The following is a 72,089-nucleotide window of genomic DNA, read 5'->3' as shown; positions in this document are numbered from 1 at the left end:
ACTATAACCCCAGTATCGTCGTGGTTCGCTTTCGTCCTTAGTAAACCAACTATAAAGTCCATAGAAATGTGCTCCCACTTCCACTCTGAAATCTCTAACGGTTGCAATAATCCAATTGGTTTCTGATGCTCCGCCTTGACTCTTTGACATGTACAACATCTACTAACCCATTCCATAATTTCTCTCTTCACATTTGGCCACCAATAATTCTCCTTTAAATCTCTGTATGTCTTGGTACTCCCTGGATGGATTGAATACCTTGAATTGTGAGCTTCCTGTAGAATTTCATTCTTCAACTCTGCCGCTGGTGGAATCCAAATTCTGGAAGAAAATCTGAGAATACCTTGATTATCCTTTTGAGTGCACAACTCTTCTCCTACCAAACAATTGATATCCTGATCCATTACTTCCTCTTGATATTTCTTTATCTTTTCTAACAACTCTAGCTGAAAAGTCATACTATACATCTTTGCTTCATTGGGCTTGCAGATTCTAACTTCCAATTCCAATTTATGAAACTCTTTATACAGCTCTTCGAGTACTGTCAACACGTTCAATCTCTCCTTCCAGCTTAACGCGTCTGCCACTACATTTGCTTTTCCTGGGTGATAGTTAATCGTGTAGTCGTAGTCTTTAATCAACTCCAACCACCTTCGATGTCTCATATTAAGTTCCTTTTGCGTGAATATTTACTTCAAACTCTTATTGTCCATATAAATCTCACATCTTTCTCCATATAGATAATGTTTCCAAATTTTCAGAGCGAATACTATTGCCGCTAGTTCCAAGTCATAAGTAGGATACTTTTGCTCATGAGGTTTCAGTTGTCTGGACGCATATGCAATAACTTTATCGTGCTGCATCACGACACAACCTAATCCCTTATGAGAAGCATCACTAGAGATTACAAAATTTCCTTGATCATCTGGAAGTGACAAAATAGGTGTCGTGATCAATCTTTTCTTCAATTCTTAGAAACTTTCTTCATACTTCTCGTTCCATATAAACTTCTCATTTTTCCTGGTAAGCTTTGTCAAAGGTGTCACAATCCTCGAGAAATCTTGAACAAATCTTCGATAATATCCAGCTAATCTCAAGAAACTTCTCACTTCTTCTGGTGTTTTTGGCCTTTCCCAATTTGTAATAGCTTCAATCTTCGTTAGGTCCACTTTTATTCCTTCGTTACTTACTATGTTCCCTAAGAATTAAACTTCATGTAACCAAAACTCACACTTTAAAAACTTGGCATACAATTTCTCTTTTCTCAATATTCCTAAAGTTATCCTTAGATGCTCTGCATGGTCTTCTTTTGACTTCGAGTAGATTAAAATATCATCTATAAACACAATGACAAACTTGTCCAAATATTCCTTGAAAATTCTGTTCATCAGGTCCATAAATGCTGCTGAGGCATTAGTCAATACAAAAGACATCACTAAGAATTCATAATGACCGTACCTTGTTCTGAAAGTTGTCTTTGGTATATCTTCAGGTTTAATCTTCAATTGGTGATATCCGAATCTTAGATCAATCTTAGAGAAATACTTGGCTCCTTTCAGCTGATCAAACAAATCGTCGATTCAAGATAATGGATACTTGTTCTTGATAGTAAGCTTGTTGAGTTCCCGATAGTCAATGCATAACCTCATGCTTACGTCCTTCTTCTTAACAAATAACACCGGTGCACCCCACGGGGACACACTGGGTCTAACCGCTCCTTTTTCTAAAAACTCTTGCAATTGCTTTGCTAACTCCTTCATTTCAACGGGCGTCATTCAGTATGGGGTCTTGGATAATGGTTCCATTCCAGGTGCTACATCAATTGCAAACTCAATTTCTCTGTCTGGAGGAAGTCCTGGTAACTCATCTGGTAATACGTCTGGAATCTCATTGACTACTGGAATATCTTCAAGTTTTGCTGGCTCCTAATTTCTATCTATCACATAAGCAATGAAATGCTCACATCCTTGTCGCAGTAACTTCTTAGCTTGAATCATCGTTAAGAACTTCTTTACTTGTCTCTGACCTTTAAACGTCACCACTTTCTCGTCTGGCATCTTCAGAATTACCTTCTTGTTACGACAGTCTATCTGAGCATCGTGCTTAGATAGCCAGTCCATTCCTAGAATGACGTCAAATTCTCCTAACTTAAATGGTATCAAATCAGCATATAACTTATTGCCAGAATTCTCAATCTCACAGTCCGCACATACTTGGTTAACAGATACACGCTCCTGATTTGTTAATTCTACAGTCATAATCTCATTTAACAATTCAACTGGACAATTCAACTTATCAACAAAATCTTGAGAAATAAATGATCGAGTTGCTCCGGAATCTACTAACACTTTTGCACATAAAGAATTCACAATAAGTGTACCTGCCACAACATCAGTGTCCTGAATAGCATCCTTCATAGACATATCATAAACTCTAGATCTGGGAGGTTCATTCACTGCTAGAGTAGATCCCATAATCCTCAATGTATTATTCACTGGAACTGGTGACTTGCAATCCCTTGTTATGTGTCCTGGCTTTTCACATTTGAAGCATGTAAACCCAATTGCTAGAACCCTACCCGCTTGATTCCTGGTAGGTTGATCCTTATTTCCTGGCTCTCTGGCTAGTTGATTATGGCACTCCCTTAATAGTGCCCTTCCTGGTTACATCTATAATAAACCACATTTAACTTGTTGCAAACTCCTTCATGTTTCTTTCCGCATACTTGGCATTATGGTAAAGCTAGCCTCTACTGATTTGGATGGTTCCTAGTGGCTTGACGGCTACCTTGTCCTCCGTCGCCATCATTTTGCTTTATGAAATTAAAATTCCTTCATGGCTAAAACTTGCCTTTCTTTTGATTAAACTTTGGAAACTTCCCTTCTTGTGACTGTCCTTCATTTCCTTCAAACTTTCTCTTTTTACTCTCCTTATGTGACATTTCACTCTCTGTCTCCGCAATCATAGCCATCTGTACAACTTCTGCATACGTGTCCAACTCAAATATGGATACCTTCCCTCTAATCCATGGCTTAAGACCTTGCTGGAATCTCTTAACTTTCTTCCTATCAGTATCCAAATATAATGGTACAAACCTGGAAAATTCCTCAAACTTACTTTCGTTATCTGCTACTGACATATTTCCCTATTTTAGCTCCAGAAATTTCAATTCCATTTAATCTTGAACAAACTGAGGAAAATACTTATCTAGAACAGTTCTATGAATCTATCCCAAACAATAACATATGTACCTTCAAATGTCCTAACGGTATCCCACCAGTAGGTGGCTTCATTCTTCAAATAGTAACTTGCAAACTTAGTTTTCTGTTACTCTCTCACCTTGACTAAAATAAATGACTTCTCAATTTCCTTTAACCAAACTCTCACTTCAATTAGATCTAAAGAACCTTTGAATTCTGATGGGTTCACCGCCTAAAAAGTTTTAAAAGTTACCTGAGGATTTATTGGGTTTCGAGCACATAAACGCAACGGAAACAGTAATTAAAACTTAGAAAATCAGAATTTTTGAAATCCACCGCAGGATCCATGCGAAAAACATATATTTAATTTGTAGATCGGATTGTTTACCTTAAGAAGCTTTACCAATTGGTTGACTAATGGAGATCCAAAGCTTGTTCAATCACCACGCATCCCGCTCTCGCAATCTACGCTCTATCGGTATCCACACGAATGCTTGAACTCAAGGATTGAATGTGTACTAGCACAAACTCGTTTCTTCTTGCTCTCTCCATCTTCTCCCTTGGTGGCTAGGGTTTTAATAAAAGTCTTGCTTACAAAATCAGCCACACGAGAGATATAATATATAGAGAGTAGAAAAATGAATTATAACTCTTAACTAATTAGGAGTTATTATTAATTTAAAATTCCTATTTGTATAATAATTAAGTCGCACTTAATTATTTAACAACTGAATTTCATAATTAATATTAGTAAATTTGAATATCATTATTTATCTAATTAATTAATTCATGCTTAATTAATATTATAAATAATTCAAATTACTTTAATTTAACTTAAATCCAATTTAAATTAAATAATCCTTCAAGCATTCTTTGTGTGTGACCCTATAGGTTATTATTACGTTGGCAACGAATTTTAAATCTAATTTAAAATCGTAAACAATGAGCGCCATCTAGTAATACATCATTGTTACCCAAGTAATAACAATTCAATCGGTGATCGATTAAACCTTTCGTGAATAATGTACAATGTAATATAATCCCTTTAACCAAATATTATAGATTAAACTAGAGGCATGTAATGTGTCATCCTCATCATAGTTTAATTCAAGTTTTCTTGATCAACGAGTAGACTATCATATCAAATCAACATTTGAGCGTGACCATGCATTTCATAGTCTAGCTCACACAAGAGGTCAATAATATCAATCTTAAAATAGGAGGTTTAAATCCCATCTAGATCATTCATATTTCTCATATGATTCATAATATATCCAATGTCCACTTTTATCATTATCCGGTCAAGGATAACTTTTAATGGAATCAATGTATATTAATTCTCGTATAGAAATATAATGACTTCAGGTCTAAGGACCATTACATCATTATCACTGTGAGAATTACTTATAACACAACAGACATGTAGAACCTCACATCGGGTATGTCCAGCACCATGTACATTTACATATGCTTGTGTTTTTTACTTTAGTATCACTATACCTATGATCAATGAGATGTGATCATCAGTCAACAAATACACCAGTCTTAATACATTATTATTGTCCATAATAATACTCTACTAGGGACCTTTAGGAATATTGATACTATTCTCATAATCTCATTTCTAAGTCACGTACTTAGAGATATAGAATTGCATATCATATTTCAAGGACATTTATTAATCTAACATTTACATCGCAGTAAAGTAAGAATTAATAAATTATAAAGGAATAATCGATAGAACATAAACATTAATGGTCCTAATGTCGTAAACTAAAACATCATAGTGTTGTCTCTAGGGCACAAACACTAACAATCTCCCACTTGCACTAGAGCCAATCACCCATGTATCTAATACTCATGGGTCTAGTATGACCGCCGTGCTTCTGCTGCGACAAAGCCTTAGTCAGTGGGTCTGCAAGACTATTATTACTACGAACTTTATATTTATATCTCCTTGATCATTAATATCATTAATAAGGTGATATCGCTTAAGGACATGCCTAAACAGTCTCCTTAGTTGTTTCAAAAATATCAATATATTCGGCTTCCATTATAGAATCATCAATATTCTTACTGTGAACTATTCCAGCTAGCATTACTTATATTTAGACAAAACACAAAATATACATAAACACGTAATCATTCTTGTCTGTCCAAAAATTAGGTTCAAAAACTAGCATTAGTGTAACCCTTTACAACTAGTTCCCTATCTTCTCCATACACTAAAAATAAATCTTTAGTCCTCTTTAAGTACTTAAGAATATTCTAGAAAACTATCCAGTGACCCTCACCTGGATTAGACTGGTATCTGGTCGTTATGCTCAAAGCATACGGAACATCAGGATAAATACATATCATTGTACATATTATAGATCCAATTGATGACGTATATAGAACTTTCTCAAGCGGCCCTTATCATCTAATGATTTAGGGGGTAATTATCTTTTGAGGTCACTATCCCATGAGACATCGAAACATATCCTTTCTTTTTCTCTTGCATCATAAAATGATGTAATACTTTATCAATGTATATACTCCGACTAGGTCAATTAATCTCTTCAATCTATCTCTATAAATCTTGATCCCTAATATATAGGTAGCATCGCCTAAATCTTTCATCGGGAAACTATTTCTCAACCAAGTCTTAACATCCTGTAGAGAAGGTATGTCATTCCTTATTTGTTATATGTCATCTACATGTAATACTAGGAATGTCATATGGTTCCCACTAACCTTCTTATAAATACATGGTTCATCTTCATTTTAAATAAAGCCAAACTCTTTGACCGTTTCATCAAAATGAATATTCATTCTCCTTGAGGCTTGCTTTAATCTATAAATAGATAGAAGCAACTTACAAACTATCTTAGCAAACTTTGGATTGACTAAACCCTCAGGTTGTATCATATATACATCCTCTTTAAGGCTCCCATATAAGAAAGCAGTTTTGACATCCATTTGCCAAATCTCAAAGTAAGCAACTATTGCTAACAAAATCATGATAGACTTGGCCATAGTAACCGGTGAAAAAGTCTCATCATAGTCTATACCATGAATTTGTTTGAAACTTTTTGCCACTAGTCATGTCTTATTGGTTTGTACTTTACCATCCATGTCAGTTTTCTTCTTGAAAACCCACTTGCACCCTATAGGTTTTACCCCTTTGAGTGGATCAACTAAAGACAATACTTTATTTCGATACATGTATTCCATCTCGAATTTCATGGCCTCTAGCCATCTCTCAGAGTCTGAACTGTTTATAGCATCTTGATAGGTGAGAGGCTTGTTATTATCCGTAAGCATCACATCACCATCTTGAGTCAAAAGAAATTCATAATTTCTCCCGGGCTCATGGTGAATCCTACTAGATCTACGAATAACCTGTGTTTCTTGGACGAGATTACTTTCAACATTTTGATGTACATCCTAATCTTATTCCAACTCTGGTTCAATATTATCATGTGGTTTTCGATCTTCATCGAGATGTATTATCCTCCCACTGATTTTCTTAGAAAGCAGTTATCCCTCAAGAAATACAGCGGCCCGAGCAACAAACACTTTGTTCTCGGAAGGATTATAAAAACTATACCCTAGTTTCACTTGGGTATCCCATAAAATAGCATCTATCTAATTTTGGTCCAAGCTTGTCATAGGCTAAATGTTTTACAAACGCTTCACGTCCCCAAATTTTCATAAATGACATGCTATGACGTTTATCAGTCCATATCTCATATGGAGTCCGCTTTAGTCAAAATTTGGTTAATTGTATATGTAGCCGTTTCTAGAGGAAAACTCCAGAAACTGAATGGAAGATCCGCTTGATTCATTATCGATCGCACTATGTCCAACAAGGTACGATTTCTCCTCTCGGAATCTCTATTCCATTGAGGTATTCTATAAGGAGTAAGTTATGATACACTATCACACTCCTTCAAGAAACTCTTGAAATTGATGTTTAATTATTCTCCTCCACGATCTGGTCATAAAAATTTTATACTTTTCCCTTGTTTGCTTTTCTACTTCGGCCTTATATTCTTTGAACATTTCAAAAGAATCGGATTTGTTCTTTATAAGAACCATATATCCATATCTACTAAAATATCAGTAAATGTTATGAAGTAGTATAAGCCACCCCTTGCCATCATACGCATTCGACCACATACATCATTATGTATAAGTCATAATCGTTCGACCCTTTCACCTGATCAGGTAAAAGAAGCTTTAGTCATTTTGCCAATAAGACAAAGTTTGCATCTTCCGTATGATTCAAAATCAAACTTATCCAAGTATCCATCTATATGTGACTCAGAAATACGTTTCTCATTAATATGGCTTAACGACAATGGTAGAGGTAATGTTTGATTTGAGTCATCTTAGAACATATAAATTGTTAACTAATTGTGCAACATTATAGGCATTATCATTAAAATAGAATAAACAACTATTGTTTATTTAATTAAAATGAAAACCTTTCTTGTCCTGACAAGAAATTGATTTAATGTATCCCCTAAAGGCAGACACGTAATAATAATTTATCAAGTTCTCAATCTTGCCTATATGGGCAAAAATTAGGTATCGAGTTCCTTCAATTAGAGCAATAACTTTTGCTCAAATTCTAACCCGATACTTGAAGTTGGACCATTGCTAATCTTCTTCTTTAGATCTTCCAAACAAGCTCGACAATTTAAATTCCAATCATCTAGTTATTTCCACAGAAATGATAATAATCTCCTTTAGCAACACCACTATCAGGCTTCAAAAGCCCTTTGGGATTGGACTTTGGTTTGACACCGAATAAGATCAAATCTTCACCTTGCCTATCCACTTTCCTTTCCTATTTGCATTCCATGTGTACATCATCAATATGGACGTAATTCATGCTTTTACCGTGTTATTTTCAGCAGTTCTAAACATGCTTAACAACTCAGTGAGTGTTCTGTCTATCTCATTCATTTTGTTCTAACAAACTAAGAATATAAGTTGTTCAAAAATTATTTGATTAAATCAAGCTGAGTCTCTAGACTATTCTTGAAACCCAAAATATCAAGGTACATATACCTATCATCTTTAGAATATGTGGTCCAACTGGATATCATTCTCCCATTAATGCAAATTATGGTGCCTTATTATTGTCAAATCTTTCTGACGAGCCTATCTTTCAAACATCCTTTGAAGATGCTCAATCATATCATAAGCATCATTATGCTCTTGTTGCTTCTAAATCTCATCACTCATAATTACAAGCATGAGACATGAAACATCAGTTGCATAATCAATTTTCTTCTGGTAAGCATTTTGTTCAGCACATGTTTCATTCTCAGCTAGAAGAAATAAGGGAGGGGTTTGAGTGACATCCTTGAACCTGAGGACAATCCTCAAGTTCCCATGTCAACTGAGGAAATTATTTCATGTCAGCTTGTCCTTCTCGAGGACTATTACATAGAGAATTTATTTGTGTTATTTGTCATTTGATATCTATAATATTAAAGTGCATAATATGACTTAGTCTACAGATGATCATTAAATTATGTTCAAGTGATTATTCATATATATATACACAATATATATCTCCCACTATTTTTATCAAATCAATAGCCCTAACTATTAATTCAGAAAGAATATCTTCTATATCCTTTCTAGTGAGCCAAGATCCATATTTCACCATGCGTTAGGTCAACTTTGGCTTTTCTCCTAAAACATGATTATTTAGGTAGACAACATTTGTCAATTATATCAACTATATAACTCTTGGATATCTTGGTGGAACAATATTTGTTCACATTTATCTAATAAATCTCGCCAAACTCTATGCCTCTAAGTTCACAATCCTATTGTGGTAACTTAGTTAAGTCAAACCCAATAGTCAAAAAGTATCAATATACTTCAATACATCTCCCACGATAGATGGGAGTACTTCGCTTTGGCGAACCCACTCTTGGTGGATCTAGGGGTTAACGTATTGGACTCATTGGAAGGCATCTGATCAACTTAATATTAACTTTAGGGTTTTGTTAATTTTAAAACGATCATGATCCCATCATAAAGAGATTCCCAATTTTTCCTTTAATAAAATACTTCAAATCAATATTCGTTAATGGTTTGATTTCCAGGTAGTGAGGGAATCACAACGGTCTCGCTTAAAACCCACAACCTTACAAGTTCAATGAACTCGCTTTTGACAAAATCGCCCCATGTCAGAAATAAAGAAAATTTGTATTTTATTTCGTGTTTCATAAACACGAGAATCTCATAATCGTTTGTTCATTTTAAAATCTTGAATCATTACAGATTTTATCTTGTTTAGCAAGCATGGCATGAGTGTCATATCTAATACATACATCCATAATCTAATTAAGCATGCATCTTTATAAACTACTCTACACATACATTCATCATATGCGCATATATTTGTAAAGTACAATAAATAAATATGGTTGGTTATGGCTTCATCCTATGTGATCTTTATCAATCTAATGACAAAGATCTAGGTCAATCTAAGGTGGAAAATAAATACAGGCTAACTATTACATGTCTTCTTTCTTGTATTGCTTCCTTGGATGGCCTCCGTGTGGGATTACCCTTGATCTTCAAATCTTCATGTCTTCGTGTACATTATAAGAATGAAATATGAAAACTAATCTAATAAACTTACAAGAAGAACTCGAGTTACATTCGAGATTTAATAATTACAAGATTAAACGACATGCAAGTCGTATTTGAAAAACCATTAACCTAAGGTCATAAGCCATAACCATCCACCATGCTCAATTAACACAAAATAACATGTTAAAACACATAATCTGATCTTAACATATCATACCCATCATGTTCTAATCATAAAAACCAAATATTGAAAAAAATAAGAAAATTCGAAATTAAATCTAATAACATTAAATCGCAGATTACAGGGCCTAAACGACGTCAAACGCCTTACAGATCAGTCGATAATAGCTTTAGCTACCAGTTACATTCAGACGCTTGATTCCATATGAAATAGCGTATTCGTTAGCCAAAATCGGACACCAGACACAGATTTCAGCAAATCTGCTGCATCCGATTCAGAATCATATCAAATATGATTCTTATAATAAGAACAAACATAAAACATGTATATACATATTATATAATTATCATATGATTATACAACTTTCATGAATATCATACATTCAAAACATATATATACATACGCATATATAAACATAACAACATGTAAAACATACAAAATCGTATACATAATAGTCATGGAATATTGTATACATGTTATCATCATAAAACCAGTAAACACATAAACGAATTAAACACTTTTTGCAAGTAGCTCTGATGCCATTATTGGATTTCAAGCACATAAATGCAACGGAAATAGTAATTAAAACTTAAAAAATTAGAATTTTCGAAACCCACCGCGGGATCCATGCGAAAAGCATATATTTAATTCGTAGATTAGATTGTTTACCTTAAGAAGCTTTACCAATTGGTTGACTAATAGAGATCGAAAGCTTGTTAAATCACCACGCATCCCTCTCCCGCGATCTACGCTCTATCGGTATCCACACAAATGCTTGAACTTAAGAATTGAATTAAATAATATAACTAAAATCCAATTTAAATTAAATAATCCTTCAAGCATTCTTTGTGTGTGACCCTATATGTTATTATTACGTTGGCAACGAATTTTAAATCTAATTTAAAATCATAAACAATGAGCGGCATCTAGTAATACATCATTGCTACCCAAGTAATAATAATTCAATCGGATCGATTAAACCTTTCGTGAATAATTTACAATGTAAAATAATCCCTTTAACCAAATATTATAGACTAAACTAGAGGCATGTAATGTATCATCCTCATCATAGTTTAATCCAAATTTTCTTGATCAATGAGTAGACTATCATATCAAATCAACATTTGAGCGTGGCCACGCATTTCATAGTCTAGCTCACACAAGAGGCCAATAATATCACTCCTAAAATAGGAGGGTTAAATATCATCTAGATCATTCATATTTCTCATACGATTCATAATGTACCCAATGTCCACTTTTATCATTACCCGGTCAAGGATAACTTTTAATGAAATCAATATATATTAATTCTCGTATAGAAATATAATGACTTCAGGTCTAAGGACCATTACATCATTATCACTGTGAGAATTACTTATGACACAACAGACATGTAGAACCTCATATCGGGTCTGTCCAGCACCATGTACATTTACACATTCCTGTATTTTTACTTTAGTATCACTATACCTATGATCAATGAGATGTGATCATCAGTTAACAAACACACCAGTCTTAATGCATTATTATTATCCCTTAATAATAATACTCGATTAGGGACCTTTAGGAATATTGATACTATTCTCATAATCTCATTTCTAAGTCACGTACTTAGAGATATAGAATTGCATATCATATTTCAAGGACATTTATTAATCTAACATTTACATCGAAGTAAAGTAAAAATTAATAAATTATAAGGGGAATAATCGATAGAACATAAACATTAATAGTCCTAATGTCTTAAAGTAAAACAGTATAGTGTTGTCTCTAGGGCACAAACACTAACAGGATTGGCATGTCTCTGTTGTTGTTGAGTTAGGTTGACTGTTTGTTGAGCCAAGATCTGTAGAATCTGGGCTACAATTGGGTCTATGGGACCCATATTTGCATTCTGGTTATTGTTGTCTTGGTTGTTGTTGTTAGTTTCTTCATTCTGGTTGGTAGAATGGGTATTTCTTCTGGGAGGCATTTTCTGTAAAGAATTAAACAACTTATTTAGACTTTAAATCAATTCCTTTTTATGAAAAGTTTTTGTAAAACAGAAATATCTCTTTTTGAAAACATTTGTAATTGTTGAACTAAGTAAATGCATGCTTCTTTATAGAATATAAACAATCAAGGGGATAGGGTACATGTTATCACAAAATTTATAATAGGTGCAGTAAATAAAGTGAAATAAAACAGGTGTAGTAATGTAAATGACAATGCTGGAAAAGGAAATATACTGATATTTATATATATATATATATCAAAGATTGGTAGTACAAGCGTGAAAATGCTTCAACAAAAGCAAAATGGTACAACAGGTCTACACACTAGTCAACAAGTCTAGTCTATATATATAAACCAAAAGTCTGCTGATACACACTACACAGTAATATACATATAACAACTGTCACAACATCTCTATCGTCTAGCTCTAGGGAAACTCTCATCCACCAAGCCTCGCAAGATCCTCTAACACCTCTCTAGCCCACCCCATAAGAGCACCTGGGCCCGCATACTCACAAGTATCTCCATGCAGTCTAGCCTCAAGTATCCTCCGGGTCACATGAATCTCCTCCCAAAGTTCCCTCGCACTCCTGTCAATATCTATAGTCCTCACGATGTGCTGTAGCTCCAAAATATGTGCCAACAGGGCCTTTCGCTCCAAAAGAAGAGCCTCATACCGATGATATGGAATATAGCATAGAGTAAACTGGAAAGATGAACCCGTAATTGAATGCCCAGTAGAGACAGAACCAACATGTGGGGGTCCTCGTATAAGTGGTCTTATACCAAGGGGTAGAATAGCTCGCAGTGGTGCAGCCGTCACAACAGGAGGTAATATAGCTAACACCGGTGGAAGAGCATGACGTGGATCAAATGACAATCCTCTAACTGAAGGCTCAGAATGATCAGATGGTACAGGAATGATAGAATCTTCCATCACTGCTATTTGAAAATCACATCGCAAGATAAGAATCTCGAATCGCAACACGATTCATACCAACACATATCATACGGTCGCACTCAACCTCTCGATGTTCTGTCTTTCTATTTCTTACTTTTAATCCTAACCCTCTACCCATTCCCGACAATCTAGGCTTGTGTCAGTGACTTATAACCTGTAGCTCTGATACAAAAACTGTGACGCCCTCCAAACCCGGGTCAGAAGTTTGGGGTTAACAACACACACACAATATATAAGCCTGCTTATGAAAATAATATATGCAATGACCCTACTTACCATAACCACGGATCGTAATAGGTCAAAGTATGCACACAAGCCACAACCTTAATTACATTACAAACGTACCAAATCCCAACTAGTTTAACTTACATCTGAAAATAAAACATTCTTACAAACTTTCAAACTCAAAACTAAAACAAAAGTCTTCAGCTAGCTTATTCCGTTTCAACCTAGAACCCTAGCTCGCACACTTGTCCGGGGATCCTCTCTACTAACAGTATCCTTCTTAACTGGAAAAGAACATAAACAGATTCGCAAGAGTGAGCTAAATATCTCAGCAAGTCACAGTGACAATACTGCGATTAAACAATGATCAATGAAACGATTTAAGGAATTAAGTTTCTTGTTAAATAATGATTAGAATTGGATATTCACTTATATTTTAAAAAAACCGAAGTTAAGCTGCTAATCAGTCATGCACTAACCCTGAGCAAGGCACACGACTCTGCTCTATATACTGGATCCAAGGCACACATTGGCTTAATACGACCACGAATCAGATCATATATAGCACATAGCACGTAATATATTCAATAAAAATAATTTTTCAAAGAAGATTCAAGGTTAAAATGATTTTCCAGGTATTTAATACGAATTTTTGAACAATTTTCGGTATTAAAACGGGTCAATGAATCATTTATAAGCAATTAATAGGGTTCTAATACCCGAATCTCACTTTAAAATCATTTAACAATAATTATCGAGCCTTGAACATAATTTAAAATAATATTTTAAAACTCAAAACTATTTTTCGGAATTTTTAAATCGAAAGAAATAATTAAATCTAATTAAATAATCAATTAAAATGAATTAATAACTAATTAAATCAATTAATCAATTAATATTTAAATTAATTGACAAATTTAATATTTAATCTTTAACTAAAATTAATTAATTAAATAATTCAGATTTATTTTTGAACTTAAAATAATTTTCAAAATTAAAAATAATGATTTTTGGAATTTTAAATAATTAAAAACAATTTTCTGAGAAAAATATAAACAAAAATATAATTTTGCAAATTTTGGAAACAGAAATACTATTTTTGCAAATTTTTAAAACAGCAGGGACTAATTGCAAGTTTTTACAAACTAGAGGGGCAAAATGGTAATTTTACCACCTTCCCCACTGTTCGCCGGCAGTCGTCATTAACGACGACCCCAAGCTTTCCGGAAACGTTCAATACGTCCCATAAACACACGAAATTAACAGGTCTTGATCGTTTTGATGCAGGAAACACATCTGCATAATTATTTCGAAGAAATAATGCGTAGTTCGACCGCAAAATCGATCGAAACTTTCCGAAGGCGCCACGCCCGTTATTCTGGCGAACTCAAATTACTTACCCTCTATTCATGAAACTTACATCATTCAATTACTTGTTACACACTCTATTTAATGGTATAAACAATCAAACTAATAACCCTTGAATCGAAAATGCCTAATTTTCAATTAAGAACATTCATAGTTTATAAAACCTAATTTTAATAATTCAAAAATCAAACTCAATTTTCTATATGTTATTAAACTCCAAATTCAACATATGATATACCAATTTGACCAGAATCAAATTATCTACAACATGCAAGCATCAAATCACATAAACAACATCAAAATCAAAATTCATAATTAAACCCAATTTAATTCAAAATTAAATAAAAATATAAAAAATACATATTGATTCTTTAGTATTATGGTGTGCAGATTCTGAAAGTACCCTTCAAGACCTTTGATTTGGTTACTATAGCATAAAAATCTGACATCAATAAAGCCTTCAAATTTTGGTTTGATTCTCAAGAACACTATAGATTTTAGGGTTTTCATCTAAAAATTATATATTTTTACTGTTTGATAATGATTATCTGTATAAAATAAAATACGTTAAGGGCTATTTGTAACGCCACCAAATCCGGGGTAAGAGGATTTGGTCGTCACTATAAAACCTCAATCCAAATTAACCTGTTAAATCAAAATACAAATGCCAGCGGAAGATATTTATCAATTATGACCCCAAACTAATCCAAGATCCTTTAAGGTTACAGTTCTAGAAACAAGATATCCAAATTCCATAAATAAAATTTTCACTTTCTTTTAAAATTCTTTTCAATAATTCTCAAACTCAAAACTTAACCCGCTAGTATAAATTCGAAAAGAAGTATACTAGGCCCAACTATAAAATAATACAATTATAATATAATATAATATAATATAAATAACTTTACACAATAGAACTTACATTAGTTCGCAAACCCTGGACCAACCACCTTCCAAGAGCTTCTTCTTTGCTTCCTCGAATTACGCGGGTAAGCAGCGCAAGCTAATCCTCACTAGAGGTTAAATTTGAAAACAGGCAAGTATGAGCGAAAGAAATGCTCAGCAAGTTCATTATAGCATATATAGGGTCGTTTTGATATAAAACCGACATCTGCATCATAGAAGAATATTTTAAAATCATAATTGCTGAAACATAAAATTTATTAAAAATCGGATAATTGTTTCTCACTGTATTCAAAACTATTTTTGATATTTTCTAGCGAAATGCTTCAGCAATACTTTGAATCTTGGCGAGAATAAAACTCGTAAAACAGTGTTTACGGAAATATCGTAAACAACAATAACAAGAAGCAATGACTATGGATTGAATCATAAACTTTATTCAAACTGAACTCTTGATATTAATACTTATTTTTATTGTCATATCAAATTAGATATCAATACGAACTTTGATGTTCACAACATCCCATACTGAAGTCAACATCAATCATTTATATTAATACCACTTTTGATATTTAACAACAAAGTAAGTATCAACATAAATCAGAACCTGAATCCAAACTGCATTTCACTTTTAATCCAAAACAGAAACAGTTGATAAATCATTTATTCTATGAATATCAAAGACGATATGATAATTTAGATTGGAATCCTCGAACACGGTGTGTTGCCGCCGGTGATCAGCCGCGGAGCAACACCGGTATGCCGAAGCATATCCAACTAAACAAATGGGGCACCCAATGCACATACCGGCCTAAAGGTATTATATTATTTTTAATACCTAAATCTCCGCTGGACCGCCGCCACGGCCTCTTACGCAACCATCCAATCTTAAAATATTTTATTGAAAGGGGTCATAATACTCGACACCCTTTTAAACTTTTATTCGCCCATTTACTTGGGCAAAAAAACCAAAACAACGTCATCTTTCTCAAAATCCAAAACATTTATAAATTCAGTAATTTGATAAGTAAAATCACTTAGCTATTCTGAACATAGAATAACAGAAGAATACTTGCATAAACGGAATCATTTAATTCAGCGATATGTAAAATATTTATCTATTCTGTACTAAGAATAGGGAAAGCAATATTTGCGTAATAGGATTCAAAATATATATCACTTGAACAATAAGTGATGATAGAAATACTTGCCTTTGGGTTTTTAGCAGTTAGTCACACACGTAGAAACGCAATTATCGCAGTCTGGAATCTCAAGGCATCACCGTCTTTTACTTTGCTAAATCTCTGATCTGCTGCTTATGCAGTGCTGTTACTCAATATTCCATACTAATCAACTCTAGCCTTTATCCACTTCATCTGGTCCTGATCATCTTAAATACTCGTATCTATAATTAGAAAATAACCTTTTAATCGTCTAAATGATAATTACTCGACGAACTGCGCGTCAAAACCCTAATGTCTACCAATACGATAGCCCGCACATAAAGAAGACAGTCAAATACAAGACCATTGACCCACGTACACACATAATTCATATAACACGTAAGCACATAATCCACGTATCACATAATTCATATCACATATAACTATGTTCGTCAAAACATTCGATTCGGTACGTTTAAAACTAAAATCGGGTCAAAATACGATTTTTCAGTCACTACGCGACTCAGAATGATTCGTAAAACAAGCGACCTTTCGAAACAAAAGGATTTGGGTCTCGAAAGTATTTTTAATGAAAGCGGAATATTTTTCTGAGTCTATACGCGTTCGTTTCGTATCAAACGGACGAACGGTTTATTTATTACGAATAAAATAAGAATAATTAGGAATAAATCAATTAATAATAATATTAATTGATTTTTAAATACCAAAATATAATTTTAAAAAGCTTAAAAACAATTTTTAGGAATTATTTTAATTAATTATAAATAATTGTATTTTATTTAACTACTTATAAATAAAATTAATTGATTAAATGAATTAACCAATTAATTAAATCTATAAATAATTAATTAAAAAAAATTATAAATTATTAAAACAAATATGGATTTTTGAAAATAATTGAAGAAAATAATTTTTGAATATTAAAATAATTCAGTTAATTATTAAATAATTAACCAAATTAATTTTTGAAATTAAAAAATGAATTTGGAAATTTAAAACTGAATTTTGAATTAAAAATAAAAAGGAAATTGACAGAAACAGTGGTTGGGTTGCAATCGTCTTCTTCCAGGGATCAAACGGCGGCTCCCAGGGGTGGGGCTTCGCCAGCTTCACAAAGAACACGGCCGCCGGTTTCTGGAATTTCCAGATTCCGGCCGAACTTCCGGCTGTCTCCGGCAAGCCCGAACCCCCCCCCCCAAAAAAACTGACACAAAACTCCGATTTCTTCATGCCAAAACATCCCTTGCACTTTCAGGAATCCAACCTCGCATTCGTCTTCTCCAAACAACTCCGGGAAATCGTTCCCCGACCAAAACCCACCAAAATTCTGGCGACCTTAACTAAAACACCCAATTCCTTCAATTTCGAACCAAAATTGATGATTTAACTACCAAAATAAAGCTTAAACCATCTATAATATATTCATGTGATCTATAAACATCAAAAACACAAGAAAAATTCACAAATTTGATTTAAAAAAAATTGTTAAATGATAAACTCGAACTTAATCAATTCTTGATCAAAATCAGCAAAATAAAGTGCTAAATCATTCATTATGATACCAGGAACATTTATCAATCATCAAAAACAACAAACAAGTACCCAAGAATCAAAAATGAATTCCAAGTTCAAGAACACAAAATCGATTTTTCACAATACTTACTCTCATATCGTGATTTTGGTACCAATAGAACGGGCTCGAAACAAGGATCAATTTGGTATGTAGAACGTTTGATTTGGTTTCCTAGAACTCCCAGAATCATCAAATCTTTGTTCTTGAAGAAATTTTACCCCAAAAAATGTTCTTGGACTTTTGTTTTTATTTTCTGAAATTTTTAATAAAAATAAATAAAATAAAAATATTCTGCAGCTATTTATATTAATCTGAAAATTATACCCCCAAAAATTAATTAAGGGTGTTTTTATCCCCTAATTAAAATAATTAATCTCCAAAATTATAATTACGGGGAATAATTTTAAAAACAGTAAAATATAAAATTCGTCTCAAAATTCCCCAAAATTTGCGAATAATTCAAAAATGCAAAAATACTGGAACACCCAAAACAGAAACGATACCTAAATAAACAAAAAATCCTGAAAACACACAAAATACATTCAACACATATAAAACGAGATAAAACGAATAACGCAAATAAACACACGTCCAAATTGCGGACCGATTCATATAAATGCATCTTAGACATGTAACAATTATCCTATTCGATCATATCGGATCCGAAAATAGGTTACTTAGCCGCTAAGTAATGATAAAAACAATACAATTTAATACTAGATTTGGATAATTATCAAAACTGGGCTTCTTATAAAATATTTTATACGAAGATAATGTAATAATATCGCGTCTTTCGATAATACGGGTTTTGTTGTTTCATCAAAACGATTATCGTATCGAATATTTTGCGTCGGGACGCGTACGGGTCAAACCGTAATCCGGATCGAAAAAGTTAAAACACGGAAAATGTCCGGAATTACCAGATTAGGTTATGAAGGAGTTTTCGGAAGAGTTTCGGGTTGTAAAAACGCAAAAACGGTTGAAGTTGGACGATTCCCGGCTTTATAAAATAGTTTTTTAAATACTCAGAAAATAATTAATAAATCCATAAATCATTATAAAATCATATAACAGTATAAAAATTACCAGAAAAATATCACAATTATCTATATTTTATTCTGAACATATAAAAAGTTGTATACTCAAAGAATATCATATATAAACATCCAAACATCAATTCCAATTATCATATAATTCACAAAAATTCACAAAAAAATCACGTAAACAATTCCAAATAATTGTAATAATAATATCTGAAATTATGGGATATTACACTATTTATATTTACGGAATATTGGTATCCCGTTGGATCATATCGGATATAAAATATAGTATTTAATTGATAAAACAGATCCAATTCGGTACTGGTTTTGGGATAATTATCAAAACCAGGCTTTTTGTAAATACGGACTTGGTCTTAGCGCTTTGGTTACACGAATTATGAGAAGATAATATAATAGTTTAATCAAAATATCTCGTTTCTCGAAAATACGGGTTTTATCGATTTACCGCAATGAATATCGTATCGAAAATTTTGCGTCGGACCCGCACGGGTAAAACCGTACTCCGGATTGAAAAAGTCAAAACATGGAAAATGCTCGGAATAATCAAATTAGGTTATAAAGGAGTTTTCTGAGATTTCCGGGTTGTAAAAACGTAAAAACAATTGAAGTCAGATGATTCCCGATTATACAAAATAGTTTATAATTACTCGAAAAAATAATTTATTAAATCCATAAATATTTTATAAAATCATATAACAACATATAAGTTAATAGAAAATTATCAAAATTATTTATACTTTTTTTAGACATATAAAATTTAAAATACTCAAATTTTATCACATTTAAACATTCAAACACAAATACCACTCAACAGATAATTCACCAAAATTCACATGATAATCATAAAATATTTATTTATTGATAAAAATAAGTACAAGATATATCCCAGTTATTACAGTTGATCACAAATGTCACAATTTGAGAGAGAAAGACCCTCAATGTCAATTTGGGAAACGATGGCCCCAAATGTCACTACAAAACGGAGTTTCGCGTTCTTTTTTTCTTTTTAATAAAAATCAGAGTCGCGTGTTTCGTTTTCAATTTTTTTTACTAAAAACGTAACTTCCAATCATGTTTATGGGGAAAAACGCAGCCTCAAACTCTGTTTTTTATGTTAACGCATGTTGAGTTTGCGTTTTTTTTACCCAAAATGCTAGATAATGTTATACTTTCAAGTTTAAAATTTTATTCTAACAGATATTTTGTTTCATATTTTATTCGGATATATAATTATTTAATATTTTTAAAATCCAAACCGAGAATTGGTTAACCCTAAAATATTAAAAACGGTGAATAATTAGAGTTTGGTTCATAGGGTTCAGGGTCTAGATTAATTAATTAGGGTTTAGGCTTTAAGGTTTAGGGCCCCCTATATCCTAAACCCTAAATCGGTGTATCTTTTATTAATTTATTTTTTAATAATTCTAAAACCCAAAAGGAGATCGGTGAACTTTAAAGTGTTAAAAATTGTTAAATTAAACATGTTTTATTGTTCTTTTTTTTAATATTTCTAAAATTTAAAAGGGGATTATTGAACCCTAAAAGTTAATGATTGTTGAATTAGAGCCCACACTTGAATTTTAAAAAATAATTTAAAATTTTATTATTTTTGAAACTCAATACAAAGGTATGAAAATATCAAATATTAATTAAAACAAATTAAAACGTATTTTTAAATTGTGTTTTATTGTTAAAAACGTATATCATGTGTTATTTATGGTCTCCAAATATGACTTAAAGTTATGTAACAAATTAAAGAAAAAAAGAGAAAATGTCGAAAACGTGAAACGAGAAGGGTGTTGGCCCCGAATCTCACTATTTGGGGGAGAATGACCCTCAATGTCACTTTGCGAAAAAATGGCCCCAAATGTCATTCCAAACAGAGTTTCAGTTGTAGTTTTTGTGAATAATAAAAAACGTAATTGCGTTTGACATTTTTTTTTAAATCGAAAAACGCAATTTCAAATAATGTTATTCAAAGCAGAACAAAGTTCTAGACATTGTTTTCAATGTTAACACAAACTTGAATTGCGTTTTCCTTTTTTTATTTTTTTTACCCAAAATTTTCAATAATATTATGTTTTCAAGCTCAAAACTTTATTTTAAGAGATGTTTTGTTCGTACTTTATTCATATATATAAATACTTTAATATTTTTAAAACTTAAATTGGGAACTTGTGAACCCTAAAATATTAAAAATAATTAATAATTAGAGTTTGGTTCATAAGGTTTAGAGTCTAAAAGCCCTAAACCTTACAATAAATTAGGGTTTAGGTTCTAAGGTTGAGGGCCTCCTAAACCCTAAATCAGTGTATATTTTATTAATTTATTTTTTAATATGTCTAAAACCCAAAATGGATTAATGAACTCTAAAATGTTAAAAATTGTTAAATTATGGCCCATGATTGGATTTTAAAAAAAAATATTTTAAATTTTAAAGTTTTTGAAAGCCAATGAAAAGATATGAAAATAAAAAATAATTAAAAACATATTTTTAAGTTGTTTTCTATTGTTAAAAACGTAAAATCACGTGTTGTTTAAGGTCTTCACACGTGACTTAAAGTAATGAAATAAGTTAAAAAATAAAAAAGTTTGTTGAAAAACGTGGAACGATGTTTCGTTTTTGAAACTGAGTTTTAGAGCATTAGGGGCCATCTTTTTAGAAAGTGACACCGAGCCCCTTCTCCCCCAAAAAATGATATTTGGGGGCCTCTGTGAGTTTTTATATTTAAAAAAAAAACATGAAATGAAACTCAGTTTTAGAGGGACAATTAGGGCACCTTTTTATAAAGTGATATTAAAAGTCATTTGATCCAAAAAAAGTGACATTTTGAGTCTTTATTCAAAAAATTATGCCCATGCAAATGCCAAGAGTGTATCTCGCTGTTATTAGGTTTCAACATGTTGGCGTTTTGAAGAATTACGTCGACTGTCTTATTATTTGAAAACTTGTACACTCCATCCGTATATTGCATTTGGATTTAATGGTGGAAGAGTAATGTCGTAGAGATCAGAGTAGTTATCCGGAGGATTTTCTCGGTTGAATGCATTTTCTATACCGTACTTGGCAATGTTAAAGAAATATTGTTGATTGCCCACTTTGTCTTCCCATTGATTTGGTTTTGCCTAATTCTAACTTCGAAAGCCTTCCTATTGATACGGAGATTATCTCCCTGTTAATATTTATTGAATATGCTTTGATATCCTGGCACTTAAGTGAAAGAAGTAAGAAATATCTTCGGAAATGGTCCTGTTTCTTTGACGCTATCAAAAGTTTTTACGAGTACATATGGTGGTTATATTTCTGTAACTAAGTTTGTATTGATATATTGGACACAGTTAGAGCTGACGGGTGAATTATCTAAGCACAGAGGAGTTGTCTCTGGGAGATCAGACTTTGGCAGCAGAAAGGGATCAATTCAAAGAGGTCCATTCTGTTGTCGAAGTTTAGCTCAGAAATATGGACATGGATTGAGGAGCTCCGTATGGCATTTGAGGCGATCAATGACGAATTTAATGCTGCCAAAGATGAACAATTATCTGCTTCAGTTAGTAAGAAAGGGATGAAGTAACTTAAGTTTGAAAATAGAGTAGATTTGTAAGGAAATCAACCGTTGTCTATATACTTAAGAGGTTTTCTTCCTGGTGGGGTGTTTACATGGCTTTGTGTTGTTTTCCTCATTTGGCAAGGAGGTTAGAATGCCAACTTCAAGGAAAGAACACAGTTACTTGAGCGTTAAGTTTTTTTTTTCTTGTTTTTTTGACAAGCTGGGCCCAAAGTTAGAAGATTATAATCTTGTTTTTCCTATCCAAGATCGATGTACTGATACACATAGAAACTTCCTAGACTTAATAGGACTCAGCAACCCCTATAATTTTAGTTACAGGGTCTTCTCAACTACTTTCATTCACATCATTCAGAAAAAATTAGAGATGAAGCCCCCCAGCTCCTTTGCGGCAGATTTCAAGGCCTACAAGATAGTCGAGAAAATTGCTTCTTCCTACTACTGGACTTTGTACAAGGCTATTTATTCTCATGGCGATGACCATGATAATAATGTTTCTATCAAGATTTTCAATTTGAATCAAAAAGACGATATGTATCCTTTAGACCCTATACTCAAAGAGATCTTCCGAGCAAAGAAGTGTTGCCAACACCCAAACATCGTTCCATCCGTCCATTGTTCTTTCAAGAAACGGAATAATCTATGCGTCGTGATGCCTGACTCGAAAAAACGTCTGTCTTCTATTGCTATTTTCAAGCATGGCTTGCCTGAAAAGATCGTTGCTTTTGTACTAATAGAAACCCTAAAAGCCTTGGACTGCATTCATCAAAGTGGCGACCGCGTGCATGGGAATTTGTGCAGTACAGACGTGTTCTTGGACGAGGAAGCTAATGTAAAACTAGAGTTTCCTACATGGCTAACCAAGACAGAGGTGGTTGAGTATCCTACTGCGAATAAGAAAAATAAGAAGAGTGATTTTAGTATGGTGGGAACATTGGCTTATGATTTGTTTAACGGAACAGGCCCTGCAGAAAAGAAGCTACCTGAATATTTGGAAGATTTTGTGAGATTTTGTGGTTCATCTGGCGGCCCAGTTACGATACAGGAAGTGATGTCCCACCAATTCTTGAAGAGGTTTTGTCACTTAGATCAGTACAAAAAGGATTTGAAGAAATTGCTTACCAGGAAGTTACGCCCAGAGATTAGTAGTTTGTTTTTATGTTTTAGTTAGCGGGAGCTTTAGTTCTTTTTCTGTTTATTCTTTGTGATGGTATTCACTGTACTACCTTCTTTGAGGAATATAATAGATGTAATCCTATTGTTTTAAGTTTGCAATTCTTGATTTGTTGTTTTCGTTCTGATAATTAGAACGTTACATAAATATTAGAGAGGAAGTGATGCTACTTCCAAATGCAAAGAGGCTCTATGAAGATGCACATGCTTTGGATTCTGTTAATTTTTAAGTTAACAAACCCTTAGTATCTCACATAACTGAGGAGATGAATTTCCGAATGGGGAAGTAGGATGGATTCGAAATACACTTTATACCTTCTTGTTTCGTTTGCATGACCATTACAGCCTCTTTCTGCCATTTTTCTCCTAATTGCGTCCTGCAAATTTTGGATAGTTTAATGTGATTAACATTTTGTCAAATCAATCATTTTAGTGTTGTTTTAGACCCTAGAGGAGTGTGGAGTGGGAAGTGGAGAATCACTTGCCAGTTGCCATTGCCTGTTAAATGTTATTTTCTTCAGAGGAGGTTCACCAAGTGAGCGGAATTCAGTAAATTTAAAGGCAATGTAATGGAACATAAGATTTTTGTAGAACTTTATTATACCAAATTGACCATTATAAATATAATGTGATTAAAATGTTGAACTTTACTATCTGTCACTGATTTCCTGGTTACAGACTTGCAGTTTTGTTTAAAGACCTTAAAATGCAATTTTATCAAATAATACAGATTACCACCTTCCAGCTCATCGTTATCTGCAAAACTTTTGTCACTATTATGGAAGTGCAGAATCTATGTAAGGATGAGGGCAAGCAATTAGGCTATTATGCAACACATCTTTGGTAATATTATTATTATCCTTTCTAAATTACTTGAGGAACAAAAATGATAAGTGTGCATGTGTTCCTTAGTAGAAACTTAGAAAGATCTTTTGCTTTGTTGCTTCTGCATATCAAAGACCTATTCATTAATATAACTTGATTCAATCTTTCAATTAGCTACATTGCTGAAATACTTAACTTTAGCTCGAGAAAAACATGTACACAGAGCTTTAACTATCAGCTCCTCACAACCCAATGTACATACCAGATATACACAGCAATGCACTTCATGTTTCTTTGCATTCTTTCTTTACATATCTTGTCAACATTCCTGCTTTAATCACACGCTTAACCATCATGTCACCTTAAAATCATCTGCATCAGATTTGATATACCTTATTCATTCGCTCTGTGTATCGAATGAGTTCATGAAACCACCGACGAAGCCAGCTCCATTACAGTTCCCGCACAACATGTCTTTCTTTCCTCTGCAACATAATTAACCAATTTGTTTTAGTCTTTATTTGTGCAGCTATGTCAAGCTTCAAATATATAACTTGTATTTGTTTCACTGCCACTATTACTATTTTTGGTTGATGATTTTATTTTTCCGAAAATAATTAAGACAGTGAGTACTCTGGTATATTACCCGCAAAGCCAACATGATTCACCAACTTTAAACTGTCCATTAAAATGGTCTACGGAATTAACACCATCACCTTTGCACTGAGAGCACATTACTGCCCCTGAGATTGAAATTTATTTTATCAAAAAGCCAAAATTAGTAAATTCGTTATCTAAGTTCTACTATTATCAAATATATTCGTGCATATAAAAGAAGTGAAATTTCATTAAAAAATATTAATTATAGCTTAATTGGAGAAATTTAAATACTGATAGGCTTTCGAGACTCTAACTGTCACCTAATCGAGATAGAGGAGCATATATCTCTTATCCTAAAAAAAGAAAAGAAGAAGCAATTGTATTTTGCATCTTCGCCCATTTAATACTCAGAAAAAGTTACAAATATGTTCTGGATATTAGGAAGCAGTCACATAACTGTTATGATTCTTAAAATGAACACAAACTTTATATAAACTTAACATTCAAGCTCACAATGGTCAAGATGAAGAAGAAGATGAATACAAACTATGAACTACTACTCACTGATTACATCTCTTTGTTTTGTTCAACAGAGAATGAATTGAAATAAGTCTGACAGTAATGTTTTTGAATCTATATATCTAAAACTATTTCTCTCAAAGTTAGTTAGTTATTCTAACTAACTTTTCCCGCCATAACCATGTTGACTTGACTCTTCTGATTTTGACGTGGCAGCAGTCTCATTATATTTATCAGCCCCCCCTCAAACTAGGCGGGCAAGATGTCATGCCTAGTTTGGACAAAAGATCATTAAACGGAGTAGATGGCAGAATCTTGGTAAAAACATCTGCAAGCTAAGAAGAAGTAGGAAGATAAGTGAGCTGAATTAGACCCTCTAGTACTTTGTCTCGAGTAAAATGGATATCAATTTCGATATGTTTGGTTCTCTCATGATGAACCGGGTTCTTGGCAAAATGTATGGCACTCTAGTTGTCACAATACAATGTCACTGGTTTAAGATGAGTGACACCAAGTTCTTCAAGGAGTCGAACTAACCAAGTTACTTCTGAGGCAGCGGATGACATCGAACGATACTCAGCCTCAGAAGAACTGCGTGAAACAGTGCCCTGTTTCTTGGATTTCCAACTGACAGGAGACTTTCCAAGCAAAAGGAGATAACCAGAGATAGACCTGCGAGAATCAAGACAGGCCCCCCAGTCTGAATCAAAATAAGCAGCAAGGGTCAATTGCTCACCTCCTTTCAAAAGAATCCCTTGGCCTGAAGTGGATGCTTCATATCTTAGAACATGAGTTAAAGCCTGATAGTGTGGAACTCTAGGTGTCTGCATGAATTGGCTTAAATGTTGAACTGTATAAGCGAGATCAGGCCTTGTGTGTGTTAAAAAATTAGTTTACCAACTAAGCGTCAATAGAGACTTGGATCAGAAAACAGTTCCCCTTGCGTTGCTTGCAACTTGAGATTGAGGGGAAGAGGAGTGACAACTGTCTTAGATAGATCAAGTCTAGTTTCTCGTAAAAGCTCAATAATAAACTTTTTCTGGGTAAGAGTAATACCATCCATAACATACCCAACTTCTATGCCCAGAAAGTAGCTCAATTCACCTAAATCCTTGATACTGAAAACTTTGTCCAGGTGAAACTTAAGATCATCCAAACATTGAATATTATTCCCCGTAAGAATAATATCGTCAACATAAACCGCTACAATTGTAATTAGGCCTGACTGATGATGCTTATGAATGAAGAGTGAGTAATCATTTTTTGATTGATTAAACCCTTTAAGACTTAACTCAGTTAAAAGCTTTGCAAACCATTGTCGTGATGTTTGTTTCAGACCATACAAGGATTTAATGAGCTTACAAACCTTGTTGTATGGATTGGCTAGGCCCTGTGGAACAGTCATGTAAACCTCTTCAATTAGATCACCATGTAGAAAGGCGTTATTAACGTCCAACTGATATAACTTTCAACTTTTGCTAGTTGCCAAAGCAATAAGACATCTGATTGTAGTCATTTTCACTACAGGAGAAAACGTTTCCTCAAAATCAATACCCTATTTTTGATTGTAGCCTTTGGCAACTAAGCGTACTTTAAACCTTTCTATTGTACCATCTGCCTTTAGCTTGATTTTATAAACCCATTTGCATCCAATTGGTCTTTTACCAGGAGGTAAATCAACAAAAACCCATGTGTGATTTTGATGTAAGGCTTTTAATTCTTTTTCCATTGCTAGCTCCCACCTGGGATCTGTACAAACTTCTTCATATATAGTAGGTTCTTTAAGGTTTGTATGCTGAGAAATCAAAGCTTGATAAGTAGAAGGAAAGGCAGAAAAGGAAACAAGGTTGCACCAATGATTTGTGGAAGTAGCAGTTGCACAAACAAAATCATTGTAAATAGAAGGTATTTTAGAAACCCTTGTGCTTCTTCTCATATTTTTATCAGCAACCAATTATGTAAGGTCAAGAACTTTATTGGAATCATGACCGGTACAAGAAGATTAAGAATCCGGTGTAGTATCTGAATTATTTGTACCTGAGTGACTGTGTGATTCTAGGTGTTCAGAAGCTAGAACATCTGGTAAGATAATATCATGAAAGGGCGTAAAATCTGTACAAGTGGCCAAAAAAATGGCAGGGGGTTTAAATTGTACCGTAGACTGTAAGTGGAAAGGAAAATGTTACTCATGGAAGACAACATCCCTAGTAATTATGATTTCCATAGTTGTCATATTCAGAACCTTATATCCTTTATTGTATGGAGGATATCCGATGAATGTGCATTGTGTAGCCTTAGCATCAAATTTCCCTCTGTTTGCTTTAGAAGTACTGACAAAGCACAAACACCCAAAAACCTTCAAGTAAGATAGATCTGGAGGTTCACCATATAATTTCTCATAAGGACTTAAGAATTGTAGATTCTGAAGTGGCATTCTATTAATCAAGTGGGTAGCAGATAAGATGCAATCTCCCCAGTACTGAATTGGAAGCTTTGACTGAAAAAATAATGATCTGGCAGTCTCTAATAGATGTCTATGTTTTCTCTTCACCACACCATTTTGCTGTGGAGAGTTAACACAGGTTCTCTGATGAAATATCCTTTTTTTTCTCATAAAATAGCTTCATTTTCCCAACACAGAGTTCAGGTGCATTATCAGTTCTAACATTTTTGATTTTCTTATCAGAATGAGTACACACATGATGGTAAAATTTCTCAAAAATTTCTGCAGCTTAAGATTTATGTACCATCAGAAAAATCCATGTCATTTTTGTAAAATCATCTACCAGTGTAAGAAAAAATCGACATCCATTGTAAGTAGAATCCCTATAAGCTCCCCAAGTGTCCATGTGTACTAATTCAAATGCAGAGACTGGAGTAGAAGTACTAAGATGGAAAGGTATCCTTGTCTGCTTAGCCATAGGACATATCTGACAAATTCCATTTAGTGTACAAGTATCATCAAAATTCTTGATGTACTTCAGCATATTTACAGGAAGATGTCCCATTCGAAGATGCCAAAGCTTTGCTTTAGTGGCATTTTTATTACTACAACTACTAGAATTCTGTAAAGCATGACTATGTACAGTGGAAGTGAGATTGACCTGTTTACTTGCAGTGCCTGATTTATTGTCTTTATTTGTTGCACTGTCCAAGTAATACAACCCATCTTTGAGATTACCAAGAGCTTGTGGCCTCATCAAAGGCCCCTGAAGAAAACAAGAATCATTTGTAAATGTTACTATACAACCTTTGTCTTTGCATAACTTGGGAATTGATACTAGATTAAACTTGAAATCTGGTACATAAAGTACATCTTCAAGTGTAATCTCTTTATTAATGTATATTGTACCAACGTGCGAAACTTTAACTTGATTTCCATTTGGTATGGTAATAAAACTATTAGCACCTTGATACTCAGTACACGAAGTGAATAAAGACATATCATAACACATGTGATCTGTAGCACCACTATCTACTATTCAGCTTGATCCATTTGAAGATAAGAAACATAATTTACCTGCTACATGAGCAGATTTTGTGGTCTCTTCTTTCTTCATTGACTCTTCTGACTTCTCTTTCCCTAAAAGGTGTAGAATCTGCATATATTGAGAATTTGTAAAAGTCATAGGATGATTGTTATTATTAGATGGAACATCTTCTACTTGAGCAGCAGCAGCTCCTTTGTCTTTGTCAGTTCTAAAACTCTGCGGGTATCCTATCAACTTGTAGCACCTTTGTATAGTATGACCACTCATATTGCAGTGATCACAATAGTAAGAACTTGGCTTGTTGCCCCTTGAATCAGAATAGCTATTCCTTGTGAGTTGTGGTTTGAATCTTTCTTGACTGAATCTTCTATTTACTACAAATGCCATAGATTCATATGTCCCAGTAGACACATGTGACAATTTCTTGTGATTCTCCTCTTGTTCCAAGAGTCTGTAAGCATGTGAAATTGATGGTAACGGATTCATGATTAAGATGCTTCCTCTAATGACTTCATACCCATCTGTTAACTTCATCAAGAACTCCACCAGTCTTCTATCCTCCTGAGACTTCATTAATTTTGCAGTAATAGTACATGTACAATGTGTACAATTGCAGATAGGAATTGTATCAATAGAGTCCAATTGATCCCACAACATTTTGATCTTAGTGTAATAGCTTGAAATGCTATCATTTTCTTATTTCAGATCATGAAGTGACTGCTGAATTGAAAACAAGACAGTGCCTGATGCTTGACCAAACCGTTCTTCAAGATTAAGCCAAATTTCTCTTGTTGTAGTAAAATACAGCACACTCCTTGAAATATCTTGATCCAGAACCCCCAAAATCCATGAAATCATCATATTGTTACATCTATCCCAAGGCTTGTAAGTACTGTCAGTAGATACAGGTTTCAAAATCGTTCCATCAACAAAACCTACCTTGTTCTTAGCTGCTAAGCTGATCAACATCGATCTTTTCCAATCACTAAAACTATTTCCATCAAACTTAAACGATACTAGTTTCATACCAGGATTATCCGAGGGGTGTATGTAGTAAGGAGAAGAAGGATCAAGAAGAGAAGTATCAGTGGTTTGAGTTTGTTGTTGTGATGTAGACATTTTCACAAATAGTTTGTAAGCAAGAAAAGTAACAAGATGTTTGATAATATTTGATCAAGAAGTGAACAATTCAACAAGAGATTTTAAGAATCAGTCGTGGATAATATCAAGGAAACGAAACAAATTTGATATGAAGCGAAAGAAGATATAATCTTAATCGAGACAAGACAAGAGATGAAAAACTCACAGGAAATCACATAACAGATGGATTTCAGACGCAAAATCAACAAATAAACGATGATCTTTAAATATTGATCGAATAGAGATTAATACCTCTCAATTAACAATGCGGAAATCAATCAATTGCTTGGTAGAATCGTTACCGGTAGCTCTGATACCATGTTATGATTCTTAAATTGAACACAAACTTTATACAAACTTAACATTCAAGCTCACAATGTTCAAGATGAAGAAGAAGATGAATACAAACTATGAACTACTACTCACTGATTACATATCTTTGTTTTGTTCAACAGAGAATGAATTGAAGTAAGTCTGAAAGTAATGTTTTTGAATCTATATATCTAAAACTATTTCTCTCAGAGTTAGTTAGTTATTCTAACTAACTTTTCCCCCATAACCATGTTGACTTGACTCTTCTGATTTTAACGTGGCAGCAGTCTCAGTATATTTATCACACATTAAGATTTGGGTGACACCCGGTATTATGAAGCTATCGCCAAATTTACTTTAGCCTTTATTTTGTAACCCCCGCAAATGTTCAAATTCTATGCTTTCAATACGTAAAACCAAGGAATCCGTCTCATGAATGTGTGAAACAGCTCCTCCTTATCTTATACTACAGTCCACCTGGCTATCTGCCTCCCTCTAGGCTCATACTGAAAGGCTCGTCTGCCTCCCCATTAAGCCCATCATGTGGTAGCCCCTACGCCACTTCTTAGGTCCATTGTGGGAGTCTGTATAAGATTGTTATGGACTGTTATAACCAGAAGCTCTGATACCACTTATGGGGCGTGCTAAGCGGGCCTTAACTTCATATTAGTATGATATTATCCGCTTTGGGCCATGTCTACAAATTTTTATTTTTGGATAACTTCCAAAAGGTCACGTACGAATGATGTTATATGACTACTTATGCTAGCAATCTGCCCCTCTCACGAACGATGTGAGATAACTTTAAACATTCATAGCTGACCGCTAAACTTTTGAATACTACTTGACAGTAGAGCCATCTTTATAACATTTAAATATTATAAAAATAAATAAGTAAATAACGATAAAATTAATGTTTAAAAATAAGATGACTAAAATTAAACCATACCTCTTTTGTTGAGCAAGTTTTAGTCAGTAGAGACTCGGGCCGATAATGCTTCTTATTTTTACATCTCTAAACAATCAGCCGAAGGCTTTATTATAGACATAGTTAATATATATGTCATTAAAATGGATTGAAAATAATAAGGAAAAAACATAATCGCTTAAATAAATAATAATTAACTCGTTGCACTTTTTTAAGAAAACCATCTAAATAAACCAAAATTTAAGATAATAAGAGGAAGAAAAAAAATGTGCACATAAATCAATCAATTCAACAAGAATTAAAATGTACACATAAATTTATTAAATTAACCGAAATTTGACTTGATAATCAATTAAAATCAAGAAAAATTAAATTGAATTCTCCATTGCAAGTTATCCAATAGTCAGTGCATTAGATAAATAATGATAATAATTATACGTAATTGTACTAGTATCAAAGAATCTCAATGATGTAAGCACACCAATCAATTAATTTATAGTTGTGCAAAACAAGAACACATAATAAAATTTGAGAAATTAACATTATCGAATTATTCAAAATTTCAACGATATGTAGTCACTTTATTGCATTAAAGAAATGATGACAATAATAATATAAAATCTTACCAGAATCGATGAATCTCAATGATGTAATCGTACAAATCAATCAAATTGTAATTGTGCAGAAATTGAAGATAATAAAATTTCAATAATAAACAATATCAGGATTACTTAGAAATTCGACGCCGTTGTCACTTTTTTCTTTTATCGTTCTACGCATAAATGTAGACTTACATAGATGTGTTTATGTATGTGTACGTATAGAGAGACATATTTGGGATAATTCCCAGATATCTTATTTTATTATTTAAAATTAAATTTTACATTTATTTTCAATTTAATTTAATAGTTTTTTGTTGTAAGGAACCCGCAGCCGCTACCCTTCGGGTGCACACCGGCTAAACCCCACGGGCTCACGCAATATCATGCAAACCATGTGAACCAAAATAAAACGCACTTAAGCGACTGGTTTAAAAGACATAATCATAAATTCTCCTTCTGTACGATTTGAACATGTGACCAAGAGGATAATTATCCCCTCTTTAACCAACTGAGTCAACTCTTGCAGGCATTTAATATAATAGTTATAACATTAAAGTTGAATTTATCATATGTATATTGAAATTGATTGTATGTGTATAATATATCCTATCATATAACCTGTGAGATGCACGAAATAATTATAACATTTATAATTTAATTATTATATAAAAATAAATTATCAAAGACAATAAGTATATATTATTGATATTAATAAAATTAAAATATTTACGTATTATTGTGTATGTATTATATATTGAAGAATTCAAATTTTATATAGTTAAAATCTTAAAAAGTCCTCCTACTAGGGCCTATACAGATCTCTTCATTGAGCAAATGGTCTTGAATAGTAGTGATGTACGTGGATAATTTGGTATTATTTTTCTAAATATTTTTTGATTTATTAATTTCTTTAGTATATTATAATTTGAATTACTAGAATTAATTTTGGAAGTGTTTGGTTCCCTACAAAAAAGGTAAGAAAGAATTTGAATTGAGTACGATTAGAAATTAAGTTGGATAATAATTCATAGAGTTTGTAATTATACTGGATACATGATTTATTTATTTATTTAATTAAATTATATTTCTTTATATTTTGTTATGAAAAGTATTAACATACTTTTTAGGAAGGTGTTAATCAACCGACCAAAGGAAACTATATATCGCTTATAATAATATAGTATAGATGTGGATGTGAGGATGTTAAACTTTATTTTATTTATTAAATTATTCATATATTTTATTTTAATTCAAAAATATTTATTGTTGTTGCAAGATAATTTGCGCTATATTATAAAAAAAATATTGTCGAAAGATTCATTTAAATGTAATTCCGAGACAAGTGTTCTTTCATGGAGGGCTTTATTACATGACAATAAAGTATTTATCGGAAAGTCTTAAAACCTTGAACTATCAGTATCGATCAAGTATAAACAACATTTATCCTCGTAAATTGCCCAGGTTGTATTGAAATATTAAAGGAAGATTTGATTGTCCTGAACGGAAAAATAACCTTCTTTTTCATGGAGCTCTGCCTATTTCTTACAGAAAATTTTTCTTTCTACAACGTTCATATAGTAGAAAATTTATTCTTCTAAGAACGTTGTTGACGTGCTAAGTTGTTTCGAAAATTTCTATTTGAGTAACACTAGTTTTAATTTCTATTAGGCTATTGTGCAAGACATCCTTGGTAATAGTTTTATCCATTCTAAATTACTCGAGGAACAAAAATGATAAGTGTGTATGTGTTTCTTTGTAGAAACTTAGAAAGATCTTTTGCTTTGTTACTTCTGCATATCAAGGACCTATTCATTTATATAACTTGATTTTCACCAGTAATAGGTTACAAAACTCCAACACTATATTCATGTTTCATATTCAATACTAACAGACAATAGCTTAATAAAAATTGAAGAATTTTTTGGTTTAAAAAAGCGACTTTCATACTTTGATGTTATTTGCTCTACCTATAAAAATAAAATAAAATGTTATGTGCTGTTGTGGTAATACAATTTACCTAGAACTTTTTGAAAATTACATTAACCCCTGCTACACTTGAAAGTCATGGATCACTTATTTCAGCATTGAGATGTGAATAATAAAGAAGGCAACTTCATTCAATCTTTCAATAAGCTACATTGTTGAAATACTTAACTTTAGCTCTAGAAAAACATGTAAACATAGCTTTAACTATCACAACCCAATGTACATACCAGATATACACAGCAATGCACTTCATGTTTCTTTGCATTCTTTCTTTACATATCTTGTCAACATTCCTGCTTTAATCACACGCTTAACCATCATGTCACCTTAAAATCATCTGCATCAGATTTGATATACCTTATTCATTCGCTCTGTGTATCGAATGAGTTCATGAAACCACCGACGAAGCCAGCTCCATTACAGTTCCCGCACAACATGTCTTTCTTTCCTCTGCAACATAATTAACCAATTTGTTTTAGTCTTTATTTGTGCAGCTATGTCAAGCTTCAAATATATAACTTGTATTTGTTTCACTGCCACTATTACTATTTTTGGTTGATGATTTTATTTTTCCGAAAATAATTAAGACAGTGAGTACTCTGGTATATTACCCGCAAAGCCAACATGATTCACCAACTTTAAACTGTCCATTAAAATGGTCTACGGAATTAACACCATCACCTTTGCACTGAGAGCACATTACTGCCCCTGAGATTGAAATTTATTTTATCAAAAAGCCAAAATTAGTAAATTCGTTATCTAAGTTCTACTATTATCAAATATATTCGTGCATATAAAAGAAGTGAAATTTCATTAAAAAATATTAATTATAGCTTAATTGGAGAAATTTAAATACTGATAGGCTTTCGAGACTCTAACTGTCACCTAACCGAGATAGAGGAGCATATATCTCTTATCCTAAAAAAAGAAAAGAAGAAGCAATTGTATTTTGCATCTTCGCCCATTTAATACTCAGGGAAAGTTACAAATGTGTTCCGGATATTAGGAAGCAGTTACATAACACATTAAGATTTGGGTGACACCCGGTATTATGAAGCTATCGCCAAATTTAGTTAAGTCTTCGTTCTGTACCCCCCCCCCCAATTAAAAAGAAGAAAGGGCAATGAGTCATCAAATTATTATAGCCTCCTTGAGAGAAGTACAACCTGCTACCCTGCTATTCCTTCTAAATGCAAGAAGGTTGATTATTATTTTAAGGTCTCTGGAAGCAGGCGCTGTATTTTTACGAAGTAGAGGTATGGTACGTACATCTCATCCCCTCCAAACAATGCTGAATGCATATGGTTCCGGGTGAGCTTAGCCTCCATTGAGTGTTCAACCACTTGGGGAATGTTTGGTTCTTACTTAGGTGGTAAAGTCTGGAGTACTCTTGACAATTGCGATAAGGTATGCGTTTGTTTAACCCTTCTATACATTAATGTAGTTGCTGTTAACAATTTTACAAAACTACTTGTAGCTGATTCATCAAGGATTCAACAATTTACATACATTTGGACACTCAGATTGATAAAACAGGAATGTGATGACATATTCTTACCATTTCCGTCGCAGTCCCCACATATAACACTTTGCTTCTTTGTGTTTTGATCACTATTTGTAGCCTAAATTACTCAGAAAATAATCAAACAAAACTCAACCAACGAAGTAATGAGAAAGTGTTGAAACAAATTATGTTACATTTCTTACCTTGACTTTTACGCTATCAAACTTAATCGTCCCACGAAGTTTCTGGTTAAAAATAGTGCTGCAGAAACCTGAGGATCACCATCATGCATTTTATCATTAACAGAAGACATTGGACTATGGTATATATTATGAAGTCAAGATAATAGATATGCAGCAATAAAGAAATAACTAAAGACCTGGTCTGTGTGTAACAGAGGCATTTATTTGTATATGAATTGGAGGAGTTGTTGCTGCCATGGAATCTTGAAGGAGTTTACGTGTCTGCTTAGAATCTAGCTAGGAAGGAAGATACTTGGATTTTTTTTGTGTACTTGACTACAACCTCTTAATATGTGGTAAAAGCACACGGCACAGGACAGGATAACGTTACATATTTATTTATTTATACGCTCTAATTGTTTGCAAACAATATTGCTTATTCTGTATTTATTTGTTCTGCTGCACGATAAGTAAGAAAAATATTTATTTCAAGTTTTCAACTATTATTTCATTTTTAATAATTTAGTATTAATTTATTCCTTAAAGAAACATCATATAAACTCGTTATTTTCTTCCTTTTTTTGTTAATTGATATACTCATTACTTTTAAATCGAATTCATCCATTGTTCTGTAAAAATGATTTAGGAATTAATTGTAAATCGAAAAATTTTAGAATCATAGTCTTAGTTTATATCCATATAATAATGTATATAAAAAAGTTTTCTAAAGATCATCAATTCAACCGATTACTCGTTTTCAACCCCCAAAGACAGGGTTAGTGACCGGAGAGAAGTCGTAACAAGGTAGCACGTACGGTTAGACCACCTCCTTTCCCGGAAGAGCTAATGTTTGTTGGGTATTTTGGTTTGATCAAAACTCGGTTTCCCTACTTTTAAATGTATTTGTTTAATTTCATTTTGGATATCGGCAAGGGTGGCCTTGAGTTTTGAGATGCTCCGTGTCATCTAAAAAAAAATGCCCACCATTTGCTTAAAAAAATTGAAATATTTAATTTAGACTTTTAAACACAAGTCATTTTTCGAATAAATCAATTCATTTGGTACCTTGCGAGAGCTGAAGACCGCAAGTTAAGATCGTAGTACTTTGTTCTGTTTGCGCTTTTGGATCTCGAGATCCTCTTTGTAGGATACTTGGTTAAAGTATAATCCGTTAAATAAATATCTCGAAATTTGAAATTTCATGTTATCCCGTAAATATAGGAATTTAGTATAATTCATTAGGATTAATTATTAAAAATATTGTTCCAATAGATAACGTTCCTTCTGAAATATTTATCATATATATAAGTGGTTGTGAGTAAGGTTTAATAAATTGAAACTTTGAAACTTACAAAGTGAACACAGAAATCACGCAAAGATGTACTAGTATCAAAAGCAAGTTATTATTAAACTAGACACAACAAAAGGGCATAACTTTAGGTTTTTTCATGTTGTCGAAGAATTGGACAATGATTTTGATTTGACAAGAAAGCATGTTATTATTTATAATAGAATAAAACACAAAGCAATGGGAACAAATTAGCTCTCATTACATAATAAGCATAACAAACAAATGTTAACTCATAACTTAAAATTTATTGTCCCCACATTTTTTATAGCAAAATTATTAATAAAGCCTTTAAAATAAGAGTTTGTTAGCATTTTTTTCTCGATGGATCATATAAACAACACATCCAATAATTAATACTAGAATAGAATTACGACCTAATCAAATTCAAATTTAAAAGGTCACTAATTTTTCATTTCTAAGAGCATCTCCAACGATATTGTTAACTGTTAGCTAAATAATTTAAAATATAAATTATCTAAAGATTTACGGGACCCGTAAGGTTATTTACTTTGGTGGAGTTGGCTATAATGATTGATTATATTTTAAAAATAGTATGTTGTTATTATTTCATGTCATTATAAATCGAATGTATCATTTGAATATGGTAACAAATTATGTGTAATTTAACTACACGTTGTTAGATGTTTGACAAATATAGCGTAGAGAGATTGGCTAAATTTTTAGCTAAGGGTATGGCTGTCAAAAAAATTTGAAAAATTCGATATTTGTTCGAAAAATCCGCATTCGTATCCGAAATAAAGCGGATATTATCCGTATTCGAATCCGACGATTGCGGATACGGATACGGATATAGGCATATTTGTATCCGATAATATCCGTATCCGAATAAATATATTTTATATTTAAATATTTAAAATTTTTTAAAATATATTATATTAAATTTATAGTATATTTATGTATATATATACAAATATATATATATACAGATATATTATGTTTGTAAAATTTTATAGACATGGAGAAAAAAATCATTCGAGTTCAACAATTTAAAAATAACGATTATATTGAAAAGATAAATAAAAATTATTTTAAAAAAAAATAAAATATGATTAAATCACTTTATCTCTTATTTTAATTTTTAAAAATGAATTTTAATTTTTACAATATTTTTTCTATTTTTTAATTTTTAATATAAAATAAAAAATCTGATTAAAAATCGGATTCGGATCCGGATATTATCCGTATCCGGATAGTATCCGTCGGATCCGGATTCAGATATATACTTTAAATAATTTCAGATTCAGATACTGATATGGATATGGATTTTCGGATCCGGATACGGATATATGCAGATCTGTATCCGAGTTATCCGTTTGATAGCCCTACCTAAGGGGAATGTATCATTGAAACGAATAATTTTTTAAAATAATATCTAAAATATATATATTTATGATATGTTTGACACATTTTTAGCTAAGGCTTTATTGGGTGAAAAACCAAAATACCCACCATTTGGGGGCTTAGTACCCAAAATACTATTTGGCGGGACGGAGTGTCCAAATTGCCTGTTGAATACGCATGTCCAACATGCGAATTTCGTTTTTTTTAAATTTATAAAGGATATGCATATGTGAAATGGGTATTCATTTTTTTGTTTTTAGGGAATACACATGTGTGAAATGCGTATTCCTTATTTTTCAAAAAAGTGAATACGCATAGCACACATGCGTATCCTTTACAAAAAAACTGGAGGTTGTATACGCAGTAATGTAATGTGTAATCCGTCGGTATTTTGGGCAGTCCACGCGTATCTGGGTATTTTGGGCAGTTAGGACCGGAAAATGGGGTATTCTGGGCATTCTTTCGGCTTTATTTGGATAGGGGGTTGGGAGGGGTAAGGTTGGGTTAGGTTAGATTGGAAAGGGATGTGTTAGGTTGGGTTAGAAAGGGTTGAACCTTTTAATTTGTTTGGATGGAAGGGATGGAAGGGTTGCAGAAAGAGAGATTCCACTACTAGAAAAATTAGAATAGACATCGGCTAAAAACCGATGTCTATGAACAAAAAAATCCGATGTCTTCGTGGGTGATGTTAAAGACCCCCCATTTAACATCGGTTTTAAACTGATGTTAAAGAAGACGTATAACATCAGTTTTTAAAGATGTTAAATTTCTAATGCATGTCTAATCTTCATATATTATCATAATATGATTTTTTTATCAATTTAAACATATGTGAGATAAGCAAAATATTTCCATTTACCCATTAAACTGATGTTACTAATACCAGTAACAACGGTTTTCAAGATAAACCGATGTAAACATAACTTTTGACATCGGTTCTTTATTTCAAACCGATATCTATTGATGACAAACCGATGTCTATAAAGCTTAATAACATCGGTTTTCTGTTTTAAGATTTTTTTTGTTTTATTATTTAACATTGGTTTTAATCAGTATTATTGATGTCAATGTTCAACTAAAACTGATGTATTAAGCTTTGACAGACATCATTTTCCACTGTAATGATGTTTGTACCTGTTTTATTAATGCACATTTTAAAAATATAGATGCCAAAAATTTGTCAAACCAATGAACTACCAAAACCAATTGATGTATAATACAAGTTATCTATAAATCTAACAACCAATATTCAAACATCTGGTACAACAGATTCATCTAATCCGAACATCAAGTACTACACATATCCATCCATCTATTCTGCTAGTGTCTATACAAAAAATTTGACTTGGTACCGGTAATAGCATGTAAAATATCATTTGAGGAATGCCCTTGTTCTTCTGCATCTTCCTACTTCTTAGTAAAGTTCCTGTAGCCTCTGGTCCCGTATGATGACAATAAGCTTTTTATAGACCCGAAGATTAATTATAAATAATATGTGGTTAAGCAAGTAGCACAAAAAGATTATTACACACATATTGAAAACTCTTGAAATTTGTCAAACCTCTTTCTCATGAACATCAACAGATTGCTGTGGTGTGGTTGCTTGCAGATCCTAAATCATTAACCGGTAGTCATCTCCAACAGAGCCGAACAAACTTTCATTCTTTGAGTGCCATGACACATCATTAACCAGACTTTTATGATCCTATGTGATAATTATTTAAGGTAAATATCCACAGTGAGAAACACTTTACATCATCAAAAGTTTAAGAAAGACGATAAGTATCGAATTTACCTCAAAAACACTGCATGCATTTAGCACTTTGTCTTGAGGCATTGCAGAAATATCCCATGACCCCTCTTTAAATGGGCTCCATGAAAATCCATATCCTTATTTCTCATGACCCCTCAACCTTAAATCTGGATCACATATTGTTTTACCTTTTTTGCATTTTCTATCTTCTATAACTGCTTGTTTATACCCTCCAGAATCTTGGTCCCATTTACTACACCTCATTTTCCCAGGATTCCCCTCTTTTACAGAATTTTCATTACAAACAACAGCCCCCTCAAGCTCTCCTGGGACACAATGTTGATCTACAACAGCATACTTAATCTTAAGTTCTTGTTTAGAAGCTTCATCATGCTCGCAATTCTTTTATCCCATATCTCTAGTCATGCTCAGGAGATACGCTACATCAGCACACAGTCAGTCCAAGCCCCAATATGCATGGCAGCCTTTTATCAAAAATAAGCCCCACGGTGCATCATGCATCTGTTGTGCGAAAACTAAATCGGATCCAAAGCTAGCATATATCAATGTTTTTGCAGAAGCAGCTATTAGAGAAGGTAGCTGACTGTCGACTTGAATATGCTTAAACGATTGGGACTGGGACAATGCAGCCTGAGCCGTAACATGAGCCAGAGCTTGGTGGTGGGATATCCCGAAAGGGCTCTGCATAAAATAAAGCAGACAAGTTATCATCCAATGCACTTGTAAGCAAAAATCCAAAGTGTCTACTTCCCTATAAGGCATGCCAAGTATATCCACCAAATCCAATATGATGCCAGTTCATGAAAGAAACATTATCCCATATACCCTCAACTCCAAGGCATAACTAGTTACTAATGATAAAATTACTTCCTAGTTCCTACCATATGAAATCAACCACCAAAAATGAAAAAGTTAATGGAAGCTATCAAAGATCCAAAATTGTATAGTCAAATCCAAAATTCTGCTTAAAAAGAACAACAATTGGAGCTAATTGGAACTAATAAATTAAAAAGATCCAAACTTTACTAATCAAAAACAAAAAAGATTCAAATTTATTATTCAAAACCATGGCTCCAGCAAGAAGCTGAGAGAAAGAACAGTTATCTGAATGAAATATTGTCTACCACATCACTCTGTTTACCATCTAACAAATTTCTGATAAACTTTATCCGCATCACTCTTAGGATCTGGCTCAAACACACAATCAAGCTCCTCTTCAGGATCATCTTCAGGTTCCTCCTATGGATCTTCTTCGTGTTCGTCCTCTGAATCCATTTCAGGTTCATCATTGTCACTATCAAAATGCTTCCGAAAAGATTGAGGAGAATATACTAAATCAGGCTTGTGATAAGCTGCTTCCTTTAATTCTATGCCCTGTACCTCTAAAGGGTTTTCTTTACGAATACCAATTTTTTTACATGCAGCATCAAATTGATCCATCACGCCTGCATTATAAAATATTTGCTTTTACTTTCTACTTTATAATATTTACACTTGCTATTCGATGCTTAAATTTTTAGTCTTATGAACCAACAAAGGCAAGACAGTCTCTAACACTGCATATCAATATCAGCACTGAAACATCTAATGCAACCATATATGGAAAAAATAAACAACACTTAAATATAAATGAGACAAGTTGCAAAAATTTCAACATCACTACTACATTCATTAACAGAGAAGATCACATATACTGAGGAAGACTATGTTGCATCCAATACGGAAACACCAAATCAAGCATGACCTCAAAGCAAAACTACAGACTATACAATTACTTCATCTTGCTTAGTTTCATGATTCTTGTTATCTAACACATAAACTGCATTACTAGAACTACACAAGAAAATTATGACAACACTGACCTACTCAACTATTTCAATTTTCAACATCTCAAATCCTCATGACCCAATTTCTCTTTCTATATAAAATCGACATTACCAGATAATTCTCTCCTAAAATAACTACAAACAAAAGGGTCTTATCATACATTATTAAACATGTAGATTACACCATGGCCTCAAAAACCAAACTTCTTGATGAAGATAACAACTTTAAATACCATCAAGCTACAAAAACTAATAAAAATCCAATATTTACATCAAGAACACAAACATCAACATCAAACAAAATCAAGAACCACGAGAAACGGATCCAAGACTCAAAAATCAGACCAAAACACAAACTTTTCACATCAAGAATCATCAATTACCTAAAATCAAGAAAACCCAATAACAAAATCAAATCTTTATTAGAAACAAATGAGTTAAAGAGCATACCAAGATCAATTCAGACCAAGCAACTTGGCCTCGACCATCAAAGACACCACCATTGAGCGTCAAGGCATCGATTTATTGGAAAATGATCCATCGGTCCTGTGATTTGAGCTGGTTGAGGTCTGTAGGAGCCTTCAAATTTCCTTGAAACTCAACTATAATGGGAGCTTTACAGGGACCGAGGAATGTCATCGGCCCAGAAGCATATTGTCATGGTGGAACCACTAGCTTACTCGGAGTTGGCGATGAACTTGCTTTTTTCCAAGCACTTGTAAGAGCCTGCAGAAAAATCAAATATGCAACACAAATTTAATTTCATAAACTCAACATTTCAATACAATAATAACAATGATAACAATATCACCTTACTATTGACATCTAGATTAGGAAATATAAAAATGTCTGAATAGGATAATGTAATATTACTTATAGATTGATGAAAAGGGAGCCTGAGATGACCACCCCAAATCTAGGAAGCCTAAATTTAGGCAGAGTATCTTTGAGGCCACCGTGTATTGTGACTACCGGTATATATATGTATATAAACATGAGGTTGAGATAAATTTATGATGTTCACAAAATATATAGAATCAATATAGCACACTGCACAATCTCATTCTCAACCATACCTTGACTGCTTTACTATTATCATTTCATTAACTTGTTTGGTTGAGATAAACACTATGCATCGAGCTCTAATTAACCAATAATATATGATATATGGTTACCTGTAATTCCACTCTTCACAAACATAAATCGATATTGAGACTATATATTGAATAACCACACTCTTCTACAAGACAACTGGCAGTAAAATTATCAAAGCTCTCTGCTGGCTTGCAAAGCTTCTCCACTGTGACCTTTTGCTTTTCCTAAATTTTGAACACAATGAAACAAAAGGTCGTTCAATATTTCAACCAAAAAACATTAATTACATAGTCATACCTTTCAGCCAACCAGGAATCCAATGCAGCCAAATTATCTTCACAATCTATACCAGCAGCTTACAGCCAAAGAGATTAGTAGGACCTCCTGGTCTATAACTTGGTAAAAATTTATGGACAAATATCGAAACTTAGTTTGTTACAGAGTTATTAACATATCCTCAACTAATTAAAAAAAATTAGGGTTTTAAATTGAAACCTCCAATCTGAAAATTTGAAACTTGGTGTTTAAAGCTTACCCAGTTCAAGTTTGCCTCATTCTTGAGGTTCTCGCCTCTTTAAACCTCCGACTCCAAATTTTAACCTCCGGACTGGAAACCCCCAACTTGAAATCGAAGTTTTGACCATGAATCTTTGGTATTTGGCCTCGAAGCTTGTAGAGGGAAGAGTTGGGGGAGTTATGCTTGTTGAAATCGAAGATTATAGATCTTCATCAGCAATGAGTACACTGTTCTTGTTCTTCAGTGTTCCGTAGAGAGAGTAGAGAGTAAATTGTTTCTTTCATTTTATGATTAATATTGGATCCGTATGTAGTATTGATAGAGTATGTTATTATATTTCTAATTTATCTTTTTAAGTGTATAGTTGAAAAGAGGGGGGAAATGAAAAAAAAGACTAAGGCAAAAACCGGGAAGTTGAAAAAGGGAATCAAAATTTTGGTTAAGGGGGAAAATAGGGAAGGCGCGCTCCAGTAATTTTTAAAATATACTTACAACATCGGTTGGGTTAAAACACTGATGTGTATATTAACAAAAGACATCGGTTGGTTAAAATCGATGTAGAAAACACATTTTACATCGGCTTCAAAAGCAACCGATGTCTAAGAGGCGATGTCTATTCTACTTTTTCTAGTAGTGTTCAACTCTTATCTGATTTGGATGAAGGGTTTAGATCAAGGTGGTTTAATAATGTTTAAAATACATATTTTTATTTAAAGATAAAAAAGTTCTATATTTAAAATCTTAGAATCTATATTTTATAATAATTTTATAAATTAGAAATTATAAAATTTTCAAAATTTATTATTTGTGTACATTTAATTTAAAATGAGTAAAAAAAATATTTAATCTAAATACATAATTAAAATCAAAAGAGCTATTTGATCAAATTTTTTAAAATACAAATTTTCTATTAAATTTTAAAAAACAAACAAAATCAGGGGTGAAGGACAAATTTAGCCTGTTTTTACACAAAATTGACAAAAATAACCAATTTCTGAAAAGTTGGCCAACTTTAGGCGATGAGATACCCAACTGTCAGTGGAGTATCCACTTTATACAAGATACCCAACATGCAGTGGAGTATCCCATATATGAAATACCCAACTACCAGTGGAGTATCTTATACAAATTAAGATACCCAACTGACAGTGGAGTATTCAATCGGCCAAAATTGGCCACTTTTTTCAGAATGACTATTTTTGTTAAATTTTTTCAAAAATCGGCTATTTTTGTCATTTTTTCCAAAATCAGAGCACATGTCTAATCGGATAATTATAATTAATCATTTCACTATCAAATTTAAGTCATAATTCTTTCTCATATTATAAGAAGTTACAATCCGTAAAAGATGTAAGAGAGAGATGATTTAGAAGAGAGAGGCGAGGGAGAGATGATTGAGAAGAGAGAGAGTCATGAGACATGAGAGAGATAATTGAGAACAGAGAGAAGAATGAGAGAGTGAGATTTTATCTTGAGATGTTCAGGCTTATAGCTTAACACCCCGATATGAGGTGTTGGAATTGTTGAATTTTTGTATAGTAAGCTAACCTCCTCCAACCCCTGTTAAACCCGCTCAAACCTAACCCTCGGCTTTAACTTTTTTTCCCAAACGTGGTTTGGTAAATTCCCTCCTAGCTCAACTCAACCCACACCCTTCCAACCCCTTATCCAAACAAAGCCTAAGGGTTCATCCCCACCGGAGATGTTCGAAGAGTATCTCCAATGGTGATAATAAAACCGGTTAGCTAAAAAATGATAAAATAATAATCATATTATTTTAGTTAAGGGAATGGGTTTCCACTCCAATGTTATTATGCATAATATGAATGGGAAAATTATTCCTAAATGTTTTGATAGTTTAACAAATATAGCCGACGGAATGTGATTATCAATATTTTTTGCTAACGGTTAACATGATTGGAGTGCTCAAATTTTTACAAATCCTTTAAAAAACGCCACCACGTAGATAATATAGCTAAGGATTTTGTTGCATTGGAGATGCTCTAAGTCATTTTTAGTGTTTTATTTAAAAAGAGTTTTACTTGAATGATGGATGCCCCCATGCGATGTCTTGAATTGCTTGCTCTCGGGGCCGGCCCTGGATATCGACTTTTAGGGCTGTTTACGAACCGAACTGTTCGCGAACAAGTCCGAGCTTCGCTCATTAAGAGCTCGTTTGGGTCGGCTCATTAACGAACTCGAACAGATAAATGTGTTCGTTAAGTAAAACAGGCTCGAGCCGAGTTTTGGTTTGTTCGGCTCGAGTTCGGCTCAAACTCGCTCGTTAAAACTTGAAAAAAATATAATATATCATGAATATTTGTTGTTTCATTTTTTTTAAAAAATATTTTCTATCAATCCAACCGTATGGATGTCATAAAATATACTCTCTTTGTCCCAACCATTTCTTCACAGTTTTCTTTTTGGGATGTCCCATCCAAGTTTTTACATTTCAAAACTTAACAAAAATAGTTAATGGGTCCCACCACTTTCCCATTTTTTCTCACTTTTCACACTACTTTTATTCCAATCTCTTCATTTTATACATTAAAAATCACTGGGTCCCACCACTTCACTAACTTTTTTTTCTCTTTTTCACTACTTTATACATATTTTTTAACCTCCATGCCCAAACCAAACGTAAAGAATTGGCCTGGACGGAGGGAGTATGTTTTACTGATATAACCAAAGTTTCAGATCAAAATAATTTTATTTGATTTGCTATTTTAACAATCAAACATTAGTTTGACTAGTACCAATAACTAGTATTGAGTCATGTATGGTGTATCCACTTATTTAAAAAATTTATCATCGATTCAACCATATGAATGTCATAAATTATATATTTTAGTAATATATAAGCAAAATATCATATCAAAATAATTTTATCTGATTTGTTATTTTAATAGTCAAACATTAGTTTGACAAGTAACGCTAACTAGTGTTTAGTCCCGAATTGTTGCTTTGATTTTTAAAAAAATATTTGTCATCGATTCAACCGTATGAATGTCATGAAATATACTCCCTCCGTCCCTTTCAATTATTTACATATTTTAGAGAGTGTCTGACACGCATTTTAAGATGCATATAAAGTATGGTTCTGTAAAAAAAATTACAATTTTGTTTTTCTGAATAAAAATTAAAACATTCAACTTTTATTCAGAAAAAGAAAATTATAAAAATAAGTTACATAACTATACTTTTTATGCACCTTAAAATGCGTGTCGGACACTTTCTCATAAATGTAAACAATTGGAGTATATTTTAGTAATATGACCAAATTTTCAGATCAAAATAATTTTATTTGATTTGATATTTTAACAGTCAAGTATTAGTTTGACTAGTAAAGCTAACTAGTATTTAGTCCAAAATTATTGTTTCGATTTTTTAAAAATATTTTTTATCAATGTAATCGTATGGATGTCATAAAATATATATTTTATTCATATAACCAAAGTTTCAGATTAAAATAAATTTATTTGAATTTCTATTTTAACAGTTAAAAATTAGTTTGACTAGGACCAATAACTAGTGTTTACTCATGTATTGGTGTCTCGACTTATTTAAAAATATTTTTCATCGACCCAACCGTATTGATGTCATAAAATATATATTTTAGTGATATAACAAAGTTTCTGATCAAAATAATTTTACGTGGTTTGCTATTTTAATAGTTAAACACCAACTTCACTAGTATCGCTAACTAGTGTTTAGTCATGAATCGGTTTTTTGATTTTTTTAAAATATATTTTTCTTTGATCCAACCGTATGGATGTAAAGATGTATATATTTTAGTTATATATTCAAAGTTTTAAAAAATATTATTTATATGCTATATTCACACTCATATAACGGTTGACCGATTTTATTTTTTCTGCTGGGCTGGGCTGGGCTCGTCTCGGTTTGTTTTTGTTCGCGAACAAATTCATGTTCGGCTCGTTAATTAACGAGCTCGAGCTCAAAAACGATTTTTCTTGGATAAGAAAGCTCGACTCAGCTCGATTCGTCGGAAAAAAAAAATAAAATTCAGTTTTGTTCGATGAAAACTCGGCTCGGCTCCCTATCCGCTTTTCTGTTTGGGGCTTTGCAAAACTGGGAACATCATGTGGTAAAGGAAAATGTAGTGAATATGTTAAACATTTCTCGATTAATTAAGCTTGTTTAGGAATAATGGTTGTATGAGCCTAGGGAGTTGATGAATGCTGAATTGGTGTTATGCCTCTGCCTAATCGCCTGTTTCTGAATATGATAAATGAAACGGTCCAGTACTTAGCGTTTTATCTTATGTTAGGCTTTCAGAGATGGCTGAATCAAGTTTTTCATAACGTAGCAAGAATATGAATGAAAGAAGGGGGCAGATATTCAAGCTCTGACCAAGAAGTACTCACTACTCTCTCATCAAGGCTGATACCTATTTGTTCCTAAATAACCTGCTAGGGTGGGAAATTCGGGAACAATTCGTAGTTGTTAAAACTGTTGGCGTGTTTGTTTACACGAGCACCTTTCCAGTCCAGCATAGGAAAATCCCAACAAACTGTATATTACACTTACACGACGTGCTTGTGTTTGTAGACTTGAAAAGTTGTTGATTTTGGTTGCAAATGGTTTACTTGGTGCTTTCATTCTAATATTCCTGCACAGAATAAAGACATTCCGTGTGTTAATTTTCATATTATCTACGACAACACAAGCTGCAGTTGAATTCTTTCCACAATCTCTGTAAGTTTGAATAAAAATCTCTTTTTTTGCATACAGACAGATTTCCATTAGTTTACTAAACCCTCATAATCTGGAACTGTTCATTCATATAAATGTTTGAGCACATATTTACCTGATAGCCATGTCATCTCAGAAACACTAACTTATAATGTTTCATGTTCTGTTTTCGTGAGAAAGTTACAGTTAAGTTCTTGTAATTTGAATAGACCTTCGTCCCTGGTTGATTGAATAATTCTATTAACGAAAGAATGAGTCAACCAAGACAAACTGGAGTAGATTCTTACATGTATTAATCTTATCTTTGGGCAAGAGACACATAAAACATCAAGTACAAATTATAGAATCTCATGTTTAAATATCCTCAATATGAAAACAAACAAACTGTACAAAACAAGATTAAGATCCAATAATTGTAATACTAGTACCCCTTTATATAGATTTGTATGTACTCAATAGATTGAAGTCTAAGTTTTCTGGTTGTGATCTTTTATCCATCAGGAAAATGTTAATCCTTTTACTACTTTTATTTGGCTTGTTAGATCAAACATATTCCCTTATGGATCCATTTACTTTCTCATTTCCTTCATTTGATTCTAGTAGTTGTGGTAATGGAAGCAATTTGATTTGCATGGGTTCAGTTACTGTCAGCAATGGTAGCTTGTGTCTTACACCTGATCCTGAACAGCAGGTTGCAGTGAAATCTCCGACGTTTATGGTTGGAAGAGTTCTTTATAAGCATCCTGTTCTAGCATGGCCAGCTTTCTTCTCAACTACCTTTACGGTGGTGATCTTGCCAGAACCAGATTCAGTAGGAGGAGACGGAATGTCATTCATCATGGCACAGGACAATAAACCTTCACCCCCTGAAAGCTTTGGCTCATTTATTGGGATCCTTGATCCCTCAACTCAAGGTCCAACTTAATATCTCATTGAATTTTTGAATTATGCGAGAGATAAAATATCTGATTATTAGTTTATTGATCTCAGAATGTTTAATAATTTGTAGGTGGTGCACTTTCTCAGCTTGCAGTAGAGCTAGACACATTCAAGAATGAAGACGACCCAGATGGTAATCATGTGGCAATTGACACAACAAGTGTGGTTGATCCAGTTTCTGTGAAAAGCCTAAACAAAAGTGGGATTGACCTAAAGAGTGGCAAAGAAATCCGGGTTAGGATTACATATGATGGATATAAAAAAATTATTTCGATTGATTTGGCATATGCGGAGAACCCTCTAGTGAATTTCCTGAACCATTCCATTAGTATGAGAGATACTGTCCCAAACTATGTCTATGTTGGCTTCACAGCTTCCACGGGTACTCTGTCAGAGACTCACCGTATTCTTGACTGGAATTTTACATCGTATGAATTGCCACTGGATTCGTTGACAAAAAATAGACAAAGGGACAAAACCAAGATGTTTGTGATAATTATCATTCCTATATTTGTTGGTTTATTAATTGTTGCAGCAATTGCTTCCCCATTAGCCCTCAAAGCTATACAGAGAAACAATGAGAGAAATATAAGGAAGGAAGATATGGAAAATATGACAAGAAATGCTGCAAATGCTCCTAGAATATTTACTTACCGGCAGCTTTCCAAGGCAACTCACCATTTCAGCCGAGAAAGACTTTTGGGAAGTGGCGGCTTTGGTAGCGTATACCAAGGAGTTTTACAAGACAGGACCACTATAGCTGTTAAGAAAATTTCTGCTACTTCAACTCAAGGTAAATTATCTCTTCCTACAGCGTTTCAAGTTATTCATACTTAATTTTATTTTATTTCAAATTTGTTGACAAGTAATGCTATTGAAACCACAAATGCAGCAAACCACTACTTATTAGAATTATTTGATAGATTTAAGTTCTCTACTTTCTTACTCAGAGTAGATAAAGTTCTTTTTTCTGTATATAAAATAGGCGAGAAGGAGTACTTGGCCGAAATATGCACAATCGGACGCCTAAGACACAAAAACCTGGTGCAACTCCAAGGTTGGTGCCATGAGCGGGATCAGCTCCTCCTAGTCTACGAGTACATGCCTAATGGCAGCCTTGACAAATTTATTGGAAAAGGCTTCCTAAATTGGAAAACTCGATACCAAATACTCAACGGATTAGCTTCTGTTCTTGTTTACCTTCACGAAGAGTGTGGTGTCCCAGTGGTTCATCGCGATGTAAAACCTAACAACATCATGCTAGACTCTGACTTTAATCCCCATCTGGGTGACTTTGGACTAGCTAGATTGCTCCAAACTGATTCCTATGTCACAACTATGGTCGCGGGAACTCCAGGATATTTAGCACCAGAAGTAAGCTTCACTGGTAGAGCAACACCAGAATCCGACGTTTATAGTTTTGGGATGGTGGTTTTGGAAATTGTTTGTGGTAGAAGATCAAGGGGTATAATGGAAGAAAACAGCCTGGTTGATTCCGTATGGAATGTTTACGAAAAAGGCGATATATTGAAATGTGTGGACCAAAAGCTTGAAGGGAATTATTGCGAAGAACAAGTGAAGAGGTGTATAGTTGTGGGACTTGCATGTTTACATCCAGATTTTATGTTAAGACCAAGGATGCGAAAGGTTGTGCAGATTTTGATGAATGAATCTGAACCATTGATGAAACTACCGGAGTGTAGGCCAAGTGCTATATGTGTGTCACTCTATTCTTCCTCCAATTCGACTACATGCTTCGGATCCAATATTGCTAATGGAAATATAGGATCCATGGAATCATTGCCTGATGAGATGACAGTAGTATATGAAGGATGAGAGCAATGAAATTCAGCATGACGACCTTGTATATAGATTGTAAATACAGTAACATATTTTTAATTTTTGCTTTTTGTATAATAGAGCACTACAATAGTCTCTTCAATTGATTTTTTGTCCCAGGGTTTAGTATCGCTTGTAATGTTGATCGGTGTTTGAGATTGTAGGATGTTCCTGTGTTCCTTCCACCTTGTTATTAAGCGCGAATGCATTAAAATGAAACTCTAAATTACTTTTACAGTGCAACACATGTTGAGAAATGGAAATTTTAACAGAACAAAGAAATAGATTGCAATGAATGATGCATAACTTAAAACTGTTGAAATGGAATCCAATATCATATATTGGGAAAACTGTTTACAGCAAGCACTCTGTGAAATCAATGTAAACATGTTCTGTTCTGGCATTTTAGGATAGCATATATTTCCAAACTGAAAAGCATTTTCTACCTAACAAAAGAAAAAAACACTAGGGTGCCTATATTTTCCACAACTCATCAACAAGCATTCAACTACAGACAACCATTTGAATCTGGTTACAAAATAATTTCTTATCTACTGCCATATTAACCCAGACAAAATCCTTCTTGTGCCATCTGCTACAACTTAGGGAGAACTCTGGAATAAATAGTCCTATCAATGCTACAGTTGTACTATGTTTTTCTCACATCTAATGTCTACCTAGAAAAACCTCAAACGAAACTCAAGATAGTACAAACTTAGGATTAAGACTTCACCCTTCAAAGATGTCTGTCATCCCATCTCTTAACATAAGTGAGGACTAGTTAGGCAAATATACGAGTACATCGGTAACAGATCAGCTGAGTTGTATACTCCGACTCCAGAACTTTTACATGTAACTTATAGATGGCATTCCAAGGAAGGATATAATTTTGGATCTAACAGTTGCAATACAAAATGATTGATGCAACTTCACTTAAATCCAATTTCTGCAACACTTTTGGCTGCATTTTAGTATATCTTATGATGGAGTTTATTCCAAAGCTTCAAATATCATTACCTTAATAGTATATGAATCAAGAACACACACAAATACCTTTCAAATCTCTTATTGGATTTAACTTTCATGTTTTCTGTTTTTGAGTTGCAAGCAAGTAACATGAAAGAGATGAGCATCATACAGTGGAAATCATAAAAGAAGATAAATAATAGCCACATTCAAGAAATAAAAAAACGTACAAATGAACTGCAGCAACTTAATTCGGCATTGAATGGATCAAATTGATATAAGTTCACAAGCAAAGAACAAGAAAATTAGGAAAACAACATGTAGAAGAAAGTACATTTGCGAGATTCAAAACTAAACTGAATCACATCCAAGTAGTCATCCAAAGCAAGATCGATAATCTTGAATCCCCTATTATCAGCAACAAAAAGAACCACAAGCCTAACAATATTAGAAATCTAGGTTTAGATCATTCCCTAGTAAATAACCCGTAAATCCATTTGCAATTAGCAGATGTGCCCCCAGTCCTACCATCAATGTTTATTCTAATGACGCCAATAATATCACACCAACTTTTAAAAATATTGCATTTTTATTTTCTTTTTAGTAATTTTTATGTTAACATTTTAGTCCTTTGAATGGCCTTCCTTACTTACCATCCTCGCCTTCCTTCTCAGCCAACAACCTCCCACCTTCCTCATCATTCCCTCCTTGTGCCTGTGCCTTCTTCTGCGCTTCTGATGCCTTCATTGCCTGCAACTTAGCATGGTTATAATATCCGACACCCAAGAACGCCAAGCCATACCCAATAAGATTAATCGGAGTGACAGTATCCTTAATAACCGACCAAGAAAATGCAATCAACAGCCAATCCTTAACAACACCAGCAACATTCATTGTCAAAGCAGAAGTCTTCCCAACCAACAAAAACACAGCCAAATTCAAAGCAAAAGCACAGAATGAATTGGTCCCAAAAATCAAGAAATCAAAATGAAAACTCGAAGTCTCTCTCAAAACAGGATATTCAACAAAAACCCAAGGCACAAACAAAAAGGCCAAACAACAAGGAGCAACATAATAAAGTGAAGTAATAGGATTCAATTGTATACCCTTAGACGTCAACAAGATCTGAATCATAACAAGCCTCGTGGCCTCAAACACTACAGCACCTAACTGCAAAACAACCCCGAAAACATCAAACTTGGCCTCACCATAAGCAGCAATGGCAACACCAACAGAAATGGAGAGCATGTTGGCCATTGTCTCGCCTTTATACGCCTCCTTCTTAAAACAAATCCCAATAGTATAAACTGCGACAGGCATTAACGCCTTAAGCATCTGAATAAAAGAAACAGATAGATAAATGTATGCAGAATTCGACAACCAAAGAGATATCGAATAAAGTGCACCAATGGGAACAACAGAGGAAAGAAAAACATCTGATGTCATCGTAACAGGCTCGACAACTGCAAAGACTCTGATAGCGAGAAATGCAAGAGTGGAACAGAAGCCCATGTGGATCATAGTAAGAGAAATGGGAAAAGGCCAGTTATAGAGCTTGCGATCAAGAATGTATTTGTTGTAAACAATGACAGTGAAACTGAGGAAGATCCAAATGGCAACGTAAGTGTAAGAGAGAATGATTTTCTTGAGAACGCCATCGGAGAGATTAGAACCTTTGCCCATTTTTGGGGAGGGGGTTGTTTTTCAGTTTCTTGATCTGGAAGGAGTCAGAGAGTGAGTGAGGAGATTATGTAGTGTTTGAGGACAGGGAGATTATAAGTTTCATGTGTTGTTTTTTACGTGTCATCATGTTACAAATACGTTACATGTGAACTGACAAGATTTATGCCAGCCCTCCCTCCCTCCCTCCATTACGTTTTATTAGCGTTTTGCTACCACTATAATTTTATTTATTATTTTCAGCATCACATGAATTTCGTATCTGAGTCATGAATTTCGTATTTTCAGTGTGGTATGTAATACAACGTGAGATATGATACTGTTTGTTTTCCAAAACACAGATATACGGCGTATACAAATATATACTTTGAGTAATGTGGTTAGGTATCCAAAACTTTCAAAAACATAAATATCAGAACAAGAGAATAATTAGTGAGATTAAAAAGTCTAATTGAAAAGATAATTAGTGAGATTAAAAAAATTTAATTGAAAAGCCTAATTTACCCCTATTTTTAATTTTTAGATAAAAGATGTGCTTTGTGGGAATTAAACTCGAGATATTTCATTCACTTATACAAAACTTTTTATCATACACATAATATGTAAGTGTGCTAAATGAATATTTTATTTAACTTTAAAGATAGTTATTTGAATTCCGTAAAAAAAGATAGTTACTTGAATATTGTTACTTGAATATTTGTACAATTAATTTTAAAGAATTAAATTCTGGATACAAAATTAGACATAGTACATAAATGAATTATTATCTTATTTATTATTCTTTTTTTAGTTTAAAAATGTATCTCATATATTTTTAACATATTTTATAATTATAAAAAGTAATTAAAATACTCGAAATTTGACTACATGACCCGGCCAAAAAATATCGTCACATTCTACTTTTAGTCTACTTAAATTACAAGTTCGGCGAGAATATCTTACCAATAATGTGAATTTTTTTAATATCTTATGTTAATATAAATTAATGGGTTTGAGATGTTTATAAGATCAAGTCAATTGATTATTTATATCAAAATTACTAACTTCATTGTAGCGCATTATTATTTTTGGGACTTGTCCCGATTTTAAAAATATTCGAAATTTGATATGAGATCTCAAGAGATTTTTTAAAACTACAATGATATATTAAATCGATTTATTTTTTTATTTTTCATTTTAAAAAAAATTAGCTTTTTAAAAAGAATTCTTCTATATAAATAATATTCATTGATCAAGATAATATTGTACAAATATTTTGAATTATTTTTATATTTTGAATTATTCAAATAAAAATATATCTATACTATATTGTAACATTTGATTCAATGCATTTTATACCATTTAAAGACAAAATATATATTGTTCAATAATATGAATGAATTAACCACTTCAACTAATATATATAAAACTTTATAAAATTTAAAAATATTTAATTTTAGGAGAATAGTATACACTGTTATCAAATTATTATATGAAGAAATATTAGAGTAGTAATAAAAGGAACTTAAAAATGGTTTAAATAACGATATAATTATAATTTTTCCTTCGAATCCTTGAAATAAAAATCATAAATATCAATAATAATTCTTTATAATATATAATTTATTTTTATATTACAACCATGATTGATACTCAGTTGCGTAAAAACTAGATATAGATTGTTTGTCAGTGATAATATGAATACCATATTTAAATTATTGCAATTTATTTATTACATAATTTTAATTTTTGAATAATTATAAATGCATGTTATTTAAGTAATCATTTGTCTCATTAGATGTTAATAGTGATTATACATGTACATAAATAAGATATTTAGCATATAAATAATTGAAACCATCGTAATTTACTAAGAAATTTAATATACCACAATTTACATGCTGACACACACATAACTTAATGTTACTTTGGTAACCGTAGTGTAAATAAAAAACTAACATATTTCCATGCATACATATGTTGAATTTCAAAAACTAACCTTTTTCATTAAAATCAACTTTTATATTAACAATAGTGTAAATTTTACATTACTGTATATTATGATTGCAAGTCATCCTGACTTCAATTATGCATTTTTTATCTTTTTAAATTGAATAAGTTAACTGTAAGTTAGTAGTGAACTTAATAATAATACAGACCATTACATATAGTTTATTTAAATAAAATTCAAAATTTTTGGTTAACTTTGTATTCAACATAAATGTTATTTTTTAACTTTTTATTTGTGAAAATACTAACGACATCCTACAGATTAAGTATAATCGTTTCATTTTAAACGTATACTGACTACCCTATTTATATTCATTCATTAAATACAAATTATATAACACAAACAAGAATATATATATATATATATATATATATATATATATATTGCTAATGAGTTATATTTGTAACGTTGTGTAATTTGGTACTGTCTTTTATGAAAATAATACGCATTGATAAACAATCAACTTGTATTTGATATACGTTAGTGTTAGATATATTTGATAATGTCATGGCTGATATGTTTTATGTTTAGCTTTCAGATCTTACTGAACAGGATAAATCAGTACTTAACTGTTGATCAGTACTTATACTGGAAGTCAGGACTTAAGGATATCAGTACGTATGTTATCAGGAGATAATCATCAGAAGATAGATATCAGAACTTAAGTGCTGAAGGATAATCAGATAAGGACAGTAGATGATTAAAGGAAAGAAGATCAAGATAAACATAAGAAGAGATATGCATGAAGAAGAAATTCCGTGAAGAATGGAATACTTGGAAGAAAAGATATCTGATTGATATATTTTAGGAAGCAGAATTATATTCCATATCAATTAGCGATTATCTTGTAACTGTGTAGTATATAAACACAGACATAGGGTTTACACTATAAGTGTTATCATTATTAGAAAAGATTATTCATTATAACCCTAGCAGCTCTCGTGATATTTGTTCATCACTGAGAGGTAACAGTTCCATACTGTAACAGAGTTTATTATTTCAATAAAGTTTGTTTTCTGTTACTTAAGTTCTTAAAGTTCGATTTGAGTGTACTATACACTGTATTCACCCCCTCTACAGTGTGTGTGTGACCTAACAATTGGTATCAGAGCTACTCTGTTAACACACATACAGTTAAAGATCCAAACACAATCATGTCGGACACAGAAACTCCAACTAAGCCTACCACAACTGAGGAACCACCAAAGACACAAATTCAGAGTCGGTATGAGACCATTAGAGTCCCCATAGTGAGACCATCTGAATATCCCATATGGAAGATAAGGATGACCATGTTCCTGGAAGCAACAGATCCAGAATACCTTGATAGAATCAAGGAAGGCCCTCACAAACCAACCAAGCTCGCAGTTGCAGTTGCAGGTGAAGCAGCAAAGACCGTACCAAAGGAGAAGAGTGATTACACTGTTGAAGACATAGCATCAATTGCTAAGGATGCTAAGGTACGACACTTACTGCATAGTGCCATTGATAATGTAATGTCAAACAAGGTAATCAACTGCAAGACTGCTAAGGAGATATGGGATGCTCTGGAAACAAGGTGTCAGGGAACTGACACAATTAAGAAGAACAGGAAGACAATACTCACTCAAGAGTATGAACACTTTGACTCAAAGGCTAATGAGTCATTGAATGATTTATATGATAGATTTGTCAAACTTTTGAATGATTTGTCATTGGTTGATAAAGAGTATGATCTTGAAGATTCAAACCTTAAGTTCCTGTTAGCTCTTCTTGAATGCTGGGATTTGAAGGCAACGGCAATAAGAGACAACTACAATCTTGATGAAACAACTCTTGACGAAATCTATGGAATGCTCAAGACTCATGAGCTGGAGATGGAACAAAGAAGCAAGAGGAAAGGAGGAAAGTCAAGGACAGTTGCTCTTAAGGCTGAAGAAGAATTCCCTAAAGCAGCTTTCTCAAAGAAAGACAAGGGTAAAGCTCTTTTCATAAAGTCTGATACTGAGTCATCAAGTTCTGAGAGTAATGATGACTCATATTCTGAAAGCTTGCCTGAGACTGATGCTGATGAGGAGATGATGAAGCTGTGTGCTCTTATGGTGAAAGGAATCACAAAGATTGCATACAGGAAGTTCAGGAAGGGAAAGAAGTTTTCCAGAAAAGGCATAAGTTCTGATAAGAAGAATTTCAGAAGATCTGAAGGCAGAGGAGGAAAGTCTGACAGAGGAGATTACACCAATGTTAAATGCTATAACTGTGGTGAGAAAGGCCACATATCTCCTGACTGCAAGAAGGTAAAGGGTGACAAAGGCAAGGCTCTTGTCACAAAGCAGAAAAGCTGGACAGACACCTCAGACTCTGAAAGTGAGGAGAACTATGCATTGATGGCAAATGCTGATAAAGAAAGTGCTGAGAGCAGTTCTGAAGCTGCTGAAACAAAGGTACCTCAGACTACTTATGCTTTTCATACTGATGATATTAATGAGTTGAGAAGATATCTTAAAACCATGTTTGTTAGCTATAGAGATTAAACTTTAACATGTGAAAGATTAACTTCTGAAAATCTTGCATTTAAGAAAAGGAATGATTTCTTAGAAAAAGAGTTAGTCATGTTCCATCAAACTCAGAAGGATAGAGATGATGCCTTTTATGTTAGGAATGAAGTGCTAAAATTAAATGAATCTCTAAAAACTGAGTTAGAAAAGGAAAGAGAGATTATCAGGACTTGGACTAACTTTGGCAAAACAACTCAAAATTTGCTAAGTAGTGGAAACTGGAAAGAGGGTTTAGGTTATGGAGAAGATAAGAATGATAAAGGAACTGAAGAAATTAAGCATGTTGTTAAGCAAAAGCCAAAGTTTAAACCTGTTAAGTTTGTAACTGTAAAGTCTGAAAATGAGAAATCAGAAGTTAAAGAGGAATTAACTTCTGACAAACTAAAACAGGAAAAGACAGCTGAAGTGAACATAGGCTTAATGACAAAGAAGCAGCTTAAACATAAGCTGAAAGATGTTAAGAATGCAAACAAGGTAAAATCACCTAGGAAAAATAGGAATGGAAAGGAAGGTGTGAATAAAAGCAATGATTATAAACCTGTTCCTGATGCTCCTAGGAAAACATGTCATAACTGTGGAAGTTCTAACCATCTGGCTTCTTTTTGCAGGAAGAATAAGAATATTAACTCCTTACCTTCAAAATCAGGAGTTAAGAGTCAGTCTGTTAGATACAAACCACAAAATCCTTGTTTTCATTGTGGTAGTTTATGGCATTCCATTTATACTTGTAAGGAATATCATAGTTTGTACTATGATTATTATCAAATAAAACCTTCTTTGAAGAAAGTTTCCATTGTTCCTTCTAGTGTAAATTCTGATTCAAAGTCTGATAGTGTAAGTTCTGATAAGAAAAATGTTAACATAAATTCTGATGCTAAATCCGCTGCAAATGTTAACAAACTTAATAAGGCCAAAGGATCCAAGCAAGTCTGGGTCCTTAAAACTAATAATTAGTGGTCTTTGTGATTGCAGAGCAACAGGAAAAATATTCTAGTTCTGGACAGTGGATGTTCAGGACATATGACTGGAAATAAGGCCCTGCTATCAGACTTTGTGGAGAAAGCTGGCCCAAGTGTTTCTTATGGAGATGACAACATTGGAAAAACATTGGGATATGGCAATATCAATCTTGGAAATGTCATAATTAAACAAGTAGCTCTGGTCTCAGGACTTAAACACAACCTACTGAGTATAAGTCAAATCTGTGACAGAGGTTATCATGTTGATTTTTTTGAAGAACATTGTGAAATTGTGAGTAAATCTAAAGGCAAAGTTGTTCTGAACGGATATAGGCGTGGTAACATTTATGAAGCTAAGCTTTCAACAAGTACTGATGGTTCTGCAATCTGTCTGATGAATAGAGCATCAATTGAAGAAAGCTAGAATTGGCATAAGAAACTCTCTCATTTAAATTTTAACAATATAAATGAACTGGTCAAGAAAGATCTTGTGAGAGGATTGCCAAACACAGTATTTGCTCCTGATGGTCTTTGTGATTCATGTCAGAAAGCCAAACAAAGAAAATCTTCATTCAAGAGCAAGACTGAATCATCAATTCTTGAGCCTTATCATCTAATACATGTTGATCTATTTGGTCCAGTAAATGTCATGTCTATTGCAAAGAAGAAGTATGCGTTGGTCATAGTGGATGAGTTCACCAGATACACATGGGTGTATTTCTTGCACACAAAAAGTGAAACTGCATCTATCTTGATTGATCATGTCAAACAGCTGGATAAAATGGTCAAAGATTCTGTGAAAATTTTAAGGAGTGATAATGGCACTGAGTTCAAGAATTTGATAATGGAAGAGTCCTGCAAAAGCCATGGAATAAAGCAGGAATTTTCTGCTCCTGGAACTCCACAGCAAAATGGAGTTGTTGAAAGGAAGAATAGAACTCTCATTGAAGCTGCACGTACAATGCTTGAAGAAGCAAAGCTTCCAACCTATTTCTGGGCTGAAGCTGTGCAGACTGCTTGTTTTACTCAAAATGCAACACTCATTAACAAGCATGGAAAAACACCATATGAGATGGTGAAGAAAAAGAAGCCAAATCTGAAATATTTTCATGTATTTGGATGCAAGTGTTTTGTTCTCAAGACTCATCCTGAACAGCTATCAAAGTTTGATCTAAAAGCTGATGAAGGAATCTTTGTTAGATATCCACTTTCCACAAAAGCCTTCAGAGTCTATAATTTGAAAACAAAAGTGGTCATGGAATCTATCAATGTCTCTTTTGATGACAAGAAGATCACTGGTCTTGAAGATTTCATTGACCATGATCAACTGAGATTTGAAAATGAAGACTCAAATTCTGATACTGAAAATCCTGACAGTCTAAGTCCTGATACTGTAAACTCTGATGGATTAAACTCTGATGTTATTGAAACTGTGGTGACTACGTCAAAGGAAGATGCACCTATGTAGGGGGAGCATACTCAAGATCCTACCACATCTCAAGAAACATCAGAACATGCATCTGGCTCTTCAAGTTCTGATTCGTCAAGTTCTGATAAGCCAAGTTCTGATAGTGCTGAAAATCTAAATACTGAAGAATCCAACTCAGAGAGCATAGTTTGAGGGGGAGCATCAGAAAATGAAAATGAAGATAGCATGGATCATGGGGGAGCATCCAGTTCTAGAGAAAACCTTCCATCTGCAAGGAATTGGACAAAATCACATACACCTGATTTGATAATTGGAAATCCTGATGCAGGTGTCAGAACTAGAACAGGTACTTCAAATGAATGTCTTTACAATTCTTTTCTCTCTCAGGCTGAGCCAAAGAAAGTGGAAGAAGCTCTTCAAGATGCTGATTGGGTGCAAGCAATGCAGGAAGAGTTGAATGAATTTGAAAGAAACAAAGTCTGGACCCTAGTGCCAAGACCAAAGAATAGATCTGTTATTGGTACAAAGTGGGTATTCAGAAACAAAACTTACAGTGATGGCATAATTACAAGGAATAAGGCAATGCTGGTTGTAAAAGGATATTCTCAACATGAGGGAATTGATTATGATGAAACATTTGCACCAGTTGCTAGGTTAGAAGCCATAAGGATATTTTTGGCTTATGCTGCTCACAAAAAGTTTACTGTCTTTCAAATGGATGTGAAAATTGCTTTTCTCAATGGAGAATTGGAGGAAGAGGTATATGTTGAACAACCTCCAGGTTTTGTAGATACCAAACATCCAGATTATGTCTACAGGCTTGATAAAGCACTTTATGGACTTAAGCAAGCTCCTAGAGCATGGTATGAGACTTTAGCTCAGTTTCTTCTGGAAAGTGGATTCAACAGAGGGACAATAGACAAAACACTGTTCTACCTCAACCATGGAAATGACTTACTTCTGGTCCAGATTTATGTTGATGATATCATTTTTGGATCTACAAATGACAAACTTTGCAAGAAGTTTGCCAAACTAATACAGTCAAGATATCAGATGAGTATGATGGGGGAACTTAGCTATTTTCTGGGCCTTCAAGTCAAGCAGAATGAGGAAGGCACTTTTATTTGTCAAACCAAGTACACCAGAAACTTGCTGAAGAAATCTGGAATGCAAGATTGTTCAAGTGCATCCACTCCAATGGCCACCGCTACAAAACTGGATAAGGATACCGGTAAATCAGTAGATATTACTGACTACAGAGGTATGATTGGCTCTCTACTCTATCTAACTGCTAGTAGACCTGATATCATGTATGCTACCTGTCTTTGTGCAAGATTTCAAGCAGATCCAAGAGAACCTCACTTAATAGCTGTAAAAAGAATCTTTAAGTATCTTAAAGGAACAACTGCTCTGGGATTATGGTATCCTAGAGAATCAGATTTTAAACTAATAGGTTACTCAGATGCAGATTTTGCAGGAATGCAAAATTGACAGGAAAAGCACAAGTGGAAGCTGCCAATTTCTTGGAGGCAGATTGGTTTCTTGGTACAGCAAGAAACAAAAGTCAATTTCCACATCAACTGCAGAAGCAGAGTATATTGCTGCAGGAAGCTGTTGTGCACAGATTCTTTGGATGAAGAATTAGTTACTGGATTATGGGTTAACATATTTCAAAATCCCTATTTACTGTGATAATCAAAGTGCTATTGCTATGACAGGTAATCCAGTTCAACACTCAATGACAAAGCACATCAGCATCAGGTACCACTTCATCAGGGAACATGTGGATGAAGGTACAGTGGAATTGCATTTTGTTCCCACAGATCAACAACTGGCAGATATCTTCACAAAACCACTGTGTGAAGCTACTTTTACAAGATTGGTAAATGAACTTGGAGTGGTTTCAGGTTCTTTCTCTAAATCTGCTTAGACTTGTTCTGTGTTATCAGACTTTATGCTCAGTATTTACAGAATTAATCTCATTATATATTCTGTGCTTAATTGATAAATGTCTTTAAGTACTGACTGTTGTCTGATATATGTTTCTAAACTCTGATAAGTGATATGTCTGTTCAAGTACCTATTCGATCCTATGAGGATAACTGTGCTAGATACTGACCTAGTAGTCTTCAATAAATAAATGATTCCATGAAAGAAGTAATTATTTCAGTGGAATCTTATGACACTAGCAAATTCTGATAATTGAGCTTAGTTAAGTTTACTTTGTATATCTTATTACTAAGTCACAAATTAGAATAATGCTACTCATCTGTTCAGTTCTGATACTAGTAAAACTGCTGAATGTACTAAGTGCTGATAAACCTCACTTATCAAAAGAAAAAGCAAAAAGATCAAAGAATAAAATCAGGTACTCCTTTGAGATCTAGAGTAAAAATGTGGAAGGGACGACCCAAGTGCATTGCTGGTATTAAGTAAATATGTATTAGAAAAGCAAAATATTTTCTTGGTGACTTTTCACACTCTATGATTACTGGAGAAATACTCTGATAATAGCATAAATTCTGATAAACAGTCGTGACTCACTTACACTGAGAAGCCACTGTAAAATAGAATTTCAAAAGATGCATAAAATTAGCACAAAACAGTTGAGGTGGACTCAAGCATGAACTCATTCATCAGTAGGTTTCAGGACAATGACAGCTCTTTAGCAAAATTTTAGTTATGCCTTATTTCTAAGATGTACTGAAGTGAATCAGACTTTACTCTTTGTCTGTTATTTAGCTTAATGCACACACTAATCACTCCATCTGAATGATGAAAATTTCTGTGGTGGTCTATGTTATTTTAGATAAACAGTCATTGTGTCATTATTGCACAAATTCTGAGGACAAGTTCTAGTTACATGTTCTGGTGATTAAGTTCTGACGTCTATAACTCAGAACTTGTATGAGGATTTACTAAGATGGGCTTTCCTTTTTCGAGTTAAGAAATTATGTTCTGATGACTGTTAAGTTCTGGTATAGGTCTAAGTTCTGATTTCTCAGTCTAATCCTTTACTTGGCTTATCTGTGAATAAAATTTGATAACAGTCTCAGTTCAAACTAGAATATGTTGAAGTGGAAGATTAATAGTCACTATGATTAGGATTAATGGTATTCGTTCTTGAACAGTCCACTGTTTCTTGTTGCTTGTGCGTTTTAAAACATGATTCCTCTTTCCAATGACTGTTATTCTTTTTCAAAGTCTAGGGAGACGAGGTAGAATTAATTCTACCTGTCAGCATTCAATATCTTTGCGTCTCCTGGCATTCTCTTGCCTATATAAACAGCCACTTCACATTAGTCTTCTCATCACACTTTTATCACAAATTTAATCTTGTTTTTCATTTACTATCACAAATGGCTGAATTTGGCTGGTTCTACAATTACGGTGATGAGACTGTGCATGTCTTTTTGAATGGAATTCCAACTCCCTACCCTATCACCAACATCCCTCACAATCTCTGGATTCAATTTCCAGAGGTTATCAAACGTGATCTGGTGGCCGTTCGAAGAGACCTTCACCTTCGTCGTATCCGTCAGCAAGAGCGAATCATATGACTCGCCATCTTGTTTGTCGAAGATAGGAAGAGGAAGATGACTTAATCTTGTCTTCTTCCTGTTTTTCTTCATCATCAGCTTTGTCAGGCTTCTTAGCTAGGACTAAGGCTGTTGATGTTAGATTTAGAAGCTTAGGGAAAATCTTGTATAAGTACTGATGTCAATTTCCAATTCATGAATGTATTATCTTGATATATTAATGAAAATTATTTTTACTTCAAGATTTGATCTCTGAGTTATTTGTCTTGTTTTGATAAATCCTGATTGATATTCTGATGACCATTTAAATTTTGTTTTATTTAAGTTCTGATTCTCTGTCAGCACTTATTCATCGAAATTATCTCGGTCATTTTTAACATGATTTATTTTCAGAATATTAATGTTGCAGTGAAAAATAATTCAATCAGTGCTAACGGGTTAAATTTTGAATTAAAATTGTTTCCCTTGATACATGGAACAGTTTTTCCTTGAAACTCGGCAAATGGGTAAGTAATGATTACTGTTTTCTCGAGCCCAGTAACTATCCGTTATTACTGCATGTCTGACAGGTGTCCAACGGTAATATTTTTGTTTGTATAAGTACAGCAGAGAGAAGATTTCTTTAATCTTTTTAATTTCTTCATCTTTTATCTCTCTTCTTACTTTTACTCTCCTTCACTTTACTTTTTCCGTTGTTTTCATACAGACATTATATCAAACACCTAACAGGCATACTTAATTCTCAATTTTTTCACATGGCACCAAAGGATTTAATCATTGATGGAGCTAAGTTTGTCCCTAACAACTATGCTGCAGTTCTTGATCACACTGAAGCTCCATCTGAATTGCACTTTGTGCAAGATCTTCTTGCACATAGTGAGGTTGGGTACGCCCTAACTCAGCCTGAATTATTTTCAAGTCAACAAGTTCTGAGGTTCTGGAGGACTGGAGTTTTTGATGATGGTGGTAAATGAGGAACTCCCAGTATTATCTTCCAAGTGGGTGATTCATCCTATGTAGTCACTCCTGGTACAGTACGAAGAGCATTACATCTTCCAGAAGATTGTACTTTCTCTATACCAGAGGAATCAGAACTTCGGGAGTTAATGACTGATTTGGGATATGAAAAGAGTCTGATGAAACTAGGACAATTGAAACGGGCTCATATCAGAAGAGAATGGAGTTTCTTCTTCGATTGCATCACCAAGGCTTTTGGCAACAAGTGTTCAAACTTTGATGCTATCCCAATAATGAGTCAGCACATCGGGTATGCACTTATCAATCAAACTCACTTTGATTTTGCAACTGCTTTAATTGGTTTTATTGGGGATAGGATGACAGAGGATAGAACTGTTGTTTACTTTGCTCGATTCTGTCAACTTATTTATACGTATTGTACTGATGAACCCCAGTTAGTCAGCACTCAAACCCCACCTTTTAAGGTTGCAAAAAGGTACTTTAACGACCTGATACATGCTGACACAAAGAAATCAATGGTGAGACCATTACAGATTCCTCAGTCTGTGAAACAGATTCTGGTAAATGCTGATCCTGCTACTTACCAATCTGTTTACTCCAATGTTCAACCAACTCACCATAACCAAAATTCATCATTTTCAGTCCCTACCACTCAGGGTATATCTCAGCCTACCCTCAGAACTTATCTCAAATCCTATCTCTCCACTTCACAGACTGCTCAACCTTCTTCTTCAGCACCTACTGTGAAGCCTACATCCTCTAAGCCAAAGAGAACAAAGACTGTTCCTCAAACACCTCAAAAGAGGAGGAGGATTACTTTGAGAGATGAATCAGATTCTGAGGAACAGATTTCTTCTTCAGAACCTGTGGTAAATGAAGCTGAGAAAGCAACTTCTCAGAAGGATTCTGATATTGGGGGTTCTAAGCTTCTCAAAAGGCTTAGACGAATGACTGTTCCTGAAACTCCCAAAGAATCCAAATCAACAAGGAAGTACAAGAAACAGAGGGCACAAAGGCCAGTTTCAGATGATGAAGAGGAAGCAGCTAAGGAAGGGGATCAGGAATCTCTGATCTCACAAGACAAGGAATTTGCTCCAGTCACTTCTTCTCCATCAACTCCATCTCAGGAAGCTGTATCTGACAAGGCTAACTCACCATCTGTGTCACTTGTTGATCCAGGCACAAGTGCTGAAATTGATACTCAGAACCTGGTTGTGCCTGAAATACTTTTCTTAGAAGCTCCAACAGCAAATAATCTTTTCACAACACCTGTTACTGATGCTGTTCAAACTCCAGAGTTATCAACAACACCTTCTTTGCATCAAGATGCTGATGATCAGACTTTAGGTGAGCATCAGGATTTGGCTGTTGATCAGAACTTAGTATCAGATCAGCAATTAGAGGATGCTGAAGCCTCCATTGCTACTCACACTGTTGTCTTATCAGAAGATACTGATTCTTTAAGTTCTGATGCTGCAAATGCTGGAGATACTGGTGAAGCTGCTCCAACTATAGATGCTGATGAAGCGGGTCCTTCAGGACATACTCCTCCACCGACTCTTCCTAAGTCTGAACTGGTAAAGGAGTTTGTTATCAGGGATGCACCAGTACCTTGGAGTGAAACTCCTGCAGGTCAGGAGTGGACTAAGGAATGGAACTCAGTTTCATGTGTTCCAAATGCATTACATCTTGCTGAGCACTTGACTAAAGCTGATGAAATGTTAAATTCTGATGATTTTAAAACCTAGCTTAGAGTCACTGCATTGAGTACTAAACATCTACATGGTCTTCATTCAACTACTCAAGCAGAGCTATACAAGATTCAGGAGAACTTTATCAAACAAGAACAAGTTTGGAAAATTGATAAGAAAAAGTTCTTTCAACCTACCATTGACAGGATTGCTTATATTGAGAAAACTCAAGAGAAACAACAAGCTCAGATTGATGACATTCTGACAAATCAAGCTTCTCAGCAATCGCAACTTACTGAAATCCAATCCTCAGTGGAATTACTTATCTCTCTTTTACTACCTGCTGATGCCAAAAAGGGGGAGAAGGTAATTAAGTCCAAATGCAAAACCAACAAGACACTGTAAGGAAAGGATGATGGAAAAGATGACCAAGGAAACTCTGGAATGGGTAGTGGTTATAGTCAAGGTAGAAGATTCACATCAAGACAAGCTAGTCACAGGACAAGTTCTGATACTGGGAAAAGAATAAGTTCTGCTGCTGGTAAAAGGATAAGTTCTGATGAACTTCTAGATCTTGATGAAGAAATGTCAAGACAGTTATTTCTTCAAGAAAATCCAGGAATGGACTTGGAAAGTTTAAAGGAAGAAGAAGCCAGACTTAAATCAGAGAAAGTCACATCTAAATCTGAAGCTTCTGGTAAAAAGTCACTTCCAAAAATTAAAGGCATTGTGATCAAAGAAAGGACACATACTGAAGCAACATTGGCTAGATCACAACCACAGATAGATCCAAGATCCAAGGGTAAAGAAAAGGTTGGTGAACCTATCAAGGTTTATGTACCTCCTGAGGAAGAAGAAATTGCTGATGAAAAAGATGATCTTGCTCTGACTTCAAGAAAAGTTCTTAAAACAACCTCTGACATGGCTCAAGTTGTTCAGAGTCAAGAAATTGTAAGTTCTGATATTCAGAAGAAGCAAGTAACCTCTGACAGAGCTCAAGTTAACTTGATATCAGAAAATAGATCAAAGACACTCCTACCAGGATTCACTAAAGCAAAACAGACTCAATCTTTGAAGACTACTGCAAGTGGTTTTGAAGCAAGAGTAGTTACTAGAAAGGAAGCTAGAGATAAAACTGGATTGGGAAGTACTGATGAAAGAAGAGTACACAACACTACCAATGATCCAACTTCCTTGAGTGAACCAGGTATTGGAGCAACTCCCGAGAGATTGAATCAACTGGAATCTGTACAGATGGTTTACCATACCTACTTGAAAGAATACATCATGTTGTATTTCATGACAGATGGTAGGGTTTATCATATAAGACAAAATGCCATTCCATTGAAGTATTTTGAAGAATTGGAGCATGTACTTTTCTTACTTCAAGTGGATGACAGAATAACAGAGACTGCTGCAAACTACTTAAAAGAACAGATTCAGAGACAGAAAAGGCTTTATTCTGTTAAGTCTGACAGCATATATGTTCCAAAGTACAGAGATCACAATGGTGATATTGTTGATATGAAGCCTAATACTGCACAGATCAGAACGTATCTTGGTATTAAGGGACTTGAATTCAATCTAGAGTCTGAAAAAGCTTATATTATAAGACTAGATCAGGAGTTGAGAAAAGCAAAGATCAATGATCTCAGAGCTGCAATCTTTCAAACTGGTGAAGATACTGCAGAGCTTAAAGATGTTAAAAGGAGAATGATTGATGAACTAAGATATGCTGAGAAATGTTTGTTGAAAAACTATCTCAGAACAACTCCTGACATCAGAGAGATTAGAAAATGAAGAAGCCAAGTCGAAGATCTACAACTGCTTAAATTCTGATATTTATACAGACTGAAGTTGTTATCAGAAGTTGAAATTGGTAAAAGCTTTAAGGACTGTAAGTTGTAGTTATCTAGTCTAATTCTCATGCATTTGTACTTAATGTTTTTGACATCATCAAATATCTGTTAAACTTGTATATTATGTTAATTTACAAGTTGGGGGAGATTGTTAGATATATTTGATAATGTCATGGTTGATATGTTTTATGTTTAGCTTTCAGATCTTACTGAACAGGATAAATCAGTACTTAACTGTTGATCAGTACTTATACTGGAAGTCAGGACTTAAGGATATCAGTACGTATGTTATCAGGAGATAATCATCAGAAGATAGATATCAGAACTTAAGTGCTGAAGGATAATCAGATAAGGACAGTAGCTGATTAAAGGAAAGAAGATCAAGATAAACATAAGAAGAGATATGCATGAAGAAGGAATTCCGTGAAGAATGGAATACTTGGAAGAAAAGATATCTGATTGATATATTTTAGGAAGCAGAATTATATTCCATATCAATTAGCGATTATCTTGTAACTGTGTAGTATATAAACACAGACATAGGGTTTACACTATAAGTGTTATCATTATTAGAAAAGATTATTCATTATAACCCTATCAGCTCTCGTGATATTTGTTCATCACTGAGAGGTAACAGTTCCATACTGTAATAGAGTTTATTGTTTCAATAAAGTTTGTTTTCTGTTACTTAAGTTCTTAAAGTTTGATTTGAGTGTACTATACACTGTATTCACCCCCTCTACAGTGTGTGTGACCTAACAGTTAGACATTGTACAACATTTATAAATAAGAAAACAATTAAACACATTATAATTGCATGATGCATAAATTTTTTTCAGAAAATGACCCGTGCCTCGCACGGGTTATTATGCTAGTTACTAGATAACGTGACAACACAAATGACGAAATTTAATTGGCGGACACATATATGCATGTTGGTCCCATATCAAGTTACTAAATATAATAGTGCTTTAAACGAACCGAGTCGAGCCGAGTTTTGACATAAACGAGCCAAAGTTTGCTTTTTTTTTCTTAACGATCTCGAGCCAAGTGGAGCTTTTTTATCGAACAAAAGTTTTGTTCGAGTTCAAGCTCGTTAATGAAATGAACCGAACTCGAGCTTATATCGAGCACTAACGAACCGAGTCGATTATGAGTTGTTATCGAGTAGATCGTGAACAGTTAAAATTTGTAATTTTTTTAAAGATTTAAAGAAGACTCGGTCCAATCTAATTTTAAATTACGGGCCCAGCCCATCTCCAATAAACGCCCTGAAGACTAAAATTGTAAAAGTAAATCCCTAAATGCTAAAGTCGCACCTTTCAAACTCTCACAAACAATCGATTCAATCGAATCTCTCAGATTTGAGATTCCTAATTAAACAAGACTCTCAGATTCCTACTCCAACAAGATTCACATTCAGTAAGTCTTACCTCTCAGCCATATCTCTTTCACAATATATGTGTGTGTATGATTATCAAGTTCAATTACTTCATATATCCTTCTTTTTTGTCATCGATTTGTGTTGTTTATCTATCCCCTTGTTTTATTGTAGGTCTTTAAGTTGAAATGGCAAGGAAAAAACCTCACTTTGAAGTCATTCCCGAAAATGCTGAATTTTAGCAAGAACCATTAAGAAGTCTAGGCGATGAAACACCAACCGAACACCACTGATGATTGAGATGAAGACGACACTGCTGAGAAACCTGAACAAGAAGAGATTCGAGGAAAAGAAAAGGTCAAAGCAAAGGTCAGACCGTTGAAGTCGAAACTCAACAATAAAATCAGGATATTGAGATTTCTTATCAAAAGAAAGAAAGAAAGAAAAAATCTCGATGTTATTCGTATTAATACAGATGGTAATGACACATCAGCAGAGCACAAAGTTGCAGAGCATCAAGCTGCATTGGTTAGCCCTAAGCCATAACACATGTTCACTATAGGACGTGCTATAGAGTCACAAGTTATGCAGGAGTTAGATAAGGATACTTGGACTTGAGTCATTACTTAGCCAGCTGTTATTCTGTTAGGTTCTGATTTATCTATAAATATGTAAAGCATAACTTGGTTCAGTTAAGTTTTTTGAAATACATTTTATCAGTTTTTCTCTTTTCTTCTTGTTCAAGTTTACTCATGTACATTCATAGTTTTATATTTACAATTCTATCATGGTATCATAGCCAAATATGATCGTTTACGATTGTAGATATTGTTTCCGTCTTACTCGTTCACGCGCTTATTGATTCGTTTTCAATTTCACATCGCTTATGACGAGTTTAAGCCCTAATTTTCAGGTTTAATCGTTCCTTTTCATCTTTCACTGCTTGTTTCTGTGATTAAACAATTGAGACTGTAATCTTCTAGATCACATCTATTTAGTTTAAAGTTGTTGATTGATATTTGTCAAACAGACTTGTTTTGCACAAATTAACGAGTATTAGATCACTTTTCTTCTATCAGTCATGTTGAAAAATATTCTTGTTGATGATGTCCGTACTTCTGCTTCAAGTAATCATGTAGATGATGTAATTGAAGAAGAAAAGGATACATAATAGGTTGTTCTTCAGAATTTCAGTGATATAGCTATTGATAGCAATGCACATCCATTGTTCATACATAACACGGATCATATAGGCTTGCAATTGTTAGCTAAGAAACTACTAGGTCTAGATAATTATGCTTCTTGGTGTAGATCTATGTGGATAGCTTTGAATGCGAGAAATAAGTTCGTTTTGGTTAATGGAACATATTCGAAACCAGCTAAATCTTCTCTGTTGTATGCACAATGGGAGAGAGTCAATGATCTAGTTATAACTTGGATCTTAAACTCAGTAGTTGATGACACTTTGGATGGATTGAATTATGTCACTACAGCTAGTGAAGCTTGGGATAAATTGAGAGAATATTTTTCTGGAGTAAGTGGACATAGAATATTCCAGGTTTTGAAGAACATT

The 72,089-nt window shown here is 33.6% G+C and overlaps 6 protein-coding genes and 1 long non-coding RNA gene across 8 annotated transcripts; 2 read left to right on the top strand and 5 right to left on the bottom strand.

The window, feature by feature from the left end:
• Positions 1–29,046: 29,046 nt before the first annotated feature.
• Positions 29,047–30,597, bottom strand: LOC141717067 (uncharacterized). Its single transcript, XM_074519184.1, has 2 exons — positions 29,464–30,597; positions 29,047–29,152 (listed from the first exon to the last, which is right to left on the bottom strand). Exons 1-2 carry the CDS (start codon positions 30,089–30,091, stop codon positions 29,121–29,123), a joined length of 660 nt encoding a protein of 219 aa, XP_074375285.1. The 5' UTR covers positions 30,092–30,597; the 3' UTR covers positions 29,047–29,120.
• Positions 30,131–30,553, bottom strand: LOC141719435 (uncharacterized). The gene has a single exon (XM_074521812.1). The coding sequence runs from the start codon at positions 30,551–30,553 to the stop codon at positions 30,131–30,133; it is 423 nt and encodes a 140-aa protein (XP_074377913.1).
• Positions 30,598–34,512: 3,915 nt separating the features above from the next.
• Positions 34,513–36,456, bottom strand: LOC141720709 (protein BUNDLE SHEATH DEFECTIVE 2, chloroplastic-like). The gene is made up of 5 exons (XM_074523289.1): positions 36,286–36,456; positions 36,110–36,177; positions 35,961–36,024; positions 35,014–35,110; positions 34,513–34,852 (listed from the first exon to the last, which is right to left on the bottom strand). Exons 1-5 carry the CDS (start codon positions 36,344–36,346, stop codon positions 34,765–34,767), a joined length of 378 nt encoding a protein of 125 aa, XP_074379390.1. The 5' UTR covers positions 36,347–36,456; the 3' UTR covers positions 34,513–34,764.
• Positions 36,457–40,087: 3,631 nt separating this feature from the next.
• LOC141717066 (uncharacterized) lies at positions 40,088–43,233 on the bottom strand. Of its 2 annotated transcripts, XR_012573512.1 has the most exons (6): positions 43,213–43,233; positions 42,852–43,127; positions 41,717–42,020; positions 40,597–41,256; positions 40,363–40,506; positions 40,088–40,260 (listed from the first exon to the last, which is right to left on the bottom strand). It is a non-coding gene; the product is annotated as an uncharacterized LOC141717066 (long non-coding RNA). The 2 variants fall into 2 exon arrangements; XR_012573511.1 differs by having other exon boundaries at positions 40,088–40,506.
• Positions 43,234–48,112: 4,879 nt separating this feature from the next.
• LOC141717065 (L-type lectin-domain containing receptor kinase IX.1-like) lies at positions 48,113–51,625 on the top strand. Its single transcript, XM_074519183.1, has 3 exons — positions 48,113–48,732; positions 49,418–50,461; positions 50,654–51,625. Exons 2-3 carry the CDS (start codon positions 49,999–50,001, stop codon positions 51,502–51,504), a joined length of 1,314 nt encoding a protein of 437 aa, XP_074375284.1. The 5' UTR covers positions 48,113–48,732; positions 49,418–49,998; the 3' UTR covers positions 51,505–51,625.
• LOC141719434 (lectin-like) lies at positions 49,289–49,654 on the top strand. The gene has a single exon (XM_074521811.1). It carries the CDS (start codon positions 49,289–49,291, stop codon positions 49,652–49,654), a length of 366 nt encoding a protein of 121 aa, XP_074377912.1.
• A 1,086-nt stretch (positions 51,626–52,711) lies between the features above and the next one.
• LOC141717063 (putative sugar phosphate/phosphate translocator At5g25400) lies at positions 52,712–54,278 on the bottom strand. Its single transcript, XM_074519182.1, has one exon. It carries the CDS (start codon positions 54,154–54,156, stop codon positions 53,119–53,121), a length of 1,038 nt encoding a protein of 345 aa, XP_074375283.1. The 5' UTR covers positions 54,157–54,278; the 3' UTR covers positions 52,712–53,118.
• Positions 54,279–72,089: the final 17,811 nt, after the last annotated feature.

This window comes from Apium graveolens, chromosome 4, assembly GCF_009905375.1.
Source record: "Apium graveolens cultivar Ventura chromosome 4, ASM990537v1, whole genome shotgun sequence".
NCBI classification, from domain to species: Eukaryota; Viridiplantae; Streptophyta; class Magnoliopsida; order Apiales; family Apiaceae; genus Apium; species Apium graveolens.
The sequence above is the reverse complement of the archived record's forward strand: the minus strand, read 5'-3'. Positions and strand labels throughout refer to the sequence as shown.

Bases quoted from the DNA above. Each gene is read 5' to 3' on its own strand.
- LOC141717067 (XM_074519184.1), bottom strand. From the start codon at position 30,091: ATGTTGTGGGATCAATTGGACTCTATTGATACAATTCCTATCTGCAAT. The intron at 29,153-29,463 runs GTAAATTATGTT...TGTTTTCTTCAG, and splicing joins AAAATCTGCTCATGTAGCAG to GGGCCTTTGATGAGGCCACA.
- LOC141719434 (XM_074521811.1), top strand. From the start codon at position 49,289: ATGGATCCATTTACTTTCTCATTTCCTTCATTTGATTCTAGTAGTTGT.
- LOC141719435 (XM_074521812.1), bottom strand. From the start codon at position 30,553: ATGTCTACATCACAACAACAAACTCAAACCACTGATACTTCTCTTCTT.
- LOC141717065 (XM_074519183.1), top strand. From the start codon at position 49,999: ATGAGAGATACTGTCCCAAACTATGTCTATGTTGGCTTCACAGCTTCC. The intron at 50,462-50,653 runs GTAAATTATCTC...TATATAAAATAG, and splicing joins TTCTGCTACTTCAACTCAAG to GCGAGAAGGAGTACTTGGCC.
- LOC141720709 (XM_074523289.1), bottom strand. From the start codon at position 36,346: ATGGCAGCAACAACTCCTCCAATTCATATACAAATAAATGCCTCTGTT. The intron at 36,178-36,285 runs GTCTTTAGTTAT...GGTGATCCTCAG, and splicing joins CTCTGTTACACACAGACCAG to GTTTCTGCAGCACTATTTTT. The intron at 35,111-35,960 runs GTAAGAATATGT...TTTCAATCTCAG, and splicing joins TGGGGACTGCGACGGAAATG to GGGCAGTAATGTGCTCTCAG.
- LOC141717063 (XM_074519182.1), bottom strand. From the start codon at position 54,156: ATGGGCAAAGGTTCTAATCTCTCCGATGGCGTTCTCAAGAAAATCATT.